This window comes from Macrosteles quadrilineatus, unplaced genomic scaffold, assembly GCF_028750875.1.
Source record: "Macrosteles quadrilineatus isolate MER2022 unplaced genomic scaffold, UCM_ALF_1.0 Scaffold_3__2_contigs__length_128488019, whole genome shotgun sequence".
Lineage (NCBI taxonomy): Eukaryota > Metazoa > Arthropoda > Insecta > Hemiptera > Cicadellidae > Macrosteles > Macrosteles quadrilineatus.
In genome coordinates this window covers 126764017-126822262 of record NW_026542596.1, presented here as the reverse complement: position 1 = coordinate 126822262, position 58246 = coordinate 126764017, and the positions used below count along the sequence as shown (strand labels likewise).

Genomic DNA, 58246 nt, shown 5'->3' with positions numbered 1-58246 from the left:
AATGTATATTGAAGGGACAGTGAGGATGCGAAGGTGTTTGAAAACAGCTCTGCTGCTGTCTCTTCGTTTTAAACCGGCTAGGTATCGTGGTACTGTCCACTTCTCGAGTTTAAGGATGCGCTCGATATTCTCCTGTGACGAACCACCCAAAATATGATTCCATATCGAAGGTGGCTTTTAAAGAGGGTGTGCCATTTTGGCTACATCTGGAGATGCATCTGGAGTGCTCTGGTTGTCAACACTCGCCGTATTCCAAAAAGAGCATAGCAAAGTTTGAGACGGAGCGCCAACTTGGCTGTTCCACGATATAAAGTATCGTCAATGATCATTCCCAGGTGTTTGGTAGCAACTACGGCGTCAATGCAAGGTGGTCCGGCCACGCTCAGTTTTCCTCTGCCCAGGAAAAGCTGTGTAGTTTTATTTTCACTAAAAACTAAATCGTTCGTCAGACAGTAGTCCTGAGCCAGGCTGATGGAAATGAAGTTTGATACTTCAAGTTCATCCACAGACCTGCTGCTGGTCAGAAGAACAGTATCGTCGGCGAACATGATAGCATGGCAGAATTCACTAACGAGGTGGGGGAGATAAGAGGTAAATAAGGTGAATAGCACTGGTCCTAGGTCTAGGACTGAGCCCTGAGGCACACCCCTTTTAACCTTTTGGAGCTTTGATCTTACACATTGTCTCACACACCCCCTAGTGGTATCCATCAGTTCAGTCAGCTGCGATTGGTCCTGCAAGTTGCTATGGAACTGTCTAGTGCACTGCCACCTATGCCGAGGCCTCTAGCTTGGATAATAAGTTGAAGTAAATAATTATTGAGCGGAGCGAGCGAAGCTCTTATACGTAGACTTTTATGCATTTCGTAATACGCAAACTCCTCCTAGACGGCTGAATCAATCGTTTTCAAATTTTGGATGGCGATAAAGACCATATCGGTGAGTGCCAACATCTATATTGCGTTAAAAATAACTCTCAGGAATCCGCCCCACTGGGTCTCAAAGTTTCAATGTAATCCTTATGGAAGCAGTATTTGACACATAAACAAAGACATATGATCAGCTGTTGACTTTTGAATGCAGTAGATAAAAAATAGTTGATAGCATTATTCCACAGATATTAGAACAGAAACGGTATGAATCATAAATATAATCAAATGGCGACACTAGCTTGAGGTGACGTAGGAAGTGCTTAAGGAAGTACTAAAGGTGAGCAGCCTGGAGTGTGGAAACTGTTTATGAAGATTAGATTTAGGTATCTGAATTCCAAAAATTATAAGGGAAGGGACGAAAACGGGTCCGCGACGTAGGAAGTGATGAAGGAAGTAGTCAAGGCGAGCTGTCTGGAGTGTGGGATCTGCTTATGACCATTATATTAAGGTATTTGCAATCCTATGATGGGAAGGGAGGGAAACAGGTCCGTGGCGTAGGAAGTAGCAAAGAAAGTAGTAAAGGCGAGCAGTCCGGAGTTTGGGAACTGTTTATGACGATTAGATTAAGGTATCTGCAATCATAAAATGCTATGGGAAGGGAGGTAAACAGGTCCGTGACGTAGGAAGTGGTGAAGGAAGTAGTAAAGGCGAGCAGTCTGGAGTGTGGGAACTGTTCATGACGATTAGATTAAGGTATCAACAAACATAAAATGCTATGGGAAGGGAGGAAAACGGGTCCGCGACGTAGGAAGTGAAAGGAAGTAGTCAATGCGAGCTGTCCGGAGTGTGGGAACTGTTTATGACGATTAGATTAAGGTATCTGCAATCCTAAAATGCTATGGGAAGGGAGAGAAAAGGTCCGAGACGTATTCGAAGTGGTGAAGGAAGTAGTCAAGGTGAGCTGTCCGGAGAGTGGGATCTGTTTATGACGATTAGATTAAGGTATCTACAATTTTAAAATTCTATGGGAAGAGAGGGAAACATGTCCTCGACGTAAGAAGAGGTGAAGGAAGTAGTAAGGTGATCAGTGTGGAGTGTGGGAACTGAAAACCGTTTGTAGCGGTTAGATTAATATATCTGCAATGCTGAAATGCTATGAGAAGGGATGGAAGCATCCCCACAACATAGAAAATGGTGAAAGAAGTAGTAAAGGCTGGCAGTGCGGAGTGTGGGAAATGTTTGTGGCAATTAGATTAACGTATCTAAAACACTAAATTGCTATTGAAAGTGATGAAAACAGGTCCACGATGTAGGAAATGGCTTATAAAGTAGTAAAGTATGAGCATAGTGTGAAAACCGTCTATGGCAGTTAGATTGATGTATCTTTAATCCAAAAATGCTATGAGAGGGGAAGGAAACAAGTCTATGACGTAGGAAATGGTGAAGGAAGTAGTAAGGCTTGTAGTGCTTAGTGTGGGATCTGTCTTTGGCAATTACATTAATGTATCTGCAATCCTAAAATGCTATGGGAAGAGAGGGAAATATGTCCACGACGTAGGGGGTGGTGAAGGAAGTAGTAAAGGTGAGCGTGTTGAGTGTGGGAATGGATTAATGTATCTGCAATGCTAAAACGCTATGGGAAGAGACTGTAGACTGTAGGTTACAATAATTACGAAGCACGAATCGATACATGCAATCGTTTATAATAGTAATTTACAACTGAGTTGACAACAGCTGATTTTTACTCCATGAGGATAAAAACTATTTTTACTTCCTAAAGAGTAAAAATGCTACTTTAGACCCGCAACGCATGCATTAAAAACGACTGGTATTACTGCAGTATGACCAAACAATATAATATAAACCCTTGATGACTCCGCTCAATTTTGTGGATGCCTCTGCGAACGCCACCTAGTTAATCTATGATAAAAACACACTCATTTTTCGACCGTTCCTCTTTACTGTTCACTACTCTTCTGTAGAATCGCTATTCCCTAAGTTAGTTTAGTTCTGCTGCTGCTGCTCTGCACCAATCAAGCAAGCTTTCACATACACTCTGGTTCTGGTTTTGTTCTTCTTCTTCTGATTTGTGATCTGATTTGTCGTGGATTTGTCTTGTCTGAACCCTGAAGTCTGATTTGGAATATTTTCTTTTTCTAGAAGGCTCTTTTGAAGTTCTAAGATTTTAGAAAACCATCGTGAAGTAATCGACTTATTCCACCTACGGTAGTATTTTAATTGTTTCATAGCATTTTTCAGAGCTTCTTGTGAACAGTTCTCTTTAAAAGTAAAATAAATAAATCAAGTGCTCATACTACATCCAAGATGTCATTGTTTGGGTCACTCCTAGGAGACATCGACGATGATCCGTTTTTTGGGTAATTCCTTTCTAATCTATTAATTTTGCTTTTAATTTAATTAGGCTACTTACTTAATTTCTAAATGTGAGACTCTTTAGGAAACATTTATTAAGTTAAGCATAGGTTTTTAACTGCATGGTTTAGAAGATAGGCCTACATCTAAGACCTAGAAAATTAGGCACAGGCCTTTAGTTGGTTAATTTAGATCTTCTTTAGGCTTATTATTTATAAGTCCTAAATTTTACTCTTGGTTGAATCTACAGCTAACCATCATGGACAGCCCCACCCTGAAGTAGGCTATCTTAAATACGGTAACTTAAATCTCAACTTAGGCCTACTAATAACTTATTACCTATAACTTAGGCTTATGGCAATTATTTAGTAGCCTATGTCTACATTAGGATTTGATATATATGTTTTAGATGTCTACTTACAGTTTTTGTTAAAGATTTAGGACCCAGACCCCAGTTTAAAAACACTTCCTGAAGTGTGAAATTGTGTAAAAAGTGTAAAAAATGAAGTTTTGGAGGATAGTAATTAGGGGAATATAGCAATTCCAGTCCCAAATATTGACTGGAATTTAATAAAACTGACCCTAACAACAGTTCCAAAACCTCAATAGACACCAATTTTAACCCTCCAACTGGTCATTAAAATTTCCCGTACTGGTAAGGTTTTTTTGACCACCGCGCAAGCATTTAGTAAATACCACATAAAACATATAAAATGGTACAAAAAACATACATATTATATAAGTTATAGATTTTTTCAGAAAGAAATAACCTATTCAAAAATAATAGTTTTAATGGTGTACTTACAAGTATGTTAACAGGTATTCCTCCTATGTGGGTACAGCAATATTGAAAAAAAATGTTTCTTCTTCTTTTAGTATATTATCTCTGGTCAAATATGTCTTATATCAAAAAATAAGATAGCCAAAATGTTCACAGTTTCATTGTCTTTCCAACTATGTATAACACTTGCTAGTTTATATAACAAAAAAAGTCTATAAAGCAAATATGTGACAAAAACACGAAGCACTTTTTCCGCACAAACACAAGACTTGCTGGACCTGTGCTGGAAACCACTGCCCCAGGCTTCTCACTTCATTTCACCATAAAAATATTGTGTTTTAGGCCTATATGTGAATTGAAATTATGGTACTTCAGTATTAAACGGAGGCCACATTTTGTCAGCGCGCTGCGGCGGTTATGTTATCGTAAATATTATGTGTGTAGGACTTTCCTCGCTTCGTTATAAATCGAACGATACTTTCTATTATGATAACCCAACCTAACATAACCGCCGCAGCGCGCTGACAAAATGTGGCCTCCGTTTAATACTGAAGTACCGAAATTATTTACAAAATCAAAAATACAAGTCTTAGAATCAACTTTGGACAAAGGAGCTAACCGTTTACAAGAAGAATTCTAGTCAGAATCGTTAGCGTTATTTTCCCTTGCTCTCTTACCCCTCTTGGGTGCTCTCCAAAAGTGCTCCAACTTGTGAAAACAGCCTGGGTGCACTCCTGAGTTACATGCAGGGCACCAAAAATGACTCCTGGACTTTTTTTGTGGAGTGGAACACACAACACACATCCTGAGTTGTACTCCAGGCAATCTCGTCAATACATGGGACGCAGAGGGTCCTGCATCTCCTCCAGGACCAACGTCTGGTATCTGAGCTCTTGGGTTAGGCACTGCAACATCACTTGATAAACTTTCAACGATGCTAACCATATAGTTGTATCGTGTCATAGGCTGGTCAGTATTTTTCAGGTACAAAATATAACTGTTTAGGAGAGCCATGTCCAAAAAATTTTCAAAGATCTTCTTCCAATATTTTTTTGTAGCTCTTGTACAGGTGCTGTGATATATAGACTTATCTTTGCTGTCCACACCACCCATATGAAGGTTGTACTCATTTATTAGGGATGGTTTTATAGCCTCTATTCCACTTTTTTTACTTTTTACTACACGGTCATCTGCGGGGTATCCAGTTGTTATAAGGTAAACAGGCTTGCGTTTTTTCTTTTGTTTGTAGCCAACAAGCAGAACTCCTTGCTTTCTAAAATAGATTGATGTCTCAGGTTGTAATTTAGCATCTAAAACACTTTTGGAGAGTTCTTTTGACCGCTTGTTGACGGTACCGGTAATGTAAGTTTCATGTTGAAGTAACTTTTTGGCAAGAGGTAATTTAGTGTAGTAATTATCTGTGTACAGATGATATCCTTTATTGAGTAGCATTTATTTAGTAGGTGTAAAACTACCTTTTCTGTAAATGCAATATCAGGATTTGTATTTTCAAGGAAGTCTTTACCACTGTACAGCTCAGAATGAAGTACGTACCCGGTGTCACTATCGCACACTTCAAATTTTTTTATACCGAAGCGGGCATGTCTTTTGTTAGGCATATATTTTATAAATGTACACCTATTCTTCATCCCTATCATAGACTCATCTAATGAAATGTTCTGGTTTGGAATAAAATAAACTTTAAAATATCCATTCATTAGCTCATAGAAATGTCGCACTTTGAACCATGGATCATGTCCGAGCTGTCCTTTTAGTATATACTGTAGAGAGCTAAGATGGAACATTGATCTCAGTGCCTGAAATCTTACTAGGCTCATATTATCAGGAAAAAAAGGTAATCTCTGAGATCTAACAGTTGACCAATAATTTTCAATGTTCTGTTTGTAATTCAGACCCATATTTATAAGAAGGGCCATAAAACGCTTCATTTCCTTGATAGAGGTTTCTTTCCACCTTCTTAGTCTACTGTTTGGCGTCAATGTACCTCCATTTATAGCTGATTCTATTTGTCTGCTTGCATAAGCATTTGTTTCCCTCACCATCATACCCCAGATAACATTAGTAAAGAAAAGATAGAAATATGTAATAGGGTTGCTATTCCGGGGAGGAAGATTTCGAGGACCTGGATTTCGTACCTGAAATTTTTCTGTGACGTCAAACATTTGTTCAGGTGGGTAAACCCTAACCCAGTGTACACCCGAGCTAATCCTAGGCCCTGGCAGAGTATAATTAGGTTGGTTCAAAGGGTTATTTACCTCAGGGATAGGAGGGTCATCTGGATCTGAGTGTTCTGGAGAACTTGGCAAAGGCCTACGCAAGCCTACTTCATTAGGCCTAGGCCTAGGTCTTGGAAGACCAAAATCTGTAATAGATGTATCTGAGTTCTCATCTTCACTGTTTGGAGAGTATAATTCCCCACTCCCAGATGAAAAATCAGTCAAAGATATGTCAGAACCATACACATCTGAACCCACATCACTGTCATCAATTTCATTTTCATTTTCACTGAATACATCACTTTGTAGGTCAGATATTGGTTCAGCATCATTCAAACAGGCCCTAATTGCACTAGAATTACTTAGTTCACTCATTTTAAGTTAAAAACTCACCACAACTCACTAAAATATTCATTTTAAAGCATTCAAAGTAAAGGGTTAACAACAAAATGCGGCAGACTAGACGACGCAAGCGAACACAAACAATCAACTGAAATACAGGCTTGCCAACATTCTTTTTTTTCAACAAATGCAACTAAACATATGGTGACTAGATTGCTCAGTGTTTGCTCTTTAATACTATATAAAATACATAGATATTAAACGTAAAATAACGGAGTAAATTGTGTTTTACATAACGCTTGCAAATGGGTCGCGATCGCGATCTTACTAGTAATCGCGTGACGTAATTGAGTCGCGATCGTGACTTATACCAGTTGGAGGGTTAAATGATTCCACACTCAAGAATGTTGGATTCACTACATCGATGTGAAAAATTCACAAGGGATATGCACTCGACGTAATTTACTGCTGTCTCACTCAAAGATAACCAAAACCGGCACGCACGGAGAGCACCATGTCTATGGGTTGCCGATAGGCTAGCCAACCAGCAACTAGCCTACAACAAAAATTAAATTAAAATCACTTCGTTCAACAAATACATATTGATAGGTATCCACATATTTCATCAGTAATCACCCCGTTTCCTACATAATGTCCGAACTCAATTTTCCGACACAATCAGAATGAAAATTAATCACAAATTTGAGCTACGTCCTCCTTTGTCACTACTTCACTTTGAACTAGCAACATGGAGTCATGGAGACAGTTATAAACAAACTAACAAAGAAACCACCAACCAATCAGATTACTGCACGATAGAAACCATCAGCCAATCAGAAATCTGCACAATTATACATCATCTGTTGATCTGTTTCACCACAAACAATAGCAATGCAGTTGCAGTGACAACACACTGCAACTTTTGACTTTTGACAAACTTGAGTAAACCCTCAATTTAACCTGAATTCCCTCTGTACGAGGGGGTACCCAAAAGTTCCCGGAATAGCTCTGCCGTGGGTGGAGCTTGCGTAGTACAAATTCTCGTCGCTTGGCTCATGTAGCGCTGCTTATAGCCAGTTCAGTGCCGCCTGTTGCGTTGACCTGACGTGTTCTGTCCCCGTGCAGTAATAGTTTTTGCTAGTGCTGTTTTGTGATTTTGTCGTTTTTTACAAGGGCAAGATTGAGTGAACAGCGTGCAGCTGTGAAATTTTGTTTTCTACTTGGCAAAAACGCCGCTGAAACAGTTGAAATGTTGAAGACAGCCTACAAAGACGACGCTATGGGGAAAACCCAAGTGTACGAGTGGTTTTCTCGGTTTAAAAATGGTGACATGTCAATTCAGGACAAACCTCGTTCTGGACGACCATCGACTTCATGAACAGACGAAAATCTTGTGAAAGTGAAAGACATTGTTCTTGCAGACCGACAACAGACTATCGAGCAAATATCAGAGGCTTGTGGGCTATCATGGAGCTCAGTTCAAATGGATTTTAACCGAAGATTTGAACATGAAAAGGGTTGCCGATAAGTTTGTGCCTCGTGCTCTCACTGACTTTCAAAAGGAACGTTGAATTGAACTGTCGTGATTTGAAACAGCAACTTGAAGCCGATCCAGATTTTTTGTCCAAAATAATTACAGGTGACGAATCTTGGTGCTATGGGTACGAACCTGAAACCAAACAACAATCCAGCCAATGGAAGACGGCATCATCACCCAGACCAAAAAAATGCCATCAAGTCAGACCGAGTGTCAAAACAATGCTCATTTGTTTTTTTGATGTGGAGGGGATTGTCCATTCAGAATTTGTTCCACCAGGCCAGACAGTAAATCAAGTGTTTTCTTGAAGTCTTAAGAAGCCTACGGAACAGCATCCGTCGCAAAAGACCTGATAAGTGTATAAAGTGCAATAGAGAATACTGTACTTTGAAGGTGATAAGGTTGTTTTGTAAAAAAAAAAAATATATGTATATTTTAAACGAAATTCCGGTTATTTTTGGGTACCCCCTCGTATTTCCCGTAAAATTCTGGTTTCAATAGCAAAGTACTGCAGTTAAGATTTCAACAGATCTTATGAACACTCACTTGTTGAAGAAAAAATATTTGTTGATTATGAAATGAAACTGTTCTAAACTAACCAAACCAACCAAACTTGCTGTATGATTTTATGAGGAAAAAATAATCGTTGTTTATGAAATGAAACTGCAGGGTGTCTACCAGTCGGGAATTCCGGGAAATTCGGGAAAAAGTCGGGGATTTTGAAAGGTCGGGAAAAGTCGTGAAAAAGTCATGAATTTCGGCCAAATGTCGGGAATAATATAACCTTTCAAAATTAGGGATGAACGGGTCCCAAAACTTAAAAAAAATGTTCTGGATCTTATATTCCTGATCATTGGGACGGGATTACATTTGAGGGGTGTGGGATGAATCGAAAATGCATTGGAATTACAATTCGTTTTAGTGATGATTAAAATAACGATTTGAATCATGGGCATTCAGTATCCATATACGTTATTGAATCTGTATCCACATACGTTATTGAATCAGTATCCATATATGTTTTTGAATCAGTATCCATACGTTATTGAATCCGTATCCGTACGATATTGAATCAGTATCTATATACGTTATTGAACAGTATCCATACGTTATGGAATCAGTATCTATAGGTCTTTACGGTATTGAATCAGTATCCATAAATACGTTTTTGAATCACATATACGTTATTGAATCAGTATCCATATACGTTTTTGAATCAGTATCTAAATACGTTTTTGAATCAGTATCCATATACGTTATTATTTAATCATTATCCAAATACCTTTTTGAATCAGTGTCCATACGTTATTGAATCAGTATCCATATACGTAGTTGACTGTTACATTGATACTGTTACTTTGACTATCAGTATCCATATAACTTATTGACATTATTCAAATGATTGACATTAATTATATAAGTTATTCACTGAGACATAGCTTAGCCATACAAGTTATTGCCATCCAAGTACATGGCATACACTGAGACATAGCTTAGCGATACAAGTTATTGCCATCCAAGTACATGGCATACACTGAGACATAGCTTAGCCATACAAGTTATTGCCATCCAAGTACATGGCATACACTGAGACATAGCTTAGCCATACAAGTTATTGCCCTCCAAGTACATGGCATACACTGAGACATAGCTTAGCCACACAAGTTATTGCCATCCAAGTACATAGCATACACTGAGACATTGCTTAGCCATACAAGTTATTGCCATCCAAGTACATGGCATACACTGAGACATAGCTTAGCCATACAGGTTATTGCCATCCAAGTACATAGCATACACTGAGACATTGCTTAGCCATACAGGTTATTGCCATCCAAGTACGTGGCATACACTGAGACATAGCTTAGCCATACAAGTTATTACCATCCAAGTACATGGCATACACTGAGACATTGCTTAGCCATACAGGCTATTGCCATCCAAGTACATAGCATACACTGAGACATAGCTTAGCCATACAAGTTATTACCATCCAAGTACATGGCATACACTGAGACATAGCTTAGCCATACAGGTTATTGCCATCCAAGTACATGGCATACACTGAGACATAGCTTAGCCATACAAGTTATTACCATCCATGTACACGGCATACACTGAGCCATTGCTTAGCCATTCAGGCTATTGCCATCCAAGTACATAGCATACACTGAGACATTGCTTACCATACAGGTTATTGCCATCCAAGTACATGGCATACACTGAGACATTGCTCAGCCATACATGTTATTGCCTTCCAAGTACATGGCATACACTGAGACATTGCTCAGCCATACAGGTTATTGCCATCCAAGTACATAGCATACACTGAGACATTGCTTAGCCATACAAGTTATTGCCATCCAAGTACATGGCATACACTGAGACATAGCTTAGCCATACAGGTTATTGCCATCCAAGTACATAGCATACACTGAGACATTGCTTAGCCATACAGGTTATTGCCATCCAAGTACATGGCATACACTGAGACATAGCTTAGCCATACAAGTTATTACCATCCAAGTACATGGCATACACTGAGACATTGCTTAGCCATACAGGCTATTGCCATCCAAGTACATAGCATACACTGAGACATAGCTTAGCCATACAAGTTATTACCATCCAAGTACATGGCATACACTGAGACATAGCTTAGCCATACAGGTTATTGCCATCCAAGTACATGGCATACACTGAGACATAGCTTAGCCATACAAGTTATTACCATCCATGTACACGGCATACACTGAGCCATTGCTTAGCCATTCAGGCTATTGCCATCCAAGTACATAGCATACACTGAGACATTGCTTACCATACAGGTTATTGCCATCCAAGTACATGGCATACACTGAGACATTGCTCAGCCATACATGTTATTGCCTTCCAAGTACATGGCATACACTGAGACATTGCTCAGCCATACAGGTTATTGCCATCCAAGTACATGGCATACACTGAGACATTGCTCAGCCATACAGGTTATTGCCATCCAAGTACATAGCATACACTGAGACATTGCTTACCATACAGACGCCATCCAAGTACATAGCATACACTGAGAAACACTGGTTCTTCTAATGTATGATTGAAAACAGATATTTCACTCCACTGACAAGTATGAATAGAAAAATTCCATGTTGCTTTGAATCGAGTTACATCAACATTTTTTTTTAAATCGAATCGTTACTTTGAATTGAAATTTGTTGCTGCTTCACACACCCCTACATTTAATACGGGATTTTCTCGGCATGTGATTCGTTTCGATCGTCAGTGATTTCGCTGCGTCGCGAGTGACAACATATGTTGAAGAAGGTACCGTGACCGCGAGATGGAAAAAGGTGTAGTAACATGAAGAATGGACCGAGTTTTTGGTCGGGATTTATATAAAAATGGTAATGAAAAGTCGGGAATTCCATTTGAGAAATCTGGTAGACACCCTGAACTGTTTTAAACTAACCAAACCAACCAAACTTGCTGTATTATTTCACGAGGAAAAAATAATTGTTCATTATGAAGTGCAACTGTTCTAAACTAACCAAGCCAACCAATCTTGCTGTATGATTTCATGAGAAAAAATAATTGTTCATTAAGAAATGAAACTATTCTAAACCAACCAAACTTGCTGGATTTCATAAATCGGTTTTATAAGAGAACTAGAGAACTCGTTACCCAGCTATACAACCAAACAGTAAAGGTACAAACCATGAAACTAAATAACCCCTATAAATCAGATTTTGTAGACACCAGCGCAACCAGTGTCACCAACATGAACTACTTACTGTAAACACAATAAACGAATAACAAACTTGTGTTGGTTAATTCTATAGATCTATGTTTATTTATTTATCAACTCCATACTCCTTGAGGAGTTTGTTTTCTTATGTTAATTATTCGTAACATTATGTCTGCAGAAATATTGATATAGGCTAGATTCGGTTTGATGTATCGTTTCTAAAATATTTTTATTTTCAATGTAAACAAACATGGAAATAGGTTATGATCTGTATATTTTATTGAAGTTTTGAATGTAAAAATATATTGTTAAGATCGGTATACGTTTTTAATGAACTTGAAAATACATTAAATAAAACTGTCAATATTCAAACAAAAGAAGACTGAAAACTTAACTTCAAGTTTTTAGAGGTATGGATTGGCTATTCACACAGGTGATAGATGTTACCACTTTTTATTGACCTATTTAAATATTTTTAAAGCCATTTTTTTACTAAATATAAAGGATCAAATAAACAAACTATTTTTACTTTGTTATTGTTTTTTTTTTACATCATATCGTACAATACAATTCTGATGGTCTTCCTGTCTCTGCCGGCTCTGCTCGTCGTCGTTGGTGGCAAAGTAATGTAGGCCTACCCATTTATACCGGACTAATTTCCCATGCTTGCTGGGTAATTACCTATAAATTACCCTTTTACCCGAATTGCCTTTTTCTCCCCATGATTAACCACGTTTTATCTCCCCCACCCAAAACCCCTAGTGAGTTGGGATTATTGTTTATATATTTAATTAGTAGCCTAATAAAAGGAGGCCTTGGCGCAAAAAAATTCATTCATAAAGTTGTAGTATTGATGTCGTAGAATAGTTTAAAAGTGATTTTAGAACGTTTAAGCTGGGGTCTGGGTCCTGAATAAGTACCTACCGGTACCCAGTTTTTTTCACGTTGAATCCCAAAATGCAATCAGTTTTTGTCAGAGAGATTCCTAAGTGGCTGTAAAATGAAGGTTAAGATACGACTCTAAGGTTCATCAAGCGGTAGGCCTACTGATGGTAATATGGCGTGGTCTGGACGGGTCCGTAGCCTATGTTGGCTGAGGACTGAGTTAGGAGAGCAAACAGCTTTTTAAGTATACCCGACTCAATGCGGAATGAAATCAATTTGTTTTGAAACTAAATAATCAGCTCTTATTTAGGCATGTGGGGAAGGTAGGTCGGGTTTTATGCAGATTTGTGACTGTATTAAGTGTTTTGAAGTTAGGTTAGATTGGGAAGGTAAAGTGTAGGTTATAATGAACCGACACTATTTGTATTTATATTTGCATGTTTTGGAAGGAAATAAATTTAAATAAATAGGTCCTTGTTCTTTATGCTGCATCAGGTTGACAAATCGGTGGTTTTTAACCAAACTATATGGATTGGTACCTACTGTAATCTTTTAGGCTTTTTTTAGTTAGGCTGAGCTTTGGAACTGGACCCAGCTGTTCCTGATAATTGGGCTTTCCTGACTAATGAACAACAACTGATCACAACTGATCATCTACACAGATCATCTCACACCATTCTACACTCATTCTTCACTCATAGGCTATTTGGGTTAAAATAAGCACCTGGTGGCATCCCCATCTCATCGATTGATAAGCAATTTATTCAGACTAGGCCTACAATATTTTTAATTTGTTTTTCAGAGGCCACATGCGTCAGATGAACAGGATGATGAGAAGTATGAACTCCATGTTCGGCCAGCCGCTGGGAGGCCTGATGGGTCCGGGGATGGGTTCAGAGTTGATGCCATTTGGCGGGGGTGGAGCCATGATGCCGTTTGGCTTCCCCAGCATGAACATGTTCCAGAGTATGGACCCCATGGGAAACAACCCCGCCTGCCACTCCTACTCCTCTAGCACTGTCATGACGATGACTAACGGACCTGATGGCCGTCCACAGGTAGACCTTGCATGATTTAAAATATGTTAATAATTAGTGTAATTGTGTTATGAGTTGTGCAGTGTATGAAGACTGCAAGCAATAGCTTTGTACTGGTAACACAACGAGCTTAGCCTAGTTGAACTATACTGAGCTTGTCTCAAAGGTTTTAAGGCACATGTTACATTGTTACGTATCACAGTACAGACTTTAGAGTAACTTTCACACAGTTGAAAGTGTAAGTTTATTTTATGTTAGATCGTCTAACGCATTTGGAGCCCTGAGGATAAATACAGTTGAGTTCATCTTTAATTTGAGTACTTTTCCATATCAACTTGGGATGCATATGGTTTAATCCCCACATTCTGTATTGGGCTAAAACTGGCAGGTAATGTAATAGTTCATTCAGTAAACTCGACTAAATGACCTGATGTTTAGTATAGTTTAACACCTGGTTTTTGAGTAATTTTTGAAAATAAATGTGTAAAAATGACAGGAGACTACTGTCCAAACATTAATTTGCATTTCCTTTTAGATCAGAGGTTCTTAAGTTGTTTTGTAAGAAAATTGTGAATTAACAATTATTTAACATTGCCTGGTGATGTCATGCAGAAAAGTTGTAATGTTGAAATCTTATCTAATGTGTAGGTTTACCAAGCTTCGCAGTCTGTACGCCAAGGGCCCGGAGGTGTGAAGGAGACAAAGAAGTCCGTAGCAGACTCTCGGACAGGTGTGAAGAAGATGGCGATTGGCCACCACATTGGAGAGAGAGCTCACATCATTGAGCGAGAACAGAACCTGCGGACTGGAGACCAAGAGGAACGACAAGACTACATCAATCTTGATGAAGGTAATCAACTCGCATTCAGAATATGATGTGGGTAAATACTGGGTTTTATTGATAACCATTTGATTGTAAAAGTTTTAAATGCATTTTGTTGGTCCATAGACAATAATTAAATTTTAAAATTAATATTTTCTCCTGTTTTTCAGCTTATTTGCATTTTGATATCTAGTCATATTAGCAAATTTAAGCATTCTCTAAAGACGTATACAAAAAAATACAATTCCTTAATATTTGGATAGCTAACAGCCCATTTAAATAATTACTTTAAATTTTGTAGGATTCTTCGCAATCAATTTTACAACAGTAGGTTAATCTTAATGTTTTAGGAGTTATCAGCCTCTTTTAACCTTTTACCTATCCTATTTTAAACATAGGCCTCAGTTCTGTAGGTGCAAAGTATTAACAACAAGAGAAGGGGGTTTAACCAGCAACTGAAGTGAGCTGGTTCTGTACGAGTGTTAAACTGTATTTATAAATCTTAAGTGGCAGCACTGGGACCCTAACCCACAGTGTTGCTGCCTTGGTTTCACAGTCTGTCACGCTACCAACTGAGCCACCTAGAATTACCCACAATTTAAGTTAATAGTGTAATAATTTCTACTTTCATTAGTGAAATACTGTCGACCTACTGTTATGGTATAAAAAATGTCATTGCATGGAAATGATCACATTGCCACACCTGTAAACATTATGCAAAATAGCTCATTTCTGTTCTAGAGTGGAAAAAATTTGTGTTCCCGCTCGCTAAATCAACTGATTTCACAGTTACCTACGTCCCTGTTAACAACCGGTACCTAAGCAAATAACATAACCTATACAAAACAAACATAACCTTAATGACATTTTATATAGGCTACAACTTAAAAGTTAATCTGTATTTTTATGATAAGTTGATTATGGTCCTAGGAAAAGTCTTGTGTGTATTACGAGCAGAAAGTCCTTGCCGCTCTCAAAATGTGTGGCTGCACTGAGCTTTGTGCGACCATCTACAGTTCTCGAGCGGCAATGACGTGCTTTGCGCTCCTAATACAAAAATAACTTTTTTCAGTGGGTTTTCAATGGATAGTCTTAACCATATTGATTGTGTGATAAAACAATTATGCAAAAGTAAATGACTCTGTACTTGACAATCAACTGTTGTACAGATGAGGCTGATGAGTTCAACAATGAGTGGAGGGTGAAGGCCAACAGGCACTTCAACTCACGTCGGCCTCAAGCCGCTATAGGCTATCACTCAGCGCCAGACAGGTACTCTGGCAGTCGGCGTCACAGGGATCTGCCCGCTCTGCCCTCCTCAACCTCGTAAGTCCAGATTATCACTCACTGAAGTTTATCATCAAACCATTAAGCATTCCATAGGGCACTGAAAATAAAGTAAAATAGTTTAGTGTTTTCAGTGGGTTCTTGAGATGTATAATAATAAGTGCCAGAGTGTTTATTTGTCACAAACCACTAGTGAAAGTGCTACTATTTCATTTTATAAACTAATTTAGTTTATGTGGCTTTATAAGGTACACAATTATATGAAATATGGTTGAAGGTAAGTTTTTAATGTGTAAGATAATATTTTAGGTTTTGCCTAGAAGCAAATTAATGTACTATTTCAATCAAACAAAATGTCAAAATAAATTTAATTCTTCTTTCTTCCTTGTTAGCTTTTCAGCAGGCTTGACTAAATGTCACTTTAAAAAACAAACTCTCTTCCTAACATTTGATACTAGAGGTAGAAGGCTAAATGTTCTGATTCTGTTGATGTCTTTTGAACAGTTGATTCTGGTCAAAAATACTAACAAAGCTTGACTGTTTTCCTTGTGTGCCTACACATAACCAATGCTTTTATTCAGTGCAAAATTTTTAATTGCTTTGGCAAATCTAGAGGTAGCTCAAGTAAGCTTTGGAGTCATCCTGGCTTGTGTTTATTTTATCATGGAAGGACCTTAAATATGTATAACATTGAGTATTAGAAGAAGCTTTATATCAGTAGATCAAACAAAAATGTTTATTTACAATTTTGGAGATAAAAATAGTTTTATAATTTCAGAATCATAATGTTTTATTTTGTAAATGCAATAAATTTGCCTACAAATTGATTACAATGGGTTTTCTTACTGATTGTATTCTGTGTATAAAACAATCATACTTTAAAATATTTATAATATTGGGAATATTTTTCAGTTTCAAAACCTTGGCTTCACATGATCCCTAGTTGTTTTTATTTTTTTCTCGAATCCTGTAGCCCAATTTGTTGTTAAATAATCAAACAGGGTTCTATTTGAAGTTGCTTGAATTCAAATGTTAAAAAAGACGAGTCTGTTAGTTCTTATTCAAATGAGTTTGTGATAATCTTGTGTTATTGTAAAATTATTTAGCCTTTGTTTTCATATGACTCTAGTGCTGCTTCCATCGAGGCCTTGGCTGTCTCTTTAACACAATATCTTCTCAATAACATTTTAACTTATTCTTTTGAATATCATTTCGATCATAACTTACTAAAATTGTCATTATATATCATTCCTCGAGGAATGATTATTTGGCCTAGGCATACCTTCTATGTGGCTTTTGTAAGGGGGTTTCTAAAACAGTTATACATAGGTACCAAATCCTTTATTACAGTAGAACTCCGATAATCCAAACTCAAACTATCCAAAACGCTGATTATCCAAATGGCTTACAGAAATAATTTTAGAAAAACTTAAAACCACAGTAATAAGAATTGTTAAAAAGAAGGCAGAAGCCGTGATCGCAGCAAAATCCGAAACCTCTCTCACGATCGTGTTGATGTCATCATCGTCTCCCGCAGTCACTAAAACATTGTGGTTGTTTTCCGCAATCGCGGCAAAATGAATTATTTATCCCACAAGCGTGTGGACATCATGATTGTCTCCCGCAGTTACGGAAACATTGTCATCGTTTTTTGTGATCGCAGCAAAATGACAGTGTTGTAGACATCATCATTGTCTCCTGCGGTCAAAGAAAGTCGTACTCGTTCTTCCCGATCGAGGCGAAAGCGTAAATTTTCAGATCCCTAAATCATCGCAGCCGCCTTCTGCGATCGCAAGAGTAAAAGCCCGGCATTACTCTACATATTTTCTTTAAATTATCCTGAATTTCGGTAAAAAATCCAACTATCCAAATTTCTGATTATCCGAATGGGGGCTGCAACCAATTAATTCGGATATTGGAGTTCTATTTTAATTTTAAGTACAATATTTTCTATTGGTTTACTTAAATAAATACAATAATAGATACCTAATGATAAATAATTATGTAACATAGCTTTGTTAATTTTAAAACTACAACGGTATTATATTGTAGGTGTCTTATAGGCCTGTTTATTTTATAATTTTAATGTAACCTATTAACATTTTATAATATTGAATAAATTTCTCTACTAGAGTTATACAATATACATGCTATTCAGAGACTTGATTAGGGATTGTAATTTTTAAAGTTTATTAATACTTGAAAATACATTTCTTACTATTCGGAATGTTAAATAGGATTTATTTTAAAATATGTAAAAGATGGTACATGGTGGTTGATTGTTATGTGTTCTGTCTTCAGACACGATGAGCAAATGTTATTTTTTGTTATTTTCTAATTGATTACAGATGTTGATAAATGTCATTCCTTCCATGTTTACTGCCTTATTTATGAATACAGTAAGGGTGTAAATATATATTTAGAGGAGATCTTACTCACAATCAGTAAATTATATATTTTTTTCAAACCATTGTATGTACTTTTGAAAAAGTTTGTAATCGTGGCTAATCTAAATCTGCTCTTAATTGATTTTAAACTGATAATTATTTTTTAAACCAATGAATGAGTCGCAAACCTCTCCACTTTCTCAATAATCTAGCTGCATGTCAGTTGCTCTCTGGGACTAACAGCTAGAGTTGAGCTGAGACTTTTTTTCCAGGTATATGCGGAAATATTGATCAGATCTGCATAGTCTATAATATAAAAACTCCCTAAAAAGTAAGTAACTCGCGACAACTGCTTGGATGTGCCCATGTTTGGAATGAGACTCGGGCTTTGTGCTTCAAATTTAATGTTTCAATTTTCTTGAATTTATCTTTTTAATAAATTCAGATTTTTGACCAAATGCTTGGGTGTTTTTTATTCATATGTGTTAGCTGTTATTTGATTAAATTATGCTACTTTGAACATTAAACACGTTTGACTCATTCCACTGATTAAATCCACTTCAAGAACTTTAGATTGTATTATTATAAGAATAATATTTTACAACGTTCCAGTTTATATTTTTTACAAATAATGTTTTAAACATAAAAGCCATATTAGGTCATTAGTGTTCAAATCTACTACACTACCAACCATTTATGTTAGCGGTTCTTTTAGAAAACTATCTCTTCAAGTAAAATATCAACACATTTTAATGGAATATTCTTACACAACCGAATATTACTCGATAAATTTTATAACAGGCATTTATAATTCATATTCGAAGTGCAATGTGTACTTGTTAAATTTTATCTCTGTTATTTACATTAGTACAGTGGTTTATAAGTATTACTTAAATATCTATAGATTTGGAACCATATCTTCCTTGTTATTATTGTTATTAATAATCTGCTTCATTTAGATATATTTATTCTTTACCAACTAAATAAAACCAAACTATTTTAAAGCTGATTCTTCTTTTTCAGTCATGTGTATCCAAATCGTTGATTGATTGACGACGTAGAAGTATTTGCAAGAACACTTTGGCCCAATGTTATTCTGGGAGTATTAAGTGCATTTGGAAATAAGAATGATAGTTTCAAATCTATGAAATGATTCTTACCTTTAACTAAACTAACAGACTAATAGATAACTTAAACCTTTTCTACTTACTATCTGTGTTATTCACCATCATGAATCTCCTCTAAATAGACCATCATTGTTTTAAAAACAATAAAAATACCCACTAAAGTGGTTGTGTCTGAGTTATTTGAAATATTGGAATTTCCATGGACTTTCCAAGCAATCAAGTTATTTGATTTTCTAAGCTCTACATCAGTCCGCTAGCTTAATAAAGCTTGGTTTATGATAGCACAGAAGATTAAAGAAACATTGATGTTTAAACAATAGCTATCCTGCACCATCATTTGCATGCTTAATGTAATTTGACGTTCCTCAACAGTCCTATGTTGGGCAAAACATGTTGTCAGAGTTTAAACTATAACCTTTGACTGTTAATACAACTTCAGTATCCAATTAGTAAATGCTATAACTTTGGAAAATGTATTTTGTATATGAATATGGTTATGCAAAAATTGCATAGAGAATGATTCATCCAAAGAATGTTTAAATTTACTGTTACCTCTTTAAAGAGTACTATTACCTTGTTATATACCTTGTTATAATGCTTTAATTAATTTATGAGAAATTTTCTACACAATTGGTAAAATATTTTCCAACACTGATGTTTGTATTTCATTCTAGTACATACAACTAATTACAAATCCATATTTTCAGGCATGAAACTGTGACCAGCTCCCACTCCCCGCAGAAATCCCTTAAGCGCCATTTAGACGCTTCCGACGATGACGCCTCTGATTCAGAAGTGAAGCCAAAAATGTCAAAGACCTCTAAAGAAGAAGTAGAAGAAGAAGAAGGCTCGAGTGATGAAAATGAAGAAAAATGAATTTAAAAGTGTAATTGATTTTTAATACTTTAGTTGTATTTTTTTCATACATTGTCATCAATCCTTACTCTTTTATATTTTGCTCTGTTTTATGGAGTACGACAAGCTCTTTTAGGGTAATTTCATTTTGACCATTCGTAAAGCTTTATTGTGTATCTTTGTAGAAATGAGTGTGACTGTGTGAAAAACTAGGATGTTCATATTCAGTATAAACGGGTTTAGGGTCTACCCAGTATTTGTGAGTGGTGATTGAATTTTGAGTGCTACCGGTATGTATTATTTTATGATTTTTTTTCTACTATCGGATACATTTTTATCTACTTGAGCTCTTTTGAAAGTTAAATATATACATAAATAATTTTGATTTGGTTGTGAATATATAATACTCATACAGGAAGAAAAGGTTTATTTTATTGTTTTAGCAAGTGCTGCTTATTGTTTTAAACTATTATCACAACTAACTAGTCTTTACAAATTGAATTGAATAAGCATTTTAACATTGTATTTATTTTAGTTTTATACTTGATCAACTACAACAACTTATCATTGCATTACTTCTAGGGCCAAATTTGTTTAATGAGGCGGATCAATTAAACGTCCATCAAAATTGTTGCATTTTGTCTCTTACCTTGCTTGTAATTTTTTAAGGAAATACCACATTTTGAGCTGAAGTCTGCTAATTTTGAAACTTTTAAACTCTTACTATTTTACTATCTAAGTTACTAAGAAGATCTGATTCCTTTGTAAATATAGTATCTATGTGTTTTTGTCATTTTAGATATCGTAAGCTTGATGTTGATTTCATCCACCCAGTGTTTATTAATGGAGCTGGTGTTATTTGGTGAGAAAGTATTGTAATTCAATTATCTTTTATTCAATAAACATGTAAATATATTATTTGTGTTTTTACTCTACTTGGCCAAACTTTGTTGTAAATCTAATGCTATTTCAATAGCTATTTAAATGAGATTCCAAACATGAACTTCATGATATTGTATTAAACTTTTAAATAGTAGAAATGGTACATAGATGGTTGACCTATATCCCTAATATTAGCCCCTGCTCAAGGACATTCGCGGTTTTGCTCTACCGCATTGTGAGAACGAGGCTTAAGAGGGCAATTAAGAGACTGCTCTTAACACGTTGACTGCTGAAAACAACGTACAGGCGCTCCCCAGTGGCGGGGCGAACACGCAACCGAATCAGCGAACGCAATTGGCATTCAAATATTTCAGCCTGACGAATCACAAAAGAGCAGTGGTGACTGTGCTGCGTTACCCCGAGAGTGGATGTAGTTCACTGAAACACCCAAAGGTAGCAGCACTGCACGGATCCGTATCCAGTGTCTTTGTAATGTGGGTTGAAGAGAAAAAATCCCCGAAACCGGGACAAAAGCATTGCCAGACAGGATTTTACGGGAAATTTTAGTACCAACCTACACGAAAGTAAAGCTCACATTCTAAGCTGGCAGTCTGGCAACGATTATAACGTCTCCGTCTGAGGCTAAGCTCACACTGCTCAATATATTTCTGTTGGTCTGGTGCCGACTTTTGTCGGCGCGCGCCACATTGAAGTGCTAGCGACGTGTTAGTCAACGTGTTAAATGAGGTTTACCGGTACTACAGCATCCGAGATTTTTTGGCTTCTACTGGAGTCACAACCTGAGTTGCATATGTACATGTACAAGAAGATTGGAATTTTAGTTTATTTTCACATGGCTAACACTAATTGTATTTGGCTAGAATAATTAGTTTGAGCTTGAGGAGAACATAATGCAACAAACCCAACCTGTTGGACAAAGTTGATATCCCTTGAAAATGTAAACTGCCACTAGGATTAACATTTTGGGTTGGGTCATTTAGTGGTGTGGTAATATTGTTGTATTGTGTGTTGCATGGCTGATATTGCCAACGTAGGTAATATGAATATTTTTCAATCAACTAATTTTTTTTAAGTTTGAGATACAAAACTTTACACTAGGTTACAAAAAACAATAGAATATTTCACTGGCACTAACAGCATTAGCCAACTCTTTTACGGTGATGGCTAGTTTGTCTTACTTATTTTTACTTCTTGGCAACATTGAGAGTTTGGAAATAGAGCAAAGCGAGGCTCAATTAAGGTCACTTGGTTGTGTTCGTGTACTCCTTCAATTTAATTCCAAGACCTTCAAACCCCTTTTAACCCTTAGGGATGTAATGAGCAGTGGATTTTACTGATTTTAAAATGTAATAATCTAGTACACTAGTTTTTTGCAGATTATTTAAGTAGAATGACCGTTTCACTCACTACTCACGCTATTCATTATAGGCTCTGCATCAATGTTTTTACTTTCATAATTGCAAAACAGTAAATGTCTTAAAATATTGTATTTTTGTACAGTAATACATTAATTTACCCAAACAAAGCCGTTTTGCATAGTATTTTTTTTTCAGTTAGTTAATCAATGATAGGATTTTAAAGCCCATGTTTATTCAAAGATAACTACAGCAGTATGTTATTTTAATTGCTGTCATGTTAAAACCCACAACTTTATACAAAAGCTATTATTAATATCATCTATAGTTGTTCCCTGAACTTTTCAAAAATCACAGAATGAGATTCATGACTAGTCAGTCTCTATACAATCCCTCGGCTAAATTGAACCAAAACTAATCACACCACGCCTATGAACATGAATGTCATTATTGTTTAATGTTTACTGCCACACTTGATCTATCAGTGACTTTTATTACTTTCCTTCAGGGAAAAACTAAATGTTTTCCACATTGTGCCTTAATTAATGTATTTTATCAGTATTTATTAAACATTAACAGATTAAACAAAAAGTTAACATTGTGTTACGGTAAATCATTTCTCCAGATCTGTGTTTAGTTTGATTCGGTTGTCAGCATTACTCACATAGAGTGGTCGTAACAATGCAGAATATCATTCACATTTAGTTACATTTCAACCAGTGAACAATACTATCTTTCACTTCATAAATTATTGTTATAGCTTTGTATAAGTAACCCTTACAATAACAAACAACCACCTCCTTATCATCCAATTCCAATAAAGGAAATAACAACACACGTTTCACTTAAATTCCTTATATTTCCAACCACCGTAAATATACCCACAGCTTCCAATTCTATAAATCATAAGATATTGTCATATAACAGAATACAGTTGAAATAATTGATAGTGATTCTATAAAACTCTCACACTAATTCAGTGTATGTCAAAACATTAAAATACATAGCGATTGTTGTAAGTGATAAAATTTACAATGATTTACGAAACAATACAGTCCATGCTAAACAAAAAAAGGCAAAAAATAAAACCAAACAAAGCCAGAAGAAATTTTCTAACAAGACTGTGCTTGGCTTGGCCTCGTCTCAGTTTTCTTCAGCCATTTCATTGATGTTCTTGTTGATGGTTAGAACCTCGGAGACAAAGTCACTGTCGGAGAGAATGTGTGCAAGACTGTGCAGGATTGAATTCAGTTCTCCACGTCGGAAACCGAGCAGTCTGTTGCATTCCTCTACTATCTGCTGCTGACTCTCATCCACCTTCTGAAAAAGTTTGATGCAATTAAAATCCATACTATTACTTTATTTTTTGTTATCCACTGAACCTGCTTTCCCAAATATACAATTTTGTCAAGCTTTAAAGATGAACAATTAATTGAAGCTATTTACTTTATCAGTAAAATATTTAAATATATTGTTGCAGTGGTTTTATCAGTAAAGATATACCTAGACCTAAATAAATTGTCACAATGGTAATTATTGTAATAATATGACATTGGAGATGGGGTTTTTGTATCAAATGAATATCAATGACATAGATTGTAATTTGTAATACAACACAATATAAGCGATAATCTAACTGTTAACAGTTTATTTTACTCTTACTGGCAAAATTAAAAAATACAAGTTAATAAAAAAACTCAATCTGGTAAAATAACATTTTGGTAAATAATTGTGGTAAATTTTTATTCAGAACAAATTAAATTTAAAACAAAAAACTTAAGAAATAAAATATACACTTTTCTAGTAAGAAACAAAATGACTTACATTGGCACTTCCCAAGAAGTCGCTGAAGTCCATTTTGACTTTCTTTTTAGAGGTGTTGTCCTCGTAAAAGATAGTGAACTGGCCTGGCCCGTTGGCTCTCACAGGAAAGAAGATTCCCGCAGTCAGATGACCCTTGGTGTTTCTACTCAGAAGACTTCTGAAGTTGTACACCAGGTTGCGTCTCTCCGTCACGTCCACTGGCGACAAGAAGGGACGAGCCACGTAGATGACACTGTGAGTTATTGTCTCCGGTGCATCACCTTTCCTCTCCTTCTGTCGCCAGACAACATACTGTCGGCTTGCAGAGAAAGTGTAGTTGAAAAACTTCTGACGGTCTCCTTCTTTAGACTGCATGAACCATCCTAAAAATCCAACAAACATTAAAATTAGCCTATTTAAATTCTTTGCCCCTGCCACATTTATCACTGCGGTATAGATTTTGGCAATTTCGGTTTGTTCATTTTGAAGCTCCGTTTTAACAATTATATGTTTAATGTGACCTACTTATTTAGGTTTTTCATCGAAAGGACATTGAAACTTCTCTTGTATAATTCTCAAATTTCATTTGTTCTTTACTACGGTTTTGCCTGAGATAAGTGTTATATTAAATATCTCTCTCTTTCTAGCCTACTTTACTTTAAATATAATTTATATTATTTACAAGGACAATGTTGTATTACAATTTTAGGCATTGATCTCTACATGGATTTATTATGAATTAATTTTCTAAACATACCCCACTTGTTTCCAACACAAATGAGAAATTCCTCAGTAGCTTAGGCTGTTGTTATAAATAGGAGGTGGCATGAATATTAAGTAGCACCCAGAATAAAAAAGTAGAGCAGAGTCTAATTTTTGTTTCAGTTTAAAGATTATAGATCCAACTATATATTGTGTCTTTGCCAACTATATTATCCTAACCAATTGTAACATAAAAATGTACATACCTGTGTGTGGATATTTCTCATCCTCCATGACAGTGATGACCCTAGCCACATGGTAACCGGGGTCCAAAAGCAACATCCCCTTACGACCAGCGACATTCAACCTCAGTGCTACCAGGACGTGTTCCTTCTCCGCGATGTTTGGGTTCGGCTCCTCTAGAATGTACGAGGCGTAATCGTCCACCACCTCCTCACACGAGACGATGAACAGACGAGACGCCAAGCCAGGGAACCTGTGGTCGAGGACTGTCAGCCGGTTGAGAAGGGCCAATCCGAGACCAACGCAAGTGTGATGTTCTGGTGTGATGGGCGGTTGGTAGGTCTGCATGAAATCGACGAGACTCGTCTCCTTGCTGTTCTTGAATTCTTCATGGAATCTGGAGTAAGGTAATTCTTGAGTGACAATGTGGGGTAGGTACACATGAAGTGCATCATTTATGGTAGTGGACCAACATCAAGAAAGTTAAAAGACCCAACCTCTTAGAAAAAAACTAAAAAAAGTTTCGGATTCAAATTCATAAGTTTTTCACTCAAGAGTTTTTTTTATGCAAAATGTATGTCAATTATTCTGGAAACTTCCTGTAGCTAATATCCCCATTTTGTAACAATAACGCATATATAGATATTAGAAAAAGTTGATCATAAAATGTTAAGAAAACTGTTATGAATGCCATACTACTTTAAATACAAAAATAAGCTTCAATATTGGTTGTGTAAGATGCAACTTCACCAGACTCGACGTCTAATTAAACTGTCTTGCCGTTTCAAATGGCGTAGGCTACTTTGCAGACATTTTACTAAATAAGAAATTCTTTCACTCTTCCACGTCTTTTGAAAACAAATTTAAAAAACAATTAGGCCTAACTTTGAATAGTCAGTATCAGTGGCGGATCCAGAGGAGGGGCGACCGCCCCCCTTCGGGCATACATATGTTAATTTTTTTACTGCATGTAATACAGTACCTAGTGCATACGCTTTGTGTAAAATAATTTTTGACACTAACTTTGGACAAGAAATGGTATAAAACTGCCATTCTAAAGACTTAGTTTACACAAATTTTTCGGGGGCCCCTGAACCCCCCAGGTTCACCCCCCCCCCCCCCTCTGGTGACTGTTCTAGATCCGCCACTGGTCAGTATAGGGTGAAAGACACAAAGTGGCACATATAATTACCTTATTAAGTTTCCAACGCTGTTGTAGTTGTGAGCTTGCAAAAGCTGCTGCACAGTCAGTTCAACTGTCAAAGCAAACTCTTCATAAGCTTCAATGGTGGGCATGGCCAAAGCCGCCCGAGTTTTACCCCATGAGGGAAGTGGTAGGGGGTGTCCCTCCGGCCACTTACCCCCTCCATCATCCCTCAGCCAGTCCCTTGCTTGAGTTGCGAGTCAACTTGGCCATTCGCTGCCCCAGCGACCAACCGTAGGCACGTACCCACTCTCATCCCTGCAGCTGCTTATTGCGTCCACAGGGGGTTCCGATATTATTAAGTTTTTCTCTCGCTCTGAAAAAAAAGAATCCAACTTAGGCTAACTCGTGTACTACAAAGTGACCACCACAAGTCAATAGCTCAGGTAGAAATATTTGAATCGGCCTCTATTTCATAATATTAACTTAGTACCCTACCTACTTATTAGTTATTACATAGGTAATCAAACAACAGTTGTCTTATAATTTTTTCAAACCAATCACTTAAGGCAAAAACCAAGTTTTTGTTCGAACTGAGGGGGAGTTAAGTTTTCTGATGAAACTTAGTTGCAATGTTGAGCAAATTTTATAGGGCATTTTTAATTGTGATAGGTAACCTAACTTATATTAAGTTACTACACCCCAAACTAACTTAAGTTAGTAAACTCATCCTACACACTTTAAATTTGGGTTAAAAGGTATACGTACCCATCTTAAATAAAAAACTGATCGAAACTCCTGAAGAGGAATGGGCCTAAGTTTAATCTATACAATGAATACAATGAAACGTCTCTCAATCTCTTTGTTAACAATCTTTATTTATTTATTTATTTAAAAATAAATAAAGAAACAATCTAATTCAAGTTACTGTAATTTACGGTCCATATGTAAGATAAGGTTTCAATATATTTTTTATGCTTAAGTTAGGTAACTCCATCAACAAAATTTTTGCCACATTCTGAGTTGGTTCAACTTTAAAAGGTTTGAGTGTCATAGCCTATAGGCTAAGCTGAAAAATTTTGGCATAGTCTAGTCCTACCAACCATAGGCTAAAATGTTTTAGAGGCGATTAAAATCCTAAAACATTTTACAAAGCTGGTCCTAGACAATAGGTTTCCATATGGACAAAAATTAAAAACCAGAAGAGAAGTTAAGGCCACATAACCTAACTCAACATTTGGAACTTAAAATTTAAAATTAAGATTTTTGTTCCAATAATTCACTGAACAATAACCAAAGATAGTTGGAATTAAATATCAAATCTCAAGTTATTCTAATTGCGTAATAATAATAATGCAATATGGTGTAGCCATGCTACATTTTTTTAACATGAAACAGCAATCAACTTCCATAATTTTCTTTTCTTCAATATAAAATTTTATTATTTTAAATAATAGATATAATTACCACTAAATTAAAACTTACCCATAAACCAGAAAACAACAAATGTAAAATAAAACCCTCTCTTCTAGACAAGCTCCGAGACTCACTGCTGAACAACTATCACTGGCACAAGTTCTGAGAATCTACTATTTATAGTAACGTGTATCCCTTCCCCTAAGTTATCCCCCACTAGTCTAACAATTATCAGCACTCTTTGAAGTCCTGTAATCACTTTTTATCTGCATGGCTGACTTGTGGGGAAACATCATTTTCACAGAACTGAAGACAAGTCCTTCACGTGCTAAGGCTTGCGAGGTACTGCAACCTTCGTCTCGTCCTTCTCGTCCTACCTCGTGTCCTGATGACGCAAACAAAATCAATAACAACCCACCAGCGACTCCCACCTTCCAGACATGCCACATCATTTCCTTACATTTTGCATTTTGTATTCAAATCAATGTTTATTCAGAATTTTTGAAAATAAATCTGACGTTTCAAATAAATAATGCATAATAAAACTAATATTGAGACATAAAATTATTTTTCAGAGTAGGCTAAACACCGCACTGTTTAACTAAATTTTTCATCGGACTAAGAATAATAGGATAATGATGTTTATGACGTGTAAATGATTTTAAAGATACCGCACTGCAGAAAAAATTTGTTTCAAGTAAATTCAATTACAATGCATAAAATTGATGTAATACAATCTTTTGTTCAAGCATAGTATTACAGGAGATTCATATGTACAAAATCGTTATATTTAATTGGGCAGAGTTTTAATTATTACTTCTATCTCGTTATCAAGTCTCATGGATAATAATAATTATAATTTTTTCCCCCAATTTAATGTTTTATTGTATGGTAAAATAACAAACATGTTTTCCATGGTAAAAATCTGACTCTAGTTTTATGCAATTGCCATTTCCTACCACTGCGTGGAAATTGTCACATTGCCACACCTGTAAACAGCCGCAAAATAGCTTTTTGCCGCTCTAGAACGGGAATGTCGCTAAATCAGTGGAGTTCACAGTTGTCGTTTCTTCACCAACCAAAGCCGTAGATCCGGTACAGGGGTACTTTAAATAAACACCGGTAAGAAATTACACAATCTTTAAAATAACAAACATAACCTGAATAACCCTTTTCATCTAAAAAGTTATTCTCTGTGTGTTATTTACAAGGTTACCTATCAGAAACAAACTTGTTTATAGGTATCCATGCATTTTTTTTTTAATGGTGTAACCGTTTGGAGAGAAATAAAATAAATAAGTTAATTTCTGGTGGTAGGAAACAATATTGTAACGCTAGGATTGCTTTTGCTTCGCGTGACAGTCATTGATCACGGCAAACAATTTAGTTTAAAACTGTTAAAATTATTGAAGGTCCTTCACGTGTCCTGTGAATCATGATTTATTCATCAATACTGAGAATGGTTGCACCACCACATCACACCACCATCATAAGGATGCGCCTCTCTATTTCAAAATATAAATGGGATATCAGCATTTAGCTTTGTTTGGTTGCATTCGAATTATTACAAATGCTCTGACATGACAATTTTGTTTGGTAACATTTTCGTTTTATCTGAGAGTTTGGAACTTGAAAATCCACTGGACGGACATCCTTCATCCTTTCAATGCATTTTCAATGTTTTCGTCAATGCTTTCTGTCAATTATTTCGCAATTTTTGTCCTTTTTTTCTAGAACCCATTTAACCATCCGTCTAAACTTTCCAAAGGAAACATACTTAGTAATTCTCTGTGGGTGTCTATTATTATTATTCCCAGTGTGTTCACGTTCATTGTCCAACCCCTATAGTTTATACCTCTCCCATATACAATAGTTTCAAAATCTTTTGTCAATTTAACGCATGTACGATTGTTTTTTTCCACCACCAACTTACTTTGTTGTAGTTGAAGACATATCCACCACCAATCAATTCCATATTTTTTATTAAAATCTGATAAAAGTGTTCAAACTAATTTTATATCAATCATTTTTGCCAAGCTATGTTATAAACAACACTGCATTTATACAATTACAGTACAATCTCAATGTACTATACCGTACTACTAAAACTGAAAGAGTCAAGACGTCCAAATGTGACTATCTTTGCATTGGTCAATGGCCGAGTATTAAATAGCTCTTACCGTTGTGGTTATAGTCAATGCTCTTACACAACTTTATTGACGTAGTCAGCGAGGTATTTGCTCAATTAATAGATGAAAAGCGATTGGCCGCCGTCGACGCGCCGCCTACGTCATAATCTTAGTCACAACTATTTATAGACAAGCCCAGTAAGTGGGATGACAAGTCCTATCTTACAGGATGGGTCGAATAATTTAAGCAAAACGTGAATAATAAATTAAGGTTATAGTCGTGTAGTAAGAAAATTTACATCAGCATTAGGAAACAAAGCAACAAATCAGGTGGATTATTAGTTATGGCAGTAGAGTAGAGATTGTTACAAATTAGATCTATGGTCACTATAACAATACAGATAGGCCCTAGTATACTATTGTATAAAAATAAGGTGTATGCTGCCTATGCATTCCTTCACGCTAAATTCACTGGATCATATGAGTTGAAATTACATTGTTGCTGTTGAAATACATAGCTACTATACTGAAAATAAGTCACATGTTATATTGTTTTACTCATAAACACCTCGTCCATAATCTTGAGGTTCACAAACAAATTACATAAATTAATCAAAAGATAGGTGCTTTAGAAAATCAGCTGGTTTATTTACATAACTTTACAACAATACTGGAAAGAAACCTTTGTTCTCGCTTACGTCACAATGCGACAATGCGTCAGAGCGGTAGTCAGTACTCGGTAGTCACATGGCATACCACGTGACTACCGCACCTGTCACACCCGTGATCACGTGACCCACAGCTGTTACGTCACGACAGCACAACCACAACCGCTATACAACGGTGTGCCAATTCTGCTTCTGCTTCTATGTACAGCCTATTCAACTTACAAAATATGGCTTTTGTCAATTGGCTCGACACCACTACAGCCCAAATGAAGTCGTGACGGAGGAAGATCTTATTGTGGCAATTGAATACTCAGACAATTTAAGTTGTATAATTGTTTAGTGACTGGTGCCATACGCTTTATGAAGCCAACACTATTGAAAAAGATACGATTATGCGGTTTGGAGATGCCTATCAAGAGCCTCCTGAATCTAGATAGTAGTGTGAATTTTTTAGCATGGTTATGCTAAAGAATACTCTCTATTGTCATATTGCTTACATAGTTAGTTATTTGTTTATGTCAGTAGATATAATAGGAGAATATGACCCCACTTTCGGCGTTTTAGAGGCACTTTTAGGGCACTTTTTATAGGGGAAAAATGAGAAAAAAATGGAAGAGCTTTTTTTGGCCACTTTTTTTAAAGACCCAGCTCTCGACCTATACACCCCCAAAAATTTTCTACTTTTTTAATACTAAAAATCACGTCTGGAAATGGTGAGCTTTTTTTTGGCCACTTTTTTAAAGACCCGGATCTCGTCCAATACAAGCCCATACAAATGTTCAAACTCCATTAAAATTTCAAATCCACATCCATTCCCATGTATATTTTCAAAACCATGTGAGGTTTGCGCGTGAACTCGGGCACGCTCCCGGCTCATGACGTGCTCCCTTGGACATCCTTAGTGGAAATCCATGAGTTCTGGCTACTTGGGAACCCAAGCCATTTGACATACAATGAATCACCTTTTTTCCTAATTATCTTCTCTACCAAATACATGTCCTTATACTTGGTCTTTAACAACTCCTCTGTATAGAAGCCTCCCCTGATTATATTGCCATTTTCATCTTTCAAGATATAAGTCACAGGCTTTGTATTCTTAACTTCTGCTATTGTAAATAGTTCCCCTGTCCAATTTGGAGTATAACCTTTACTAAAAACATGTTTATACTTGGAAATCCTTACGCTATCACCTACCTTATATCTTGGCTTTTTAACTTGCTCTACTTTAGAAGTCAACCTCTCATGTACATATTTACTATTCTTAACATTTACTTGGTTAGGCTTCATTCCTATAGATCTATGCACTTTATTATTATATTTTCGAATTAACTTTGGAAGTAAATCCAACCATTTATAACTTCCCTGAGCACTAAATTCTCTATATAGCCAATTCTTTAAAGTTCTCTGAAACCTCTCCACAATTGCAGCCTTAGTTGTAGAAAAAGTGTGATAGTGATTAATATTTAAGTTTTTCATTAGTTTGCTAAAATATTGATTAAAAAATTCTTTTCCATTGTCAGATTGAATGTTTTTAACCCCCTTTGGTAGAATGGTTTTAATGGCTTCTGTAACCACTAACCCTGTCTTATTCTTTAGTGGAGCAGCATAAGCTTTTTTAGAAAATGTATCTATTAAAGTTAAAATATATTTATTGCCAGAATTTTCTCTAGCATAGTTTTGCATATCAATTAAATCTATTTGTATGGTTTCGTTTATACCTAATACTTTAAAAGACCTTCTAATGAAATTCTTTCTTGCAGGCTTATGAAGTTCGTATGCAATTTCATTCATTTTTTATAACATCATCCTTTCCTGTAACTCTAAATACATCACCATTAGCCCCAATCAATAGATTATCTTCCATTCTTTTAAATACATAGTTTTCTGGTATATATGGTCTATTATCTATATACTTAAATCCACTCAAAGATGTGGGGTCAGCAACTAATAAATCAGGATTATATTCCATCAAATTAAATTTTTTTTCTCCATATACAAATTTTGATCCATCGTAATGCATAGATTGTGACATTAGACAAATATCATCCGAATGTTCCCCCTCTGGTAGATTTCTTATAAATTGATTTTTGGCATCCCAACAATGTAGTTTTTTATTATAAGTTATGGTCTGTTCTTTTGTAACACAGTCAGTGTCATCAATGGCAGGTTTAACACGTACTAACCTTTTATTATTAAAATTCCAATAGCCTACTTCCATTTTTGGAACTTGTGAAACATTTACAGCATCTTTACTATCTGTACCTTCCATCAAATTACTAATTTTCTGTTTCTTAGCATTCCAAACACCATTCTCTGATTCTAAAAATTCATAATTATTATCGTCTTGTACAAATTTACCATCTTTTCGTATTAAAGTCTGTTGTAAAGTGGGCACATCATTTAAACTTTCACCCTTTTCTACATTAGTAATTTTCCGTTTCTTAGCATTCCAAACACCATTCTCTGATTCTAAAAATTCATAATTATTATTATCTTGTACAAATATACCACCATCTGTTCGTATTAAAGTCTGTTGTAAAGTGGGCACATCATCTAAACCTTCAGCCCTTTCCACATTAGTAATTTTCTGTTTTTTAGCATTCCAATTTTTATTCTTAGATTCTAAAAACTCAAATTTAGTTTTACCTTGTAAAAAGATATCACCTTTTCTAGTTAATGTCTGTCTCAAAGTTGATACATCATCTACAAACTCCCCATCTTTAACATTACCAATTTTACGGTTTAAACCATTCCAACTATCGTCTTGTAAATTTAAAGTAGGTTCACTACTAGCCCTGGGTTCTGCAGGCTTATCGTATGGATTATATAAACGATAAAATTTATCTATAAACATATTTTTATTTAATAAATAATACCACTTTCTCTCAATTCCTCAATAATGGAATCTATTTCATTATCCACTCCTGAGTTACCGGCTTGGCGACTTAGCCAAAGAAGTCTTAACCTATCTACAAGCTCATTAGGATCATCCCAATAAATGTAGTCTATTTTATTACCAGTCACTTGTCTCAAACCTTCACCAACAGATTTAAAAAGAGGTTTAATTATATTAAGATATTTAGTATGTCTATTACTTGAAATTGGTGCACCATCTTTGTAACTCTTTAAATGTCCATTTGTAGCTTCCAAAATCTCTTTATAATTTTGCAAATCGGCCGGAGTATAATCCTCAGGTTCTTTTAAAGTTAACAATTGCCACAAACCTTTTGTCCCCTTGTAGGTTTTATTTGCAATTGTAACATCATCATTGGCAATATCAACTTCCTTATTTCCAATAAAAAATTTATTTGCTTCTCGTCTAATACCATATGTAGTGTCTGTCATACTACTTTTACTGAGGTAATTTCCTAAATAGTCTGATGCTAAAAGACCAAAATCTAATTTCTGTGGGGTGGATTGCTGTAATGGTTGCAATCTTGGTATTATTGGTATTCTAGATGGAGTCATTGGGAGAATCTCCATTCGAGGCCTCTCTGTTTTGGCGATTTTTTTTAATTCTTGTAATGGCTCTATTAAAGGTTGGAATGTTTGAAACCTCTCTTCAGCCTCTAGAAACTTGCCACGTTTTAAAGCTCTATATTTCTCTCGTATTTGATTTGCAGAGTCAACCAATTCTTGTTGAATGTTTTTCATCTTTTATTTACATTTTATTTATCTCATTTGACAAAGGATTGTACTCAAACACTTTATCATGTATTATCAAACAATATGCAGATGTATTTGCTGGCACATTTTCTGCAGTTTCAATCTCTAATTTAATATCAACAATTCCTTCCTTCACTGTTTCGTTCTGTCTAGAACAGTCTATTACAATTAGTGGATATTTCTTCATAAACTCAGCCCTACTAATCATAGGATCTGGGATAGTATTATAGTAAGTCTCTCTAAACCTCATAAACATCTCATAAGCTTTAGAGACATCTCCATTTTCAAAGTCGAGATTTAAATCACTATAAGGATAATATTCAGAGTTTAGAAATACTTTGAGATTTTTTAATTTACAGTGATCAAATTCATCAGTTCTTTTTCGTGCACTATTATCCCTAGCTGTTTGGAAACCAAATATAATATACCTAGGCTTCTCCAAACTGGAAGATGTCTTTACTGACCATGTATGTCTTGTAGTATTGGGATATGATGGAAGTTCATGCAACTCTAAACTTCTAAATGCAATTTGCAAATTTTTATTTTGCAGTAACATCTTTTGTAATTGTAACTTCTCCCCATCTGATGGTATCACATGTGGCATCACCCATTGAATTGAGTTAAGTGTAATTTTGGGAATTGTATCAACAGCACCACTGGCTGGAGCACTAGTGGTTGTTAATATACAATTCAAATCATTTTTGGATCTTTTCAACACCAATTCTTGTTTGACATTTACTAATACCTTATTAAAATCCTCGAACACACCCATTAACAGCTCTAATGGCAAACAAGTACTAAACTTGCCACCTTTATGGAACTCTTTTAAATTCGTGTCAGAATCAAATGCCACATTTGACAATTTAGTTGTTTTATTGTAAGAGCTCAATATTTTCATAAGACTAGAAATTCCTGGGTTTCTTACAATGTCTATTTCTTTACCTGCGACTTCATATCTAATTTCATCAAATAAGAATGCAAATGCATTATTTATAAAATGACCTTTATCATGATTTTCAATTTCTCCCTTAATATATAGATAACTCCTACATGGGAGAGTTAGCAAATCTTGATTATTAATACATATTCGAATTTCATCAGAATTATTTATTGCTAAAGTGTTATGGGGAACATAGGAGTGATTTGTAATTTTAACCACACTATCGTCGAATTGGGATTTCCCTGTAACGTCTAGAAAATCTTCCATTTTTATTAATAGAAAATTTTAACTTTAGTCCTATTGACTTTAGGAACCTAGCATTTTGTACACTTATAGATAAATTCTTATAAATTCTCATATCTTTTTTATATGACAAGTAATTGTAGTTTCTTCTCCATTAAAGTCAATTGCCTTGTCATGCTGATCGGCAAATGTAATACTGACAACATCTAAACTTCTCTTATTTACAGGAAAATATATAATATTTCTTGGAACTTCAATAATTTTGTAGCCAGGAGGAGCTTCTGGATAAAAGCTATGTATGGTGTGTGATTTGTTTCCATTTAAATAGGACCCGTTTGCAATATTACATTTTACTCTAATCACATTTACATTATTAATGTTTATTTTATTTGTAGATTCAAACTGAACACCAGGAGTAGAAACACCTTTAAATCCCAATAAAACAGACCCTAAACATGGTTTTGTAAAATCAAACACGTGGCTAGAAAGTAATGTCGCTTTCATAGTTTTATTATTAGCTGTAAGGAAAAAGTCTGGGATTTGCTTTTGAATTTCCTTTGCAAGCTCAACCACCTCATATGTTCCTTCAGAAATTTCTATTGTAACTGGAGCTTTGTGGTCATAATAGAAAACATCATCACCTTCTCCAATGGTTAATTTGTTGCCTTTAAGTTTATTTAATTTTGGAATAAGCCCTTTGAATAAAAGTTTGACTTTAGTATTAATTAATGCTTCTCCATTCTTATGTATTATAACTTTAAGTTTACCATCTAATAACTGGTTTAAATCATCAACTAAGATCTCTCCCTTTGGTAATGTTTTTTTCTCTACTTTGTAATATGTTAAAGTATTAAGTGGTTTTTTTACATTAAATATAGAATTATAACTTTGAAAATCTACTAATCCAATAACATAATCATCATTTAATTCTATGGGAGGAAAGAACACTGACTTTAGCTCTGGCTCTGTACCCGAAAATGTTATAGTAAATGAATCCATTTTTATAAACAAAAATTTTTTATGAATGATAAACATAAAATTCCACAAATAGAACTATTTAAATCTTGTATTTGATCGGTTGTATAGAATATTTTATGTCCCTCAAAATATTTAATTATTTCTTTTGGAGGTTGGATTCCAAATGGGTCAAAATAAATTACAATATCTTTATTTTTACGATATGCTGTCCAATGTGTGCCAGATGAACTGTCTAAATTAACTATTCCGCACTCTTTTACTTTTGGTGTTAGATTTTTTAGCTCGTTTTTTAGGTACACCCCCCGGAAGTGAGGCACGTCTTTTGCGGCCTCTAACAGCTGGTAGTTGTCCATATTTTTTATTAAATTTTAATCCCATTCCCATTTTCGCTTTTGCCTTCATCAAATTTGTCACCGCATAGGCTGCAGCTCTTTCAGCAAGATTTGCGTCATTCGCCGTTACTCTAGTCCAAGCTAAGTCTGCTAATCTCATGTCTGCTTTGTTCCGAGCAGCGGTATCGGGATTATTCATGTAGAATATGTCATGCTCTTTACAATAAGAGTCTAACTTATTTTTTGGAGGTACATTTTTAGCTAAATTCTCACGAATATTCGTTCCAGGTCCACAGTATTGATATGTTGGTATTTTCAAATTAAATGGAAGGTTATTTATAAGAGTATTCAATAACCCTCGACCCCTGTAAGGCTTTAGGAATAAACCTTTGCCCTTTTTACATGTTTTCTTATTATTTTTTACCATTTTTATTATATAAAAAATGTCTTTTATTCAACAAAAACACAAATTTAAAATAGTTCATACTAAGGAAAATATACCAAAGAAGTTGGGTCTATTTCCTACCAATATTCGATGTGTTATTTGTGGTCCAAGTGGAAGTGGGAAGACGGTTGTAATTTATAATTTAATTGTAAAAAAGGAAGGATTAAAATTTACAAACCTATATTTAATATCAAAATCTTTAGAACAAGAAAAATATAAAAAAATAATTGAAATATTTCGTTTGTGTGACGAAGTGAAATTACACACGTTTACTGACTGTGAAATCACACCAAATGATGTAAAATCACAGTCAGTTGTCATATTTGATGACATAAATGGTCCAAATATTACACAATTTTTCTCAATGGGTCGACATAAAAATATTAACTGTTTTTACTTGTGTCAATCTTACAGCAAAGTACACAAACATTTACGTGATAACGTAAATTTCCTAATATTATTTAAACAAGATGATTTAAATTTAAAACATGTATATAACAATCATGTTGGTAATGACTTTTCATTTAACCAATTTAGAAATCTCTGCCACCAATGCTGGGATAAAACTAAATATGGCTTTTTTGTAATAGACAAGGAAAGGTCGAAGAATAATGGCAAATATAGATTTATGTTTGATCAATTTTATAATGACCAAGAGCAAGGGTGTTGATGCCATCTTCTAGAATAAACCTCTTGTCATCGTCATAGGATAGTACTTTCTTGTTCATGGTCAAGGTTTGAAGATGATGATTTGTAGATTTAATTCTTGTCACATTCTCATAGTAATCTTGCCCAGTTGCAAGACAGTTCAAATAATGTTGATGTCTGAGAAGATGTTTAACTGTAGCACCATCAGCTCCTTTAGCTTTCTTTACCTCTAAAGCTTGCTTGTCTTCTTCATATAACCATTTTAGAGGAATGTAAGAATATAACTTTGGTCTTAAACCACAATATTCATACATAATATGACCATCTAATTCGTCTTTAAACTTTCCAGTGACTTTTTTATTTTTATCAGAGTATAAGAAATGGTCTTTACTATATCCAGAGGTATCAAAATAGTGCAAGTCACATTCTATTTCCTTGTAAAAGTCCTCTGTAACTATAGAATACATTAAAGAATCTGTATCTGTCATTAGAAATCTTTTGTTCTTAAATTTTGACATATATTTATAGTGGAAATCATACATTATTACTTTACTAATATCCAAAATGGTCATTCCCAAATATATCGGCTTATTAAACTTTACAACTAATTTATTTAAATGTATAGCATGTAAATTGTTATCAAACTTTTTGCTACAGTCAAACCTTGGATTATTAACATATTTTGTTAATAGTGACTCATCCTTGAGATATATGTCGCGAAACCTTCGTTGATTCATAATTGTTCGACCAAAGAGACTATTATTTAACAATTTGTAAAAGTCTTTTTCGAAATCAGTTTTAGCACATTTGCGTTTTTCAATATTAAAATTAATATAGGGCGCAAGCCATTTAGACTGTCTAAATTTTAAAATTCTATGGTATTTTGTTACAATCAAACCCAATTCCTCATATTTTTGTAATGCTTTATAATGTAAAATATATTTAGTTTTGTCATTTAAATTAGGTATTAATTTTCCATTCATTTTCTCAGGTGCTAATGGATAGTCATTATGTAAATCATGTAAGTTTTTATCATATTTTAAATCAACTTCTAAAATGTATCCAAACTCATCATTTTGATTGTATTTGTAGTCTATCTCATTCGTCCAACGAAATCCATCCACGGGTAGTATCTCACACATAGCTGTGGAGTATAGCGAGTTACAATCTAAATATATTAAATACACACTTTCTTGATTGGGATCATAATGTTCTCCCATATATCTATTATTGGCTTTAGCGTAACGTGTGGAAATCATACTGACTCCTCCTCTGATTGCACTTTCTATGAACAAATGCATGTCAATATCTTGAAATAATTGTAATTTTATACCAGTCATTCTAAGGCAAGCCTCCCATGTTAGTCCAGGAAGTGAATACATATGTACAGGGTCAAGTTTGTAATCTTTTAAACACAGGTCTCTAAATGTCTCAAACACATCAGCCAGTAGCAATACATCTGTTTTAAGATATAAATCATGATATTCTTGTAAATTATTTATATTGAAATGGGTCCAGACATTTCTAGCATGTTCATATTCGATGGGAGAGATATGTTCTTTAGTTAAAGTACTGTAAAATTTTTCAATTGGAGGTAGAGACTCTGCAAACTTATCTGGTCCTGTCATATATTCATAGGGAAATACGCCTTTGCGTTGTAGTAGTGGATTGTCTATGAATCTAAATGTATTTAAATTGGAAGCTAATTTGTATAATGGAAGGGACAGAAAGTTATAGGAATCTAAAAATACTAAATCATCAACAGAGAATGAAATGTACTTTTCCATATCTTTGGCTATGCAATTTAATTTACGATTATATTTTCCCAAGTGTTGCATAATTAAATGTCCATCGTAATTTTTCAAGTTATGGAAGAATACTGGTATTTTCTTTGTTACTTTATAGTTTAAATTACAATCATTGTGGGCAGCTCCACGGTATTGGCCATTTGAATGACAATGTTCTCGTACCCTATCAAAATATAGAGGCTTTTCGCAAATGTGACAATGTGTTGAGTTTTGGAAAGATGCCTCTTGCTCAGGAGTCATTACAAGGGGAATATATATCACCATTTGACTTTTAATAAAATCATAAGTCTCAAATAATCTTTCGAAAAACACATCCATAACATTTGCACCACTATATAACTCTTCAGAAATAATCTTAGAATCTTTTACTACAACAAATGCAAATCCCGATGGAATATGTATATTGGAGTTTATAAAGCACTCAAAATCAGCATAAATCACAAATGGGGCTTTAAGTTGATATTTATAATTTTTAAATTGTAATGTATCTTGTTTAGACATTTCCACTCTTTGAGCATCAAAGTTCTTACAATATGTTATATGATGTTCTAATTTATCTTTGGTGTAAAAATGTTGTAAACAAAACTTGCAAAAATACTTCTTATTGTTATGTTTTGTAGACCGCAGCATTAACATATTAAAATTACGAATTAAACAGTAATGTGATTTACGACCTTGTTGTAATAATAATAGATCTATATGAGTATTACTATTTAGTTTGGTTCTTCTTAATGGATATATAAATTTTTGGTCTTCAACTCCAAATACATTAACACTTATATTATTCTTTCTTTCAAATTGATCTATGTCAGATATTTTTACGGGATATTTTATATTTGTCATGTTCAACTTACCTACATAGGGTGCATAGTTAGAGACTCTATTAGCATGTTTAGCATTCCTTGGATATAAAGCTGCTAAAATTGACCAAAGGAAGCATTTATTATCCGAATTTTTTATATTTAAAACTGCTTTTGTCAATTTAATGCTTTCTGGTGTAGGAATGTATGACTTTGGAGTTAGGGGCTTATACTTGTAAACGTGCAACTGCCAATATTTAGTGTGGTCATATATCCATCCACTACCTTCGGCTTGATATTTGTGTATGGAAGCATCAATCTTTAAAAGAGCATTTTCAATTTGAGGCTTTAAATCTCTCTTCTCAATGGTTAGTATAGTAAGGCTTCTGAAATCTGCAATACATTCTTTCTCATTAACTAATTTTCCATTTTGATCTATTGTATATTTTATAAATTTGATTCTCCTTACTAAAGTCCATTTTATTGGTAGAGGACAAGATTGAAGAGTACTTTTAAGTTCAGTTTTAATCGATTCACCAACAAATTTAATCATTGTATATGGACATTTGTTACAAGAATTTACGTGTCTTTTAAAATGACCAACAACATTTCTTTTACAGAAATTACAAGTCTTATGAGTTTGTAATATATGAGATTTTAGAGCTATGTTACTATCACAGATTAAATCACAAACTTTGCACAGTTTCACCTTCATTTTATGTATTACCTTGTAGTGGCGAATAAGGTTGCTTTTTTTGGAGAGCGATGCAAAACAATGTTGACATGTGGTCTTCATTTTTATATATGAAATTAAAAAATAGGTTGGCATCTTCTATATAGTAGAAATTACATTTTTACAATTTAAATTAATGAGAAATAATAATTCAAATCATAATTTTATATTTTAATATTCAAAACAATTTCATACAATAAGATTTGGCAATTGTAATTTTCTAAATCAAAACTAAATCCTAAATCTTAAATAAAAACTCTTTTTAGCAGAATGCTGAGTCTACATTTATACAGAGTTAGTGTTAGTTATTTTAAAGGAGACTTGACAAAATTATATAGTGAATATAATTCGGCTAAGTTTTTAAATAATAACTTGTGCACACTTTTGACTCAAAGTCCCCAGTGATTGAGATTCGGCTAAGTTTAAAAAAAATAACTTGTACACTTTTGACTCAAAGTCCCCAGTGATTGAGATTCGGCTAAGTTTTAAAAAAATAACTTGTACACTTTTGACTCAAAGTCCCCAGTGATTGAGATTCGGCTAAGTTTAAAAAAAATAACTTGTACACTTTTGACTCAAAGTCCCCCGGTGCGTAAAGTTGTCTAAGTTTTTAAATAATAACTTGTACACACTTTTGACTCAAAGTCCCCCCCGTGAGTGAATTTGGCTAAGTTTTAAAAAAATAACTTGTATATATTTTTGACTCACTTAAAAATAGTAATAACAAAATAAGTTACTTTTTTGGATAGAGAAGCAGCACACAGTTGACATGTAACTAAAAAACAAAGTTAGCATCTTCTATATGGTGGAAATTACATTTTAGACAATTTCAATTAATGGGAAATAATAATTTAAATCAGAATTTTAAATTTTAATATTCAAAACAATTTCGTACAATAAGATTTGGCAATTGTAATTTTCTAAATCAAAACTAAATCCAAAATCTTAAATAAAAATACTTTTTAGCAATTCAGATTGCTGAGTCTACATATATACAGAGTGAGTGTTAGTTATAGAGAAGACTATGTTACCTATGTTAAAAGGGACTCGACAAAATTATATAGTGAGTATAATTCGGCTAAGTTTTTAAATAATAACTTGTGCAAACTTTTGACTCAAAGTCCCCTAGTGCATGAAGTTTGGCTAAGTTTTTAAATAATAACTTGTGCAAACTTTTGACTCAAAGTCCCCCATGAGTGAATTTGGCTAAGTTTTTTAAAATAGACTTATATACATTTTAAGTTCCTTAGTGACTGTTCAAAATACTCTAAGTGTTTAAAAATAGATTTATATACATTTTAAGTTCCTTGGTGACTGTTCAAAATACTCTAAGTGTTTAAAAATAGACTTATATACATTTTTTACAAGTTCCTTAGTGACTCAATTCAGCTAAGTTTTGAAAAATGGACTCGGGAAATTAGCTACACTCCTAAGTTAAAAGAAATACAGGGTATGAGTACAAGCATCAATTACGTCACCAATTGATCCCATGACCCGACACGCGACAACATATTACAATAGTCTAGCTTAGATGTCAAAGACTTACCATAACAAGAAGATCCAGGTGGAAGAGTGAGTGATGATTCCGTAGAATGCCCCCCTTATATACCACAAAATTGTCTAAATTAATTTAGAACTTAACAATGGAAATTGAACAAACTGAAATTGAACAATTGAATAATTGAGGTCAATCAAATCAAACATATTTGGTAATTGTCTAAACCTGCCCCAGACAGACTGGCGCCAGACAGGCAGAGAATGTTGACAATTGGTTTTGATTGGGGTCATTAGGTTACACTCTCAGTCATTCATTTGAGTCAGGCATAGTTTACACATAGCCATAAGCGTGCCCGAGTTCACGCGCAAACCTCACATGGTTTTGAAAATATACATGGGAATGGATGTGGATTTGAAATTTTAATGGAGTTTGAACATTTGTATGGGCTTGTATTGGACGAGATCCGGGTCTTTAAAAAAGTGGCCAAAAAAAAGCTCACCATTTCCAGACGTGATTTTTAGTATTAAAAAAGTAGAAAATTTTTGGGGGTGTATAGGTCGAGAGCTGGGTCTTTAAAAAAAGTGGCCAAAAAAAGCTCTTCCATTTTTTTCTCATTTTTCCCCTATAAAAAGTGCCCTAAAAGTGCCTCTAAAACGCCGAAAGTGGGGTCATATTCTCCTATTATATCTACTTATGTCCTTGTTAATTTTTAACCTAAACATTGTTTTACATCAAAAGGTGTCTAAGCATATAGAAACTATTAACAAAAAAATATGGGAAAATGCTGTGATATCAAGGATAACATAGGTTTCAACATAGTTTATGCTAAATGTGTGTAATTGTGTGATTAAATTTAAAACGTAGAATTAAGAGCAACATAAGATTGAAGTGGACTCTATAAGTATAAAGTAATCATTTTATAATCTTTTTACCTAGATAGCAAATAAAAGATATAATATGCAAAAATTTCACCAAATCTTTTTTCTGAAGGTTTTGACTTCTGCGCAGTCAGTATCAGACCTCGATTACGAAGTACATTTTTAAGTTCAAAAGTTGAGTCGATAACCGTTGTAATCGTAGACATTTTTTCTGTTTGTTTACTATATTTTTCCTGATAACAATGTGTACATCACGTGGTCTTATGTTTGGGAACGTGTTTCCTACTACTTATCTGACACTCGTTAAAAAAAACTTCAGCGTTATCTAATTATTTCTTTGATGGTTTTGTTTTGACTAAAAGTTAATTAAACTGTGTTGTATTTGATAAAGTTGAGAAGAAGAAGAATATTTTAATAACATTGGCTCTTCTATATATATATATGAAATCCAATGTATGTATGTTTGTTTGTTTGTCCTTTATGGACTCCGAAACCGCTCGACAGATTGTAATGAAACTTTCAGGCATTATTAAGCATTATTCAAGGATGGTTTGTGTGAAGTTTGATGCAGATCCGTCAAAAGGGCTCCGCCCCAGTGGCTCTGGAGTTTCCCATGTTAACCTTATGAGTACTCAGATCTATATATATAATTCCGTAAGTCAAATTTTTGTAAAGAAATTGTGAGTGACTGGATGGCCGTAGAAGGATGGGAGGGGTCTTATTTTAAAGGTCTTGACGTGAATTTTGAGGGAAAACTATTCATTTTTCTTATTAGCGAATTTCCCTATAGGGAAGTAGCTATTACCGTAGGTGGCACGGTAAGACCTAGACCCGGGACCGATTTACTTTTTCATTTTGATGTCCCCAGAGGCCAAAAACACTATTCGTTCAAATTTTTATATATGTATATATATATAGACTTATATATATATATATATATATATATATATATATATATATATATATATATATATATATATACGCCCGTGAACGCGATAACTTGAGTAATTTTTGTCCGATTTTGATGAAATTTGTTTTAAAGGTGTAAAGCGGGATAAACTTGAATGAGTTCGCGAACCAGCACAATCGGACCATGGGAACGGGGCTTTACGGGGGGTTTTATGGGGTAAAAATTGGGTTTTCTCACTTTTGACCCTCAAAACACAAAATTTCCCAATTTCTCTTTAGACCTTTTTAAAGAGCTTAAAAAAAAAAATAATTTAGTATATAAAAGTATTTTTGTTCGATTATTAGTAACGGAGAAAATTAAAAAAATTGTAAATTTAAAATTCCCATGTTATTCTTATGGAGAATATTGTCAAATGTTGTAGTTTGCTTGTTTATGAATATATTTTGATCAAACTTGGCAAATTTATTTATTTTGTACTTAACTATCAATATTTTACTTAAAAACATACTTTATTAGTTTCCTTGTAGCAGCAAACCTAGGTACTCGTTAAACCTAATGTTATTAAAATATATTTAACTGAAAATCAATTCAGACAAATGGAAATTCGCTTAGTCGGCAGGTTTGCTGCGGCGGGGGTATTTTTTTACCATAAATTCGCAACAGAATAAAACTTTTCCTATTAAAACAACATGGGGTTTAATTTGTTTACATCTTTTGAAATTAAAACAGCTGTGCCACAGATTTGAAAACAGTGATCAATACACGCATTTGGTTTACTTTTAGCCAGTCACCTATGAAATGTATACTATAATAAAACTGAAATATTGAAGATTAGTCGGAAAAAACGTCTGCATTCTTTGTTTATATTTAAATCATATACTCAAGTTTTTATTTTTTCATGCTTTTACGTTATTGTCGTGTTAAAGGAATAAACGACATAGAATAAATATTCTGTATAAATAATCAAAGAGTCGAAATTAAATCTAACTTCTGTTTTGTTTTTATTTTTAAATCATATGTTCAAGTTTATTTTAAATTATGTTGTTTTCTTTATATTTCTACACATTTTAAGGTTAAGGTTGTGTGAATATATACAACTAAAATAACCTATAAATGTTATTGGTTCTAAAATGGTGTATTTGCATTCCTTCGTAAGTAAATTTTTTTAGTGCAGTGAATATACAACGTAGAGTAATCATATTCGATCATACTTTTATAAAATCACCAGGGATTCAAGATGTTTTGGTATGTAGGCTGCTGGATATATATATTCTTTTCATTATAAGTACTGTAATTAATATGAACGCCAGGGGAATACCACAAAGGCGGGGAACTGTTCATAGGAATGACAGTGCGCGTAGGAGAGCAAGAGTAGATAATGACGAACTTAATCAAGATATGTTACAACCCCTTTTTAGGAGACCCATGGTAGACGAGAGAAATGTAAAGATCCATGATGCAGGATTATTGGACCAAGAGTGCATTCAATGTCGTGCTCTTCATTTTAGAGAAGAACTAACGAATAATCATTTTATGACATGTTGCCATAACGGATTTATTAACCTTCCTCAGTCAAAAACTAATGTAGAACCAAGGGCGGTCCCAGGGGGGGGGTCAGGGGGGTCGTGACCCCCCCCCAAAATATTTTTTATATAAATAAACTATTATACCAGGGGAACTTTAATAATCTTTATTGCAAATCGTTCTGCAAAATTGAAATTCATTGTAGTCTTTACACTTGTGGCGAACGAAAGGACTAATTACAAACTCTAAGCTAAAACTCATCGTTCGAGTCTGACTGTTTTTTGTACGTTATGAAAAGTAGGGAAGATCGGCAGACGACGGACGCTTTCAGCCATATGCAGCAACGGCAGTGTCCGATGCTGACATTCGACGTTCGGCCGCATTCTTTTTCTTATTTAATTTTTCGGCATTTAATGTTATCATTTATTTTAACCTAGATGATTGAAAACTTGAATTGGGTTTGGATATTGGATAAAGAAAAGAAGTTGTATCAATAGTCAAAGCTTGAAAGGTAGTTGAATAATAATTTATCTGAGTTCAGCGTTAGGAATTTTTAATTACAGTAAATTCAATGATTACCGTAGCAAATTTCAAAACTTTCAGTATTAAATAGTATTCATATTTAGAGCACCTGATATCATATTTAAGAATACCACAACCCAATTGGCATGTTGCTAGTCATAAAACAACAACAAAATGGTAGTGTCTCAGACTTAAATGTTGAAGAAACAGATTTAATTCCCAGCACAACCACAAAAACGTTGCACAAAAACTTTATTCTCATGTTGACCCCTTGTAAAATGCCACTGGCACTGGCGTAGAAAAAATGAGAACACTGAGAACCAATTCTCCAGGCAGTAGCAGTGACGGGACGCCGACGGCAACGTTAGTTGGGTAGTGTACTTTGTGTAGGTTAACTGTTGCTTACTGGGCAGGTATAATGCAGTCGTGTTGGGTGCAAGTTTTTAAAAACTCCTTAGATAAAATAAGTTTTCTGGTTCGAAATCTTGGTCTGATTTTGGACATTTTCCGTTTAGCATGCACATTGGCACCAGTTGAAAGCATGGTGGAAGGAAAATACATCCACCATGAGTTGAAAGGGTGTTTTCGTAAATCAATAATGCTTGAATGTGTTGTAATGTTGCGGTATTCCTTTGATATTAAAACCCCAAGTCTCAATAATGCAAAAACATGACATTATACAAGTTTATTTTTAGACATTTCTTTGACCTTTAAATAAACTGGGAAGCTTGAACACATTAAACTAGGCCCTCAAAATAGCTTGAAAACCACTCATTTTAGCACGTTATTTCCAAATTTCTTCCCGAGGGGGAGCCCCCGGACCCCCCTCCTTTGCTGGGGGGTTATTCCATACCCCCCAGGCCCCCCAGTGACCCCCCCCCAAAATATATGTCTAGGACCGCCCTTGTGTAGAACTTGAAAGTTTGTTTGAAGAGAGCCCACAACTGTATAAATTCATTCGACAATGCAACAGTGCGATGGCTTTTGCTTATTTTTCAGCCAGTAAGAAAGATATTCCAGGAAAAGGGCCATACTGTTTCAAAATTCAAGGACAGATTTATCGTTCAATCTCAGATTTGCTGCCTCAACATGATGAAGACCCCGTGTATGGCCAATTGTACATTATTGACACATCAACAGCAACAGAAATTCGTCAAAGGCGTCGAGAAAATAGTGACTTAAAACCTGAAATATTGTCAAAACTAGCTGAAATTCTATTAGAAAATCCATTTGCACAAATTTACAAAAGAGCTTCGGAAGAAATGGTTGTACAAGGTGACAGTGAATTAGAACTTGGGTTTGTAGACAGGATAAATATGGATCGTCGTAGGTATAATAAGCCTACTGCAGATGAAATTGCAGGCGTCTTCAATTCATCTGAAGGCGAACCTCCAATGAATTTTTAAAATTCCAAACAGGGAAGCTTTTATTTATCCTCGTTAACCACAAGGCCAAAGCTACCTTAGTAAACCAGTATTTATTCACAAACAATGATATGTTTGCTGCCTTTTCATGTTAAACCACTGGAGTGATTCAAATTATTTATTGAAAATGACATCAACAAAAGCAAACAAAGAAGAACAACAAACTGGTTTTTACACAAAAGATATGGTGTAGGGATGCCTATTCTGACACATAGATAATGTTATTCTGAGTTTGTTTAAATACCGGTATTGCAAAAAGTTGTTTTACATTTGAGCTTTTTAGGGACTTATGTCCCTACAAGCCACTAGTTTAAATGGAATTAGAGAATCTTAACAGCTGGCCCAACTAAACAAATTGATTCTGTTATGTTAAATATAATTAAAAAAATAATAGGTTTACCAACAGGACGCAGCACTATTATTTTTTTAAATTTATGACAACAGCTAAGTTGCAACCAAAAGGTGAGTGAGCGTAGCGAACGAACTTCAACCTGGAGGCGAGTTAGCGTAGCAAACGAGCTAATCTGAAGGCAAGTGAGCGCAGCGAATGAGCTCCGACCTAAACGTGATTGAGCCATACGAACGAGCTCATCTTGAAAATGAACGAGCATTTGACATAAAACCACATTAGGACAGGACGACGTCTGTCGGGCCAGCTAGTAGGGAATAAAACACAACCTCAATATGTTCAAATTAATGTTTGCTTTATTAGACTGATTCTTTACACTACTATAATTAGCAAGCAGTTTTTCTTTTTTGTGTGTCCATCCATGCCTGTGGTATTTATTTACGTTTTATTCAAGGGAACTGCCCAAAACACTGGTTTTGTTACTATCTACAACCTGTTATAAAGCATCGTTTATTGATAACCCAATGAAAAATTACATCATTCTGCTCAAAATTCAGAATGATTGAATTTCAGGACATGTTTCAACACAAGTAATAAGTCTTACAAAAATTATTTCCAGCTCAACAACGAATTTTAATAAAATACTTGCAATGAAGAAAAGACATGAACAACGAGTCAATGGGCATCAATGGGCAAATAAGAACATCTTGCAGGCAGTACTTTGCTTCATCACAAATTTTAACATTTCCCTCAATATAAATTTTAGAAACTTTGACTCTCATTAAAAAGAACCTACACCAATATCAATCTTCACCTACTCATTCACATACACTACGTAACAATTCACATCTTAAATTGCCATCTCATTCAACGTAATTCTTTAAGAGACACTTCCATTACAACGGCATTACACTTTTCAATCTACTTCCTCCCTCCCTTCAGCTGGAGCCGGACTTGGTCCGCTTCAAAAGGCAAGTAAAAAAATTACTCTTGGCCAAAAGTTGCTACAGTGTCCGTGAAAGTGTCGCTGATGGGTTTAATTTTAATTAAGTTTGAAGAAGATTGTCACTCGTAAATCTAGTTTGGTTTAGCACAATTGTTTTATTTTAATTTTAGACGTAAAGATATATTTTGTTTGACATGACTAATGCAAATTTGTATTTGTTACTTTGGTTGAATAAACGAGTTATTGAGTTATTAATGGTTATACACAAACACTACCAAAAGCCTTATGAGAACTTTGTTCGTAACGCATTTGTAAGTTACACGAAATATGGTTAGTTTAACAATTTAACACATTGTAATATTATCAGCGAAACTTAAATGACAGTTATTGAACAGAAAGAAACATGTAAGTGAAAAGAAACTGTTTATTACGTAAGACGTCTCGCAAACATGTTTATAAGGTCTGGTATGCGGAGAATGGTAAGTGGTTGTCATTCCATGGACAGTTCATTTCCAGAGAATTCTGTTATGTCATATCACAAACTGTTTAGGTAAAACTTTGTGCCCTTATTCATACAAAGGTATATCCTATGATAAAGATTCGTGAACAAGTAAATTATTTGAGAAAATAGCCAATACTACAATTACTTGTAAAATCGTGTATTAGCGAATTTCCCATACAGGGAATAAGCTATTACCGTCGTACTCATGGTAAGACCTGGACCCGGGACCGATTTACTTTTTCGTTTTTAGGTCCTGGTATGTGTCCGTTAGCACGATAACTCGAGCAAAAATGATCCGATTTTGATCAAATTTGGTATAAACGTGTAGACCTACATTTCTATTTGAAATATTATATGCGACTAATGGTTACGGAGAAAATTCCAAAAAAATGAAAATTTAAAATTATCATGTTATTTTTATGGAGAATAAGTAAACCGTTGTAGTTTGCTTGTTTATGAACAGATTTTGATCAAATTTGGAAAATGCATTTATTTCTTACTAAACAATTACTCAAATTTTACAAAAACAAAACACTTTTGACCTCACTGTTGCAGCAAACCTAAGTACTCGTTAAAGTAATTATATTTAAATAAGGAATGAATGTGATATTTTTAAGGAGACATTTATTTAGTGTAAATCCAATCAGGCAAATGGGAATTCGCTTAGTCTGCAGGCTTGCTGCGGCGGGGGTATTTTGATTTGCTAACATCAGTGTTATAACTTCCAAGGGGAGAGAACAGTTTGTTGAAGTTTATTATATTGTCGAGAGTGATAGGGCTCGATACCTTGAAAAATCCAGGTCTCAGTGTCAGACACTGCGTTATGGGGTTCCCCAGGGATCAATCTTAGGCCCTCTGCTCTTTCTTTGCTACATAAGAGGCATGCCGGAGATGATCCCTGGGCCCGATGCATCAATGTGTCTGTATGCTGATGACTGTAATATTCTGTTTTCAGGAAAGTTACATGATTATGTTGAAAAATCTTTAAATAAAACAGTTCAGTTCATCCATGAGTTCCTTGATCAAAAAATCTATTAGTAAATACTTAAACAGCAAAAAAGAGCAATTCGCACTATTATGAAATTACGGAAAACCATTTCAGTGAAAAATCTTTTTCATAAATTGGACATTTTAACTGTGTATAATTTATATATTCTTGAAACCATAATCTGTTTGAAACAAAGGGAACTAACAACACCCTCCAATCCCGGGCATAACTATAATACTAGGTTATAAATTAGATTGCCTCAGCATAAATTAGAATATTGTACAAAGAAAACCACCTATGCAGGATTGAAATTGTTACAATATTTACCAATAAGCATCCGGAAGGAGACTAATTTCAAAAAATTCAAAAAACTTTTAAAAGATTTCTTAGTAAAAAGTTCTTTTTATTCATTACAAAAATTTGTAGATAAAAAAATATTTAATTTGAATTTCCATTTATTTTTCATAATGGACATTTGCGTAGATTTATGTTTTAATGTGTATGATTTGTATATACATTTTGACTCTATTCAGATACATGTATGTTTTATATATGTTATATATTGAATAAAGACTATTTGAATCTTGAATCTTGAAGGGTATTTATTTCCAAGGGTAGTCTAGTACAAAACGGGTTTCTAATAGTCACTTAATCAAAAATTTTAAAAATGGAAAACAATTCGACCGGTGAAAATCAAATAACTGCCCCCTCCAAATTCATTTCCACCCAGTTGGGGCAGTGAACGGATTTTCACCAATTGGATTATCCGCGGTACCGAATCCAACGGTTGTGAAATCCTGACCGGTTCAATTCAACATGTTCAACACCTTGACAATTCAATCCTTTTGTTGTGATCTCTAATCCATACGAAAATGCACAGTTATTATTTAACAGTGCATTTGAAGAAACTTGAGCAAAAAATCCTACTAAGTTGTTTATGAAGTAGAAAATTGCAACTTAAGTTTGCGAGTTGAACGTTTATCGCAACAACACATAAGTTAAGTTGGCGATAACGTCAACAAGGCTTTCGATCTGAGAATTATTGCTTGTAAAACGGCGCAACAATTCACGTGGTATCAGTCCACGCGGAGAGGGGATGTTTTACTTAACTGGATTATATACCTTACGATAGCTTACATCTAGTATTAAATGCATTAGAACTAATTATATTGGCTTTATAAGTGCATGATAAGGAGTCATGTTATGTAATTTTACCTTAAATATTTCCAATCCAGAAATGAGCGTTACAAAATATGGCATTAGGAAAAGTTGTCCCTCGGAATATAAACGAAAGAGACAATATGAATTAGGTACCACAATGAGCATTTTCACATTTTAAACAATCTAGACACGATTTCCAGAAAATAACCACGTAAACAATATTCAAATACCCCCGCCGCAGCAAACTTGCAGACTAAGGCCAGGCGCGCACTGCAAATTTCCGTTTATTAAATTGGTAAACTTTATGTTTTTTGGGTAAAAAATGGGAAAACCCAATTTCTACCCCATAAACCCCCAAACCCCCGTTTCAAACATAATCCGATCTTGCCGGTTCGCGAAATCGTTCGAACAAATGTAGGCCTATGTTGATACCAAATTTCATCAAAATCGGATAATTTTTGCTCGAATTTTCGTGCCAACGGACAAATATATGTATGAATTTGTACGGATGGTGTTTTTGACCTCTAACGACCTCATAACGAAAAAGTAAATCGGTACGGGTCCAGGTCTTACCATGAGTACTCGGTAATAGCTTATTCCCTATATGGGAAATTCGCTAAAACTATACTGTACTCAAATCATACTTCATATCGACTACCTTCAGACCTTGCCTTATATTCATAACTACCTACGATAAATCACCCAGCTTCTTAGAGGAAACGAACGATTCGAGGAGCATGAGTAGTTACCTACTTAATTCTGCCTGCAGTGCAGGAACGTGTCGTAACACTTCGGCCCAAGTAACACTTCGGCCCAGTAACATTTCGGCCCGAAACCCTCAGATGTGGCCTACGGTCCAACTCTCTACCTGCCCACTAGTAACACTTCGTCCCAACAAAATATTTGACAGGTTAGGTTAGGTTTGGTTAGGTTTGGTTAGGTTAGGTTAGGTTAGGTTAGGTTAGGTTAGGTTAGGTTAGGTTAGGTTAGGTAAGATTCCACCGATCATGTGAGGTCAGAGGATGCAAGGGGTGACGGTTGGGCGACATTCCACCAGAGGGCGGTTGCAAAGTATACAGGTCATGTACCTCTTACTACCTGAACTGCGTTCCTCAACCCTTGTCAATTTTTCGTCGGGCCGAAATGTTACTCCATTAGCTTATTTAATCATCTGTAAAAGCGAGTGGGACGAAGTGATACTGTTTTTCTAAGAAATTTGAGTTTGATTCCAATCGTGTTATTAGTGCGACGTATTGTCGCTGAGTTGTCTAGCCAATTCTGTTGCACATCCAACAGTTGGTTGCCCAGTTCTAGACGAACCACATTGCCAAATTTCGCTCGTTCTAATTGCAGATTTGGGTATTGTGGAAGTGGTCACTGATCTTTTGCGCAGTTGGTAAGACTTGACCACACGCCAGAACCATTACCTAGCATAGCATCATAGATTGTGCAATATGTGTTGTTTATCTCCAAGATTGGTCTAAATATATTCAGAGATAAATGAGATAAAACATAATTGGATATGTTTTAGTGTAACAATCTTAGTGTAACAAGCAGAGAGCACAGAATAGAAATTTCTATTCTGTGCTCTCTGGTAACAAGTTACAACTTTTAACGACGCAACAGAAATGCATTGCCTGTTATGTGACATTTAATTTGGTGACAACTGAATCCTTGGGATCAAACCGGTGGCCAAGGAATAAAGTTGTTATCCCTTGGTCATTGGATCGTGGATGTTAATATTTGGCTACCCAGTCAGTTGTGTGTGAAAATGAAGATTGTATTGTAATATTTAAATATACAGCATTTCCATGCGGTATGCCTACACTTTTTTTTTGCCACAAACAGCATTTAAAATTTGACAATCATAATGTAATCAGGATTGAATTATTTATTGAAATCAAACAGCGCAGATAAAACTGAAATTTAAATGCGATTTTCATTAATTTGTGTTATTAATGTATTTCCCGATATGCAATTGTTAATGTGAATACAGTAACGAATGGACCTATTGTAACTAGTTTCACTTAACCACTACAAAGCTTTTGATTTTGTCTCGCGTTTCGATGCAGTTTCCCAGTTGACTGAGTACAATTATTTTGAATTAATTTGTATTAGTTAAAAATGACTTTTGGCAAAAAATCAGGCTTTTCAGTCCAAAAGTTGGATGCGGTGAAAGTTCGTTCAAAACGATAGCAATTTGTTTGTTTTCAACAGCTGGCGAGGACAGAGAGAGGCAAATTGCGCAGTTATACCACAACACTCACGTGTACCAACAGCTGTTGCTCAAGGTCACAGCTGATATGAATCATATCTTGGTCACGCCCCGTGCAATATCAGCTGATCCGACCCTGGAGCTGACGTTATGGGTTATTCCACTAATTAACAGCTTTATCTTAGTTTTATTGTTACAAGTATTTGAATTAAGGATTAAGGTTTTACGAACGTAACACTTTGACACCAATATTAGATAAATAAATAAATAAAGTTGAAGCAAACAGTAAATATTTCAAAGATTTGCGTACTTTAAATCAGTTTTAATCCATTTAAAAAATCTAAAATTCTTAAAACACATTTTTGCTGTTTAGTTTTTACATACACTCAAACATTTATTGTTAAATATTATTGATAACGAAGTAGTGCTGATATAGTAGTTTTCAAAATTGCAATCAATTTTAAACCGATCAAACTTATAAATTAAAATAATTTTACCAAAAAACAAGGTACGGACAACTCTCTAAATTTTTGCAAGAGAAATTTAACCAACAAAAGTTTTCCAATCAACAATGTGATTGTTCACAATTGAGTCAATCAAATGAGAAAAAAACAGAGGTGAGAGTATACTATGTGGGAATCCTGGGATAGAATGACGTCAACAAAACTTACACAATGGCCGCTAGGGCGCCAGAGCATTGGTAGATAACAATCGATGTACAAATCAATGACAATAGAATACCATCCTCTCCCCTGTCGGCAAACAATTCTATTGTGTCTTTACATTCGTATCTTGCAAACTAATAACTATGACATTATTGACGCTATATCGTATTCAATACGTATTAAAGAATGACATAATTATTTTTTAATTTAAATAAATGTTCTTGACACATTTTTACTTTATGGCTATACATAGTATATGAAGAAAGTATTGTTTTTCGTTAACATTTTCGAGTTTGGAGTGGATATATCCGTTTTGGGCCCCCTCCTCCTGGACCCAAAAAAGTGGTTTACGAAGTGTTGTGTGTGTGTGCATCAGTATGTGTGGATGTGTACAGAGCTACAGACCACACTTGTGGTCCGAGTTTTATGAATTTTTGTATGTATGTACTAGTCCACGGTATATCCAGGAATTTTTTAATTTAAACAAAATTTATTTTAATGGCGATTTTCCCATAAAAACCCATAAACTAGCAGAAAAATCGAATTTTCTCGAAAGTGACAAGAAATATTTTAATAAAGATTTAGTATGTTATAGCCCTTTACATTCTGAAAAAAATGGAATAACTCTTGATTTCCGTAAATATTAACGAATCTTCGCAATTGGGTTGATACCAGAGAGCACAGATTAGAAATTTTAGACCATATATTCTGTGCTCGCTGGTTGATACGCTGAAAAGTACCTAGAGTTTGAAATTAATTCCTGTCTTAGTGTCTTATAGCGGAAAATCGTTTTCCTATGCATGTTTACATATGACTGTTGTGTGATGGGATCATGGTGAAGGGATGGTAAAATCAACAACATCAAAGTGAAATCAGAACAGCTGTTTGAGATGCAGTTCACCTTTGCAGGCGGGCCAAGGTCAATGGCTTCTCCGATATGTTGGTGGTTGGTATTGGCGAGGTGTGTGGTGTGCGTGGTGTGTTGGTACTGTTGGTAGTTGGTACACCTGACTATCAATCTAGCAGCCGACAGCTTGCCTCGTCTCTGCAGCTAAAACACTTTCTAAAAACATGAAAACTAAGTTCAACACATTAACAGTTCAACGTGCACGTTTTTTTTTTTTAAAGTTTTGGATAAGCTTGTCAGATACATTTTCTGTATCCCTGGAATCCCACTATATCGTGTCATACTGTCTAAAAAACCTGTATTGGAATTTTGGTTTCCGCCAGTAGGTATTTCTCTGACTCAAAAAATTATCAATGACTGTGACAAGATTAAATCTCTGAGATTAATGCAGCTTGAACAATTGAACAAAGCTGCTGATGAAACCCAGAACTTTGGAGCAAATTTCCCAGAGCAGCCTCAAATGGGCTCTCCATCAATTTAATATTTACTAAAAAGAAGACAATTCATAACAATCCCAAATACCTTGACCACCCCTTAATACCTGCTGCGTAGTTGAACAGAATTTCTGAATAGACTGTGTCAAGGATAAAACTAAAAATAACCAATATATGGATAATATATGTAACTTAGCTGAAAAACATTAATCACCAGAACAATTGAAAATTATTCAACAGTCATTCAAAAGCTAGAAAGATGAATCAGAGAGAGGAAGAGGAAGCTGATATTGCACATTTCCGGTTGATAATAGCAATTAGACACACTATTATCATGCGTCTGACCACTTAATAAAGACCTAACCGCTAACCTAAAAAGATTATGTCTTTGTTCTACGGTATTTAATATTTATCGTATTACTAAATAATAAAAGCAACCAATAGTGAAGTGCTGGAAAATGTTCTTATGAGCAACAACTTCAAGGTTCAAAACCATAGAGCAAATTAGATGGTTGAATTGAAATTTTAAACAGAATACGAAAGAAAAGAAAGAACGTATATATAGGACATACGTCAATTATTTACCTACATTGGCGTTGATTATATATTCATGAGAATGTATATCTGTGACATTGGTGCTGAACATTTACTTACGAATGCGTAAAAGGCTTGCATTGCAGTTCAAATCAGAACAATGAGAAGTAATAAACTCAGTAAAATATTACCTTACTCCAAACATAAATTCATTTCCGCTATTGTAACATACTTTCTTTGATATTTTTGACAGAGAAATTTCAATTGTTACGTCTGGTATAAGGGCAAAACTGAAAATTAGTCATGAAGTATGTAAAATTGCTGTAAAACGTTATAGAATACATTGCTAAATTATTTTTGTACAGTACCTTGCTTGTCGTTGCCATTGCCAAATAGGGTCCTGATTGATGTGGCCTCTTTACAAGGAGATATATGATTGGTGTCTCAATAAGACAAGGACATCATTACATTTTGCATTATCATTCAAAGATTCTAATTCTCTTTCTCTACTAACTATAAAGTCAACGCCTGCAATCAACGAATAAGCAAATACTCTTACTGCTGTGGACTGAAAAAGCGAACCAACGTATTGCAGGAGCTGAAACAATGTTGGTGATTACTGTATTTAATTTTTTTTATTGTATTAATTGTTATACTTACTTATACATGATAGTGTATGTCTCCTGAGGCTATGTATAGTAGTGACATTGGCTATTGGATACTAACGTAGACATCCCTTCTATCTTATCTGAATGGACGTGTTGCTGAAACATTTTTGTTAAAATTTGATTATAGTTGAATTTACCAATCATAGAGGTACTGACAAAAATTGCATTTTGTACCTTAATTTGTCATACTTAGACGGGTAAGCACGATATGAAAGTTATATAGTTGATAAAAAGTGACTATTTTTAATTTGGATAAAAAAATATTGTATAAAGAAATCTGCTATTTTTCACATCAACATACTTTGCAGGTGGCTTTACTACTAATTAAATTTTACCGAATTTCCCTATAGGGAAGTAAAGGGTGATTTTTTTATTGGTGCGGGTTTTAAAACTAAATAACAAATGAAAAACAACCACATTGACATAATAATGCATTTATTTGAACTACAGTGTCATGACATTAACGTTTAAAACTTATTTCTGGCACATGGGCTCCATTCCGTTTGTACTTCTAGATATTGGACTTCTCGATTGGGCTTTCTACGCGAACGGAATGGAGCCCATATGCCAGAAATCATTTTTAAACGTTAATGTCATGACACTGTAGTTCAAATAAATGCATTTTTATGTCAATGCAAGTTGTTTTTCATTTTTTTATTTAGTTTTAAAAACCGCACCAATAAAAAAATCACCCTATAGCTATTAACGTAGGTGGCACGGTAAGACCTAGGCCCAGACCGATTTAATTTTTCATTTTGATGTCCCTATAGGCCAAAAACACTGTAGGCAGACATTCAAATTTGTATATATGAATAATAAAAACATAAGTTACATGTACAAACATGTATCGCGTGAACGTGAATAACTTGAGTCATTTTTTT

At 34.8% G+C, this 58246-nt stretch overlaps 2 protein-coding genes across 4 annotated transcripts; one reads left to right on the top strand and one right to left on the bottom strand.

Annotated features, from left to right (window-relative positions):
* Positions 1–2991: 2991 nt before the first annotated feature.
* On the top strand, positions 2992–21200 carry LOC128990855 (myeloid leukemia factor-like). 3 transcript variants are annotated; one of them, XM_054413473.1, is made up of 6 exons: positions 2992–3249; positions 13571–13826; positions 14454–14655; positions 15798–15954; positions 20137–20315; positions 21084–21200. In XM_054413473.1, exons 1-5 carry the CDS (start codon positions 3197–3199, stop codon positions 20303–20305), a joined length of 837 nt encoding a protein of 278 aa, XP_054269448.1. In that variant the 5' UTR covers positions 2992–3196; the 3' UTR covers positions 20306–20315; positions 21084–21200. The 3 variants fall into 3 exon arrangements, with proteins under 3 accessions (XP_054269448.1, XP_054269450.1, XP_054269447.1); XM_054413475.1 differs by lacking the exon at positions 21084–21200 and adding an exon at positions 18575–18633 and having other exon boundaries at positions 20137–20254; XM_054413472.1 differs by having other exon boundaries at positions 20137–21200.
* Positions 21201–23381: 2181 nt separating this feature from the next.
* LOC128990660 (uncharacterized) lies at positions 23382–28188 on the bottom strand. Its single transcript, XM_054413158.1, has 5 exons — positions 27920–28188; positions 26483–26810; positions 25314–25687; positions 24367–24728; positions 23382–23862 (listed from the first exon to the last, which is right to left on the bottom strand). The coding sequence occupies exons 2-5, from the start codon at positions 26584–26586 to the stop codon at positions 23686–23688; spliced, it is 1017 nt and encodes a 338-aa protein (XP_054269133.1). The 5' UTR covers positions 26587–26810; positions 27920–28188; the 3' UTR covers positions 23382–23685.
* Between the last annotated feature and the right edge of the window lie 30058 nt (positions 28189–58246).

What these genes read in the sequence shown, in the direction of transcription:
- LOC128990660 (XM_054413158.1), bottom strand. Translation starts at nt 26,586, where the DNA reads ATGCCCACCATTGAAGCTTATGAAGAGTTTGCTTTGACAGTTGAACTG. An exon ending in TGAGAAATATCCACACACAG is followed by an intron (nt 24,729 to 25,313) that starts GTATGTACATTT and finishes TTGGATTTTTAG; the next exon opens with GATGGTTCATGCAGTCTAAA. An exon ending in ACTTCTTGGGAAGTGCCAAT is followed by an intron (nt 23,863 to 24,366) that starts GTAAGTCATTTT and finishes AAACTTTTTCAG; the next exon opens with AAGGTGGATGAGAGTCAGCA.
- LOC128990855 (XM_054413473.1), top strand. Translation starts at nt 3,197, where the DNA reads ATGTCATTGTTTGGGTCACTCCTAGGAGACATCGACGATGATCCGTTT. An exon ending in GACCTGATGGCCGTCCACAG is followed by an intron (nt 13,827 to 14,453) that starts GTAGACCTTGCA and finishes TCTAATGTGTAG; the next exon opens with GTTTACCAAGCTTCGCAGTC. An exon ending in CTACATCAATCTTGATGAAG is followed by an intron (nt 14,656 to 15,797) that starts GTAATCAACTCG and finishes ACTGTTGTACAG; the next exon opens with ATGAGGCTGATGAGTTCAAC.